The sequence below is a fragment of the Stomoxys calcitrans genome, chromosome 2, assembly GCF_963082655.1.
Source record: "Stomoxys calcitrans chromosome 2, idStoCalc2.1, whole genome shotgun sequence".
In the NCBI taxonomy this organism is placed as follows: domain Eukaryota; kingdom Metazoa; phylum Arthropoda; class Insecta; order Diptera; family Muscidae; genus Stomoxys; species Stomoxys calcitrans.
The window spans coordinates 84,410,707-84,482,795 of NC_081553.1; the positions used below are offsets into that span (position 1 = coordinate 84,410,707).

The following is a 72,089-nucleotide window of genomic DNA, read 5'->3' on the forward strand; positions in this document are numbered from 1 at the left end:
ATGGGAGGTCGCCCACCCGCAAATGGGCATATTAGCCGATCAAGGCTATATGAGACCCAAATGGAAGGTATTAGAGAGTAGATTACGAATATGACAATAAAGATTGCGTTCAAGTCTAGGTGGCGCTTTTCTTCCTAAAGATACGTCAAACGGGTTATTTGGCCAATTATGACAATATGGGACTCAAATAAAAGGTATTTGAGAGTAGAAAACGAATTTGATATCCAATTTTGGAGCCAAGTGTTTTGGGGTACGCCCTAAAGCACCCCCTAAACTGAACATAATTTCCGTTGGGAATAAAGAACGAATTTGATATCCATATTTGAGTTGAAATGTCTGAGGTGCCATCCCTCCCCTAATGAGAACATTACCCCAAAGGAAGAAAATTACCACCAGGAACCGAGAAGGGCGAATTCTAACACATCAATGAGTGTTTTCCGATTCAAGTTTAAACTCAATGATAAGGGACCTTTTTATAGCCAAGTCCGAACGGCGTCTCGCAATGCGACATCTATTTAAGAGACATTTTTTTTAAATTGTGCCTCGCAAATGTCGCCAACATTAAGAGAAGGTAAACACCGCTTTGTCCGACATTCTCGCCAGGATTCGAACGCGTTCAGCGTCATTGTTTACAATGGCACGAATTCGATATCCGCATTCAGGGCGGAGTGTCCCCACTCCAAAAAAAAAAATTAGAGAGTTAAAGAAGGCGCAGCGGAGCGGGCCCGGTTCGGCTGGTTTATACATAATACTAAGTAATGTCCGATGTAAGTATAATCTCAATAATTAGAGACCCGCCTTTTAGTCGAGTCCTCTTAGGGGTGAAGTTTCTACATGGCATGGAACCCCACATATGTTGCCATCATAAGGAAGGCATAACCACCGATCAATAAAAATATTCCTTATACTATGGTGATTGTTATACAAACATTAAGGCAATGATAACAACTTTCTAACCACAATGTGGCTATGTGTTCTAAAAAAAGTTTTACAGAGCAAATATTTATACACTATTAAAATTTATTGTCGTTATTGTCGCTATATTCTTGAGGTTTCAATAGCATCAGTTGTTACTCATCATCTACAACAAGTGGACGCCGCGAACTCAATCTCCGTGATAATGAAAATATTGGTATATCTTATACTTCTCTATTTTTCTTCGATAATTAAAGCAGAACAATGGTGTACAAGGGACATTTATGATACCTTATTTTGGAAAAATTCTCAAGAAGATTTACATGTTCTAGTTCTTTGGTTTCCTGTACGTGAAAGTATGCACAGTAACCTGACAATGTGCTCCAGCGCTAAAGGGCAACCTATTCAACGTCATTGCATGCATAATTATGAAAGTCCAACTGCAAATGCCACGTGGACGGAGATTGACAAAAATGAGACAATACTTGAGTGTACATCAATTATCAATTATTGTTTTCCTATGAGTTTTAAACATGTTTTCATGTCGAAAAATAAGGTAGTCGATCTAGCCATGTCCGTCCGTCTGTCCGTCCGTCCGTCCGTCCGTCCGTCCGTCCGTCCGTCCGTCCGTCCGTCCGTCTGTCTGTCGAAAGCACGCTAACTTCCGAAGGAGTAAACCTAGCCGCTTGAAATTTTGCACAAATACTTCTTATTAGTGTAGGTCGGTTGGTATTGTAAATGGGCCATATCGGTCCATGTTTTGATATAGCTGCCATATAAACCGATCTTGGGTCTTGACTTCTTGAGCCTCTAGAGTGCGCAATTCTTATCCGATTGCGATGAAATTTTGCACGACGTGTTTTGTTATGACATCCAACAACTGTGATAAGTATGGTTTAAATCGGTCCATAACCTGATATAGCTGCCATATAAACCGATCTTGGGTCTTGACTTCTTGAGCCTCTAGAGTGCGCAATTCTTATCTGATTGGAATGAAATTTTGCACGACGTGTTTTGTTATGACATCCAACAACTGTGCCAAGTATGGTTCAAATCGGTCCATAACCTGATACAGCTGCCATATAAACCGATCTTGGGTCTTGACTTCTTGAGCCTCTAGAGTGCGCAATTCTTATCCGATTGGAATGAAATTTTGCACGACGTGTTTTGTTACGATATCCAACAACTGTGCCAAGTATGGTTCAAATCGGTCCATAACCTGATATAGCTGTCATATAAACCGATCTTGGGTCTTGACTTCTTGAGCCTCTAGAGGGTGCAATTCTTATCCAATTTGAATGAATTTTGGCACGTAGTATTTTGTTATGATATCCAACAACTGTGCTAAATATGGTTCAAATCGGTTCATAACCTGATATAGCTGCCATATAAACCGATCTGGGATCTTGACTTCTTGAGCCTCTAGAGGTCGCAATTATTATCCGATTTGCCTGAAATTTTGTACGACGGATTCTCTCATGACCATTAACATACGTGTTTATTATGGTCTGAATCGGTTTATAGCCTGATATAGCTCCCATATAAATCGATCTCTCTATTTAACTTCTTGAGCCCACAAAGGGCGCAATTCTTATTCGAATTGGCTGACATTTTACACAGGTCTCCAACATATAATTTAATTGTGGTCCAAACCGGACCATATCTTGATATCGCTCTAATAGCAGAACAAATCTTTTCTTATATCCTTTTTTTGCCTAAGAAGAGATGCCGGGAAAAGAACTCGACATATGCGATCCATGGTGGAGGGTATATAAGATTCGGCCCGGCCGAACTTAGCACGCTTTTACTTGTTATATATAAGATATTGCTTTTCTTAAATTAGATTTATTGAAAATCCTTAAGACTCGAAGTGAGAAGGTGCCAAATAGAAGGGCTAACAGCGACCGCCATTGTGTACCTTCTTGAGCCCCTAGAAGGCTAAATTTTCACCTAAAGTGGTTTAGACTTGACCCAAACCTTTATTTTATGACTAGCAACGGTTGGTCTAAGGAAGAACTGGTGCAAACACTTCAATAGATCGAAAGCTTCAATAGAAGCACCACAAAGGCACCACACGAATGGCACGTTTAGAAGCTGATCTAAGAAAATACAAGGGCGAGCTGAAAAAGGCTCAGAACAAATCCGTGGAGGATACATCTGAGACCTCTAAGCAGAAAAAGATCATATCCTCGAAACCTTTAAGGTGGCACATATTCGGACGTCATAGAATGTATGAACAATGGCTTTTGAGGAAGCACTAGAACTACTCATCTTCTTATAAATAAAATTCAATTTGTGTTTGTTTGTTTGTTTGTATGTTTATTTGTTTGTTTGTTCCGTATAGACTCAAAAACGGCTGAACCGATTACCTTGAAATTTTCACAGATTGTGTAGGTTGGTCTGAAAAGAAACATAGGCTAGGGGTCACTCCACCCCTACAAAAACGTCCAAAATGGGCACATCAGCCAATCACGGATATATGGGACTCGGTTTGTGCCGTATAGACTGAAAAACGGCAGAACCGATTTTCTCGAAATTTTCGCATGGTGTGTCTGTAGGTCTAGGAGGAAACATAGGTTATATAATTTTTCGGTATCGGAAGGGGGACACAACCCAAAATCAATAGTGGACCGATCGGGACAATATTGGTACCAAATGAAAGGTATTGGAGAGTAGAAAACGAATATGGTATTATAATTTGAGTCTCAGTAGTTTGTCTAGAAGGAAACATAGGCTATATAATTTTTAGATATCGGGTGGAGGCGGACGCTCCCCCTAACCCCAAAAAACGCCACCCATATCCGAGAGTGGTCCGATGGCCACAATAAGGGTATCAAATTAAAGGTACTGGGGACCAGAAAACCAATATGGTATTAAAATTTGAGTCCAAGTACCCAGCGGGCCCCCCAACCCCAAAATTCCTCCAAGAAGATATATTTAAAGTTCAGTGTCAATATGGGACTCAAATGAAAAGTATTAGACAGTAGATTACAAATATGACATAAAACATTAGGTCCAAATAATGGGAGGTCGCCCACCCGCAAATGGGCATATTAGCCGATCAAGGCTATATGAGACCCAAATGGAAGGTATTAGAGAGTAGATTACGAATATGACAATAAAGATTGCGTTCAAGTCTAGGTGGCGCTTTTCTTCCTAAAGATACGTCAAACGGGTTATTTGGCCAATTATGACAATATGGGACTCAAATAAAAGGTATTTGAGAGTAGAAAACGAATTTGATATCCAATTTTGGAGCCAAGTGTTTTGGGGTACGCCCTAAAGCACCCCCTAAACTGAACATAATTTCCGTTGGGAATAAAGAACGAATTTGATATCCATATTTGAGTTGAAATGTCTGAGGTGCCATCCCTCCCCTAATGAGAACATTACCCCAAAGGAAGAAAATTACCACCAGGAACCGAGAAGGGCGAATTCTAACACATCAATGAGTGTTTTCCGATTCAAGTTTAAACTCAATGATAAGGGACCTTTTTATAGCCAAGTCCGAACGGCGTCTCGCAATGCGACATCTATTTAAGAGACATTTTTTTTAAATTGTGCCTCGCAAATGTCGCCAACATTAAGAGAAGGTAAACACCGCTTTGTCCGACATTCTCGCCAGGATTCGAACGCGTTCAGCGTCATTGTTTACAATGGCACGAATTCGATATCCGCATTCAGGGCGGAGTGTCCCCACTCCAAAAAAAAAAATTAGAGAGTTAAAGAAGGCGCAGCGGAGCGGGCCCGGTTCGGCTGGTTTATACATAATACTAAGTAATGTCCGATGTAAGTATAATCTCAATAATTAGAGACCCGCCTTTTAGTCGAGTCCTCTTAGGGGTGAAGTTTCTACATGGCATGGAACCCCACATATGTTGCCATCATAAGGAAGGCATAACCACCGATCAATAAAAATATTCCTTATACTATGGTGATTGTTATACAAACATTAAGGCAATGATAACAACTTTCTAACCACAATGTGGCTATGTGTTCTAAAAAAAGTTTTACAGAGCAAATATTTATACACTATTAAAATTTATTGTCGTTATTGTCGCTATATTCTTGAGGTTTCAATAGCATCAGTTGTTACTCATCATCTACAACAAGTGGACGCCGCGAACTCAATCTCCGTGATAATGAAAATATTGGTATATCTTATACTTCTCTATTTTTCTTCGATAATTAAAGCAGAACAATGGTGTACAAGGGACATTTATGATACCTTATTTTGGAAAAATTCTCAAGAAGATTTACATGTTCTAGTTCTTTGGTTTCCTGTACGTGAAAGTATGCACAGTAACCTGACAATGTGCTCCAGCGCTAAAGGGCAACCTATTCAACGTCATTGCATGCATAATTATGAAAGTCCAACTGCAAATGCCACGTGGACGGAGATTGACAAAAATGAGACAATACTTGAGTGTACATCAATTATCAATTATTGTTTTCCTATGAGTTTTAAACATGTTTTCATGTCGAAAAATAAGGTAGTCGATCTAGCCATGTCCGTCCGTCTGTCCGTCCGTCCGTCCGTCCGTCCGTCCGTCCGTCCGTCCGTCTGTCTGTCGAAAGCACGCTAACTTCCGAAGGAGTAAACCTAGCCGCTTGAAATTTTGCACAAATACTTCTTATTAGTGTAGGTCGGTTGGTATTGTAAATGGGCCATATCGGTCCATGTTTTGATATAGCTGCCATATAAACCGATCTTGGGTCTTGACTTCTTGAGCCTCTAGAGTGCGCAATTCTTATCCGATTGCGATGAAATTTTGCACGACGTGTTTTGTTATGACATCCAACAACTGTGATAAGTATGGTTTAAATCGGTCCATAACCTGATATAGCTGCCATATAAACCGATCTTGGGTCTTGACTTCTTGAGCCTCTAGAGTGCGCAATTCTTATCTGATTGGAATGAAATTTTGCACGACGTGTTTTGTTATGACATCCAACAACTGTGCCAAGTATGGTTCAAATCGGTCCATAACCTGATACAGCTGCCATATAAACCGATCTTGGGTCTTGACTTCTTGAGCCTCTAGAGTGCGCAATTCTTATCCGATTGGAATGAAATTTTGCACGACGTGTTTTGTTACGATATCCAACAACTGTGCCAAGTATGGTTCAAATCGGTCCATAACCTGATATAGCTGTCATATAAACCGATCTTGGGTCTTGACTTCTTGAGCCTCTAGAGGGTGCAATTCTTATCCAATTTGAATGAATTTTGGCACGTAGTATTTTGTTATGATATCCAACAACTGTGCTAAATATGGTTCAAATCGGTTCATAACCTGATATAGCTGCCATATAAACCGATCTGGGATCTTGACTTCTTGAGCCTCTAGAGGTCGCAATTATTATCCGATTTGCCTGAAATTTTGTACGACGGATTCTCTCATGACCATTAACATACGTGTTTATTATGGTCTGAATCGGTTTATAGCCTGATATAGCTCCCATATAAATCGATCTCTCTATTTAACTTCTTGAGCCCACAAAGGGCGCAATTCTTATTCGAATTGGCTGACATTTTACACAGGTCTCCAACATATAATTTAATTGTGGTCCAAACCGGACCATATCTTGATATCGCTCTAATAGCAGAACAAATCTTTTCTTATATCCTTTTTTTGCCTAAGAAGAGATGCCGGGAAAAGAACTCGACATATGCGATCCATGGTGGAGGGTATATAAGATTCGGCCCGGCCGAACTTAGCACGCTTTTACTTGTTATATATAAGATATTGCTTTTCTTAAATTAGATTTATTGAAAATCCTTAAGACTCGAAGTGAGAAGGTGCCAAATAGAAGGGCTAACAGCGACCGCCATTGTGTACCTTCTTGAGCCCCTAGAAGGCTAAATTTTCACCTAAAGTGGTTTAGACTTGACCCAAACCTTTATTTTATGACTAGCAACGGTTGGTCTAAGGAAGAACTGGTGCAAACACTTCAATAGATCGAAAGCTTCAATAGAAGCACCACAAAGGCACCACACGAATGGCACGTTTAGAAGCTGATCTAAGAAAATACAAGGGCGAGCTGAAAAAGGCTCAGAACAAATCCGTGGAGGATACATCTGAGACCTCTAAGCAGAAAAAGATCATATCCTCGAAACCTTTAAGGTGGCACATATTCGGACGTCATAGAATGTATGAACAATGGCTTTTGAGGAAGCACTAGAACTACTCATCTTCTTATAAATAAAATTCAATTTGTGTTTGTTTGTTTGTTTGTATGTTTATTTGTTTGTTTGTTCCGTATAGACTCAAAAACGGCTGAACCGATTACCTTGAAATTTTCACAGATTGTGTAGGTTGGTCTGAAAAGAAACATAGGCTAGGGGTCACTCCACCCCTACAAAAACGTCCAAAATGGGCACATCAGCCAATCACGGATATATGGGACTCGGTTTGTGCCGTATAGACTGAAAAACGGCAGAACCGATTTTCTCGAAATTTTCGCATGGTGTGTCTGTAGGTCTAGGAGGAAACATAGGTTATATAATTTTTCGGTATCGGAAGGGGGACACAACCCAAAATCAATAGTGGACCGATCGGGACAATATTGGTACCAAATGAAAGGTATTGGAGAGTAGAAAACGAATATGGTATTATAATTTGAGTCTCAGTAGTTTGTCTAGAAGGAAACATAGGCTATATAATTTTTAGATATCGGGTGGAGGCGGACGCTCCCCCTAACCCCAAAAAACGCCACCCATATCCGAGAGTGGTCCGATGGCCACAATAAGGGTATCAAATTAAAGGTACTGGGGACCAGAAAACCAATATGGTATTAAAATTTGAGTCCAAGTACCCAGCGGGCCCCCCAACCCCAAAATTCCTCCAAGAAGATATATTTAAAGTTCAGTGTCAATATGGGACTCAAATGAAAAGTATTAGACAGTAGATTACAAATATGACATAAAACATTAGGTCCAAATAATGGGAGGTCGCCCACCCGCAAATGGGCATATTAGCCGATCAAGGCTATATGAGACCCAAATGGAAGGTATTAGAGAGTAGATTACGAATATGACAATAAAGATTGCGTTCAAGTCTAGGTGGCGCTTTTCTTCCTAAAGATACGTCAAACGGGTTATTTGGCCAATTATGACAATATGGGACTCAAATAAAAGGTATTTGAGAGTAGAAAACGAATTTGATATCCAATTTTGGAGCCAAGTGTTTTGGGGTACGCCCTAAAGCACCCCCTAAACTGAACATAATTTCCGTTGGGAATAAAGAACGAATTTGATATCCATATTTGAGTTGAAATGTCTGAGGTGCCATCCCTCCCCTAATGAGAACATTACCCCAAAGGAAGAAAATTACCACCAGGAACCGAGAAGGGCGAATTCTAACACATCAATGAGTGTTTTCCGATTCAAGTTTAAACTCAATGATAAGGGACCTTTTTATAGCCAAGTCCGAACGGCGTCTCGCAATGCGACATCTATTTAAGAGACATTTTTTTTAAATTGTGCCTCGCAAATGTCGCCAACATTAAGAGAAGGTAAACACCGCTTTGTCCGACATTCTCGCCAGGATTCGAACGCGTTCAGCGTCATTGTTTACAATGGCACGAATTCGATATCCGCATTCAGGGCGGAGTGTCCCCACTCCAAAAAAAAAAATTAGAGAGTTAAAGAAGGCGCAGCGGAGCGGGCCCGGTTCGGCTGGTTTATACATAATACTAAGTAATGTCCGATGTAAGTATAATCTCAATAATTAGAGACCCGCCTTTTAGTCGAGTCCTCTTAGGGGTGAAGTTTCTACATGGCATGGAACCCCACATATGTTGCCATCATAAGGAAGGCATAACCACCGATCAATAAAAATATTCCTTATACTATGGTGATTGTTATACAAACATTAAGGCAATGATAACAACTTTCTAACCACAATGTGGCTATGTGTTCTAAAAAAAGTTTTACAGAGCAAATATTTATACACTATTAAAATTTATTGTCGTTATTGTCGCTATATTCTTGAGGTTTCAATAGCATCAGTTGTTACTCATCATCTACAACAAGTGGACGCCGCGAACTCAATCTCCGTGATAATGAAAATATTGGTATATCTTATACTTCTCTATTTTTCTTCGATAATTAAAGCAGAACAATGGTGTACAAGGGACATTTATGATACCTTATTTTGGAAAAATTCTCAAGAAGATTTACATGTTCTAGTTCTTTGGTTTCCTGTACGTGAAAGTATGCACAGTAACCTGACAATGTGCTCCAGCGCTAAAGGGCAACCTATTCAACGTCATTGCATGCATAATTATGAAAGTCCAACTGCAAATGCCACGTGGACGGAGATTGACAAAAATGAGACAATACTTGAGTGTACATCAATTATCAATTATTGTTTTCCTATGAGTTTTAAACATGTTTTCATGTCGAAAAATAAGGTAGTAAGTAACCACACTAATTCGTGGCTACCGGGACAATTGGGTGAATACAGCAGAACAAAGGATTTGTGTTTGCTCGAAAATGGTCTTCCTCTAACACGCAAGTGCATCTATAATCCCCTGGAACACGTGGCTGATTGGGAAAGAAGGAATATGTCCAACACCATATGTTTGCGTGATACTAATCAGCATATAGTGACTCATGATCTGGATGTATTATATAAAGAAGTACAACAACAGGACAGAGATCCCATGCAGGATAATCCAAAAGCCATCAACAAATTAGCCGATATTCTAACCAAGGAAAATACTGTAAGAATAGCTGCCGATTTGAGAATATCTACCAGCATTTTGAAGGAAATCACCACCACAGATCAGCAGCCGGAAATGGTGCCCAAGATTCTGGCTGCAACTGATCTCCTGTTGAAGAGTAATGAAAGTGTTGTCACCACCTCTGTGGAGTTGGGTACACCCACCCAACTCATAAAAACTGTTGATAATTATGTTGACAAAATGGCCAATGTGATAATGGCAAACTCCAAATGTCCAGCCAATCCCAGTGGGGTGATAAAAATTATCAAAGATCTTGTCAATATTTTTTACATAAACCCCTTGTGCTCGAATATTTCTGGCATAGCGTTTTACAATTTTGAAAATCCAAATTTGAAAAGAAACTTTGGCAATAGTTTGTTCTACGATTCAGATTCCAAAAAATTTTATCGCTACTTATATTTGAATCAATCGCAAGAGGATTTTTCTCAAGATGGTGATATTGAGGCTGCAGTCTATTTGCCTGAGGAGGTCTACAAAAAAATTGTGAATGATGCAGATAGGGGAATGAAAATGGAAACTATGGTCATCTCCTTATATAGGACACCAAACTTTTTCATTGATGAGACAATTAATAGGACAAAAGCTGAGAACATTGTCTTAAAACTTTCAATTCCCAATTTTAAAGGTGAGTGATATTCTACGGAAAGTTGTTACTAAAAAAATATGCTGAACCTTGTCCACTACCTCTCTGCCTCTTGCTTTTAGCTGAACTTCCCGGAAATATACCGCAAATCTTTCAACGGCCCCACACAAATGACACAGAACAGCCGCAATGCGTTAGTTGGGACTTAAAAACGTGGATTTCATCAGGATTCGCGTTGTCCATACATAAAAACCTGGTACTATGCCATACCAAGAGCATCACCTCGTTTGGTGCCATTCTAGGATTGCATCGTGGTCAAAATGTCAACACCTCTACCAAAGTTCTCACAGTAATGATGGATATAGCTCAGGACTTTGTATCCCTTCTTGGCTGTTGTCTTTCACTCATTGGCCTTTGCTGTATATGGATAACGGCCATGTGTTGCAAACGTTGGAGATCTGATTCATCCAACAAATTCCTGTTGAATATGTGTCTGGTACTAACATTGCTGATGTCCTATTTTCTTTTCATCAACTTGCCCGATCTACGAAATCGAGTGGTGAATGTAGAGAATTTACAACACTGCATCATCGAAGGGGCCTTTTTGCAATACATAATTCTGGTGCTCTTTCTGTGGATGCTTTTTTTGGCCATTTTACAATATCAACGCTATGTCACTGTCGTTGCAGTCAGAAGGTCAGCACACTTTATGGTAAACTATATGTTGACCGCCTGGAGTGTACCCATAATTCCCACAGCTTTGGTTATCCTTTTCGATAATAAGTCGTACACACCTTTGGGCACGGGCGACGCTGCCATATGCTATCCCACTGGTCTAAGTTTCTATATAACTGTGTTATTGCCAATCTCTTTGATGTCCTTGGCCAATCTGACAATCTTCGTTTATATACTCTGCAGTCTTCGAAATTCTATGAGTAAATTCCATCACACTGAACAGAAAAAGAAACTTGAGATACAAGTAAGGCTTTCCATACTGCTGTTCTTTCTGTTGGGCATATCATGGCTTTTTGGCATACTGGCTCATGTGGATACTAGTCATGTACTCTCGATGCTATTCTGTTTGACATCTACTCTGCAAGGATTTGTACTGTTCGTGTATTTTGTGGTCATAGATAAGATCGCCCGCGATTCATGGCTGGGATTCTTTTCTGGCAGGGATTATTACACATTGGAAAATAGTTCCACGGCTACTTCACCACCGATTTCACCGCCGCTATCAATAAGTTATTCTAAGAAACGGTTTACTTTTTAATTACTCAGAAGAGAACTATTTGTAGCCAAATAATATGCAAAATAAATACGCAAATTGCCTTTTTAGGGGTTAATTTGGATGAATGGTAGGAAACGCAAAATGGCCCTTTAAGGTCAATGTATGGATGCTATAACATATGGGTGCTGGTGCCTCTCATTTGATAATCATGTTGCCTTAACTGGTAAACATGTCATATTTGGGCCAATACGTGCTTCACTCTTAAATACTGGAAAACGAAGGTGGGCCAATTTAACGCACCACGTCTCCTTAATAAGACGATTTCGATTTTTGAGAAGGTGAAATGCTTAGGTATGATCTCGGATTGGAAACTGAATTGGAAGTGCCACATTCCGGAGCGTATTGAGAAGGCTCACAGATGTTGGGCACTATGTAGACGGGCCGTAGGCTCGAAATGGGGCCTGTATCCGAGGATAGTCCACTGGCTCTACAGGATCGTGATTAGACCAATACTTACTTACTCCTCAGAAGTTTGGTGGACTGCTACGGAGAAAAAGTGCAAAATAAGGACCATACTACAGGTTCAGAGAACATGTTGTCTTGGCATAGGCGGGGCACTGGAGACTATTCTAGATATCCGACCCATTGACATACAGATGCGGCTATGAGACTTAAGGCGATGGGAGAATGGGTTGAGGATGAGGCTCATATCATCGCGCTATAATTGTGGCGACTATAGGAAACCTGGAAGGAAGGGAAGAGGTTTCCTATCGGATACCTGAGATGAACCTTGAATTCGAGTCCGAGGCACTGCTGCCATCGGCACAGTCTTGAATTTACGGAACCCTGGCATTGCCGATAAGGTCACGCACAGTCTTGCTGTGTAAGAAGGAGATTAACGCCTTCTCTGAGGATGGTAAAATCCGCATCGTTTGGGTGCCGGACCATAACGGAGTAAGGGGGAATAAAAGGGCAGATGATTTGGCGGTGAAGGCCAGAGGACTGCCGTCAATAAACTTGGTTAACCCGAAGCCACGCTGTCCGTGTTAGGGGAGTGGGCGACGAATGGGCATGCAACATTGTGGGACAGCGAAACGGTCGATAGAACGGCAAAAATCCTATGGGGGGAATCCAGATCGTGAGAAGACGAGGCTATTACTGAAAGAAAGTAAGAAGGAGGTCAGTATACTTTTGGTATCATAACGGGACACATAGGAATCCGAACTCACTAATGTAAAATCGGTGCGGAAAGTGATAGCATGTGTAGGGCATGCGGGGAAGATAATAAGATGTTGGAGCACTTCCTTTGTCATTGCCCGGCTTTCGCGTCTAATAGATATCGGCACATAGGTTGGGACGCAATATCAGACATGAACCAACTTAGGGGAGTGGTATTGAAAACAATTAAGGGCTGTTGTAAGTAGCACGGAATTCCTAACTTAAAATTTTCTTTTGAGAGGTTGGGCGGTGTTGGGTCACCTGCCACTGCACGGCCTGATGACGCAAAATTAAAATTTTTTGAGGTTACTTTACAGTTTTTAGAGCGTACAACAAGCCGATTACTGGCTAAGGTGTATGTCCATAGTGGCATGGGGCGGATTAATATCTGCACCTTCTTTTCAACGATTCAAACAAACATTTTATGGATTTTTTTGAGTTTTGTGTGTGTGTTTTTTTTGAAAAACTTTCCTATGGTTCTTAAAAAATCACCCTTTAAATTTGTCTTTAATGCTAGCTATATCCAAATCAAGGCCGTATTGATTAGGGATATCAAGGGGCCTAGCACACACAACTCGCTGTCCCGAATTTTAGCGAAATAGGATAACAAATATGATAGAGCTGACAAAATATTGATGGCACATTGAATATGTCCTATAAGATACATTTTCATCCCATTGGGCTAACATTTTGTACAATGATTTCTCTCATGACTTCCAACTGACTTGGTTTTATTCGGTCTGCTTCTTGAAATTGGTACTACCTAAATCGTACTCCTTATTTTTACTTCTCATTTTTGTTTAAAATATAGGTGATGGGGAATTAACGATAGCATCGATACAATCGATATTTATAATTAGATCAAATATCGAATGTTGTGAATATCGATAGTTTGTCAACTCTATTTGGTGGGCCAAAGACCTTAACTCGACAAGTCGGTCTATATCAAGATATAGTTCGATATAGCCCATTTTCGATATATTCAGGCTAAATAAGGACAAACAAAGAATCTGTGCAAGGTTTGATTTCAACAGACAGACTACACCGTCTTAAGTTTCTACGACGATCTAGAATGAATAGACCTTATAGGGTTGGAAGTGGACATTACGATGTGTTGCAAACGAAATGAAAGAATGACACTGATGGGTATAAAGCTAATTATACATTCAAGCTGAAAATGTCACTTCCTAGTCACACTGATCAGAGTTCTTTGATCCCTAACCACCTTTCATTATAAGGAAATCGCATCTGCATTTAAATGTTATTGTCATTAAGCTTAACATCACTTAAATCGCATCAGTCTTAAACCGTTATTTATAGCAAGTAGACATAAAGAAATCAATCGTAATTGCAATGAACATATTTGCATTCCTGATACTGCTTTTCAACTTCTCTTCGACGATCAAGGCTGAACAATGGTGTACAAAGGATATGTATGACACTTATTTCCTTAATCGTTCAAAGGAGAATCGGCGAGTTCTTGTTGTTTGGCTTCCTATACCTGAGGGAAGTCGCAGCAACTTGACAATGTGCTCAAAGTCTAGGGGATATCCTATTCAACGTCATTGCTCCCATAATTTGCAAAGACCAACTGCTAAGGCCAAATGGACGGAGATCGATAAAACCGAGGAATTACTGGATTGCAAATTAATAAGCAATAATTGTGTTTCTGAAATTTTTGTTCATCTGTTGTACGACGCGAATAATAATAAAGATGAACGCTTCCAAACCAACTATTGGCTCCCTGGAAACTTGGGAGAATATAGCGGAACACAGGAATTGTGTTTAATGGAAAATGGTCTTCCTCTTCGACGCAAATGTATCTATAATTCCCAGAGATACACAGCCCAATGGGAAAACAAGACGAGAGGTATTAGATGTAAGCGCCCTACAAATCAGCATAAAGCGACCAATAATAAGGACACTTCAGATGAAGAATTGCCACAACAAAAAAGAGATCCCATAAAGGAAAACCATTCCTTACTGGAAAAGAAACCTATAGAGCAAAAAGTACAAGAAAACGATCACACTAATGACACAAATTCAAAACAGCAAACAGATCCTATAGAGGGAACGTTTTCCATAAAGCAAAAAGATCCCCTACAGGAAACAGATGCCATAGAGGAAGGAGATAATATTCCCAAAAGAAATACCACAAACAAAGGAAAACCCAAACCGAAAGGAAATTCCATAAAGAAAGGAAGACCCAAACCTAAAAGAAATCCCATAAAGAAAGAAAAACCCATACCGAAAAGAGATTTCATAAAGGAAACTGTTTCCACTCCCAAAGGAAATATCACAGAGAACAGAGAAACCATACGGAAAAGTGATCCCATACAGGAAACAAATTACCCACAAGATAACCGAATAGCTAACAAAACTTTGCCCGAGGTTGTACCCACGAACAATGCTGTACTAAGAGCTGATATACATGAAAGTATTTTTGAGGGATCTACCAATACAAATCAACAATGGTGTGCAGGGGACATATATGATACTGTATTTCGCACTTATTCGCAGGAAGATTTTAATGTCCTTGTTCTTTGGCTTTCCGTAGCAGAGGGTACCTACAGTAACCTGACAATGTGTTCAAACTCTACAGGGCAATCTATTCAAAGACATTGCATCCATAATTTTCAAAGTTCAACATCAAATGCCACATGGACACAGATTGATAAGAATGAAAAACTACTGGATTGTAGATTAATTAGCCAAAACTGTAATTCTGAGAGTTTCAATCATCTTTTCATGTCGAAAAATAAGGTGATAAATAATCACACCAACTCTTGGCTACCGGCACACTTGGGTGAGCACAGCAGAACAAAGGATTTGTGTTTGCTCGAAAATGGTCTTCCTCTAACACGCAAGTGCATCTACAATCCTCTGGTACATAATTCCGAATGGGAAAGGAGGAATATGTCCAACACCATATGTCTACGTGATACAAATCAGCATATAGTGACTAATGATCTGGATGAATTATATCAGGAAGTACAACAACAGGACAGAGATCCCATGCAGGATAATCCAAAAGCCATCAACAAATTAGCCGAAATTCTAAGCAAGGAAAATACTGTAAGAATAGCTGCCGATTTGAAAATATCTACAAGTATTTTGAAGAAAATCACCAGCTCAGATATGCAGCCGGAAATGGTGCCCAAGATTCTGGCTGCAACTGATCTTTTGTTGAAAAGCAATGAAAGTGTTGTCTCCACCGCAATGGAATTGGGCACCCCCACCCAGCTCATAAAAACTGTTGATAATTACGTAGACAAAATGACCAACGTAGTACTGCTAAGCTCCCAATGTCATATAAATCCTAGTGGCGTTGTAAAAAATATTGGTAAACTGGTAGACATTTTTTACGTAAACCCTTTGTGTTCCAATATCTCTGGCATAGCGTTTTACAATGCGGAAAATGAAGATGCGAAAAAAAACTTTGGCGATAGTTTGTTCTACGATTCAGGTTCCATGAAATTTTATCGCTACCTGTATTTAAATCAATCTTTGGAGAGTATTGTGCAGGATGATGATATTGAGGCTGCCGTTTATCTGCCAGAGAAGGTCTACAATAAAATAATCAATGATACAAATGCGAAAAAGAATATGGACGCTTTGACCATTTCATTGTATAGGACACCCAACTTTTTTATTGATGAGACGTTGAATAGAACAAAAGCCGAGAATATTATCTTAAAACTTTCAATTCCAAATTTCAAAGGTGAGTGATTTAAGCACAATATCAAATCAAAGTAGCAAACGCATTTTTATAACTAACAGCACTGCTGTGTATCACAGCTTCCACCATTTGTTTGTAACACTCAACAGAAAAAGGTATAGTCATTGAAAAGTATGCGAGTGTTTCAGTATCACTTTCTTATAACCCATTTAGGAGAATACCCATTAATACAAAGTTGTTGTTGTTGAAATATAGAGCTCGAGTTAGGAAAAAAGAAGATCACCCCGGTAGCCGAGTTGGTAGCGTGCTGTGATTACCAGTGCAGGAGCCGCGGTACGATTCCAACCAGAGGCCTGGTCTGTCCCTTCTGTGGTAACACAATGGACTAAAATTGTCTGAATTAGTCTGTTAAGAAAATTGACCTGCTACTCTAATCAATCTAGGAAAGGTTTTAATTGACATAAAGTGGACGAATGAAACTAGGTTAAAACAAGTAAAGGAGTGCTAAGTTCGGACGGGGCAAATCTAAAATACCCTCCACCACGGATCGCATTTTCATGTACTTTGAATTAATTTTTATACCCTGGACCATAGGATGGGGTTATACTATTGGGTTGCCCAAAAAGTAATTGCGGATTTTTTATATAGTCGGCGTTGACAAATTTTTTCACAGCTTGTGACTCTGTAATTGCATTCTTTCTTCTGTCAGTTATCAGCTGTTACTTTTAGCTTGCTTTAGAAAAAAAGTGTAAAAAAAGTATATTTGATTAAAGTTCATTCTAAGTTTTATTAAAAATGCATTTACTTTCTTTTAAAAAATCCGCAATTACTTTTTGGGCAACCCAATAATTTCGTCATTCATTCTGTTTGTAACTAGTCGAAATATTAGTCTAAGACCCCATAAGGTATATATATTCCTGATCGCCATGACATTTTAAGTCGATCTAGCCATGTCCGTCCGTCTCTCTGTCCGTCCGTACGTCTGTCTGTCGAAAGCACGCTAACTTTCGAAGGAGTAAAGCTAGCCGCTTGAAATATTGCACAAATACTTCTAAATAGTATAGGTCGGTTGGGATTGTAATTGGGCCATATCGGCCAATGTTTTGATATAGCTGCCATATAAAGCGATCTTGGGTCTTGACTTCTTGAGCCACTAGAGGGCGCAATTCTTATCCGATTTGGCTATAATTTTGGTGTTTTGGTATCATTTTCAACAACTGTGCTTGGTATGGTTCAAATCGGTTCATAACCTGATATAGCTGCTAGATAAACCGATCTGGGATCTTAACTTTTTCGGCCTCTAGAGTGCGCAATTCTTTCACAATTAGCCTGAAATTGTACTTGAAGTATTTTGTTACGACTTCCAAAAACTGTGCGAAGTATGGTCCAAATCGGTCCATAACCTGGTATAGCTGCCATATAAACCGATATTGGATCTTGACTTCTTGAGCCGCCAGAGGGCCCAATTCTTATCCGATTTGGCTGAAATTTTGCTTGAGGTGTTTTGTTATGACTTCCAACAGCTGTGCTAAGTATGGCGCAAATCGATACATAATCTGATATAGCTGCTTTATAAACGGATCTGGGATCTTGACTCTTTAGCCTCTAGAGAGCGCAATTCTCATCCGATTTGGCACACATTTTGTACAGTGGCTTCTCCCATGACCTTCAACATACGTGTCTAGTATGGTCTGAATCGATCTATAGCTAGATACAGCTCCCATATAAACCGATCTCCCGATTTTGCTTCTTGAGCCCATACAAGGCGCTATCTTATCCGAATGAATTGAAATATTACATAATGACTTCTACTATGGCCTTCAACGTTCAATTTACTTGTGATCCGAATCAGACTATAACTTGATATATCTCCAATAGCGTAACAATACTTATCCATTATTCTTTGTTTGCCTAAAAAGAGATACCGTGCAAAGAACTCCACAAATGCGATCCATGGTGGAGAGTATATAAGATTCGGCCCGACCGAACTTAGCACTCTCTTACTTGTTTTTTTTATGATGATCTCGCCAGATTCGAGCGCAGACGTCCAGACATGCTTACCTCTGGGCTACGGTGACCTCCAATTAATATCTAACTGCCATATATATATGCGTCGACCGAGCGATTATAACCATTTTGCATGGATTTTGGGATTTTGAACATCTCTGGCAAGATAAATCAAAATCGTTTCAGATTTCGATTAGATGCAATATAATGATCATGTCAATTTGCACTAATAAGGTAGGTGTAGGACATTAAGTATACTTTTGCTTTTCCCTAAATTGTAATCTTCTTAATAAATCAAAACCTTTTCACTCTCACTGTCTTTCTTTCGCTTCCAGATGAACTTCCGGGATATATACCGCAAATCTTTCAACGCCCCCACAGAGATGACACGGAACAGCCACAGTGTGTTAGTTGGGACTTAAGAACGTGGATTTCGTCGGGTTTTGCTCAGTCCATATATGAAAACCTTTTACTATGTCAAACTAAAAGCACTACCTCCTTTGGAGCCATCTTGGGACTGCAGAATAACCAAAACTTCGCAACCACTACCAGGGTGCTTACAGTAATGATGGATATAGCTCAAGATTTTGTATCACTTCTCGGCTGTTGTTTGTCCCTCATTGGGCTTTGCTGTATATGGATGACAGCCATGTGCTGCAAACGATGGAGATCTGAATCGTCCAACAAATTCCTATTAAATATTTGTCTGGTACTAACACTGCTGATGTCCTATTTTCTGTTCATCAATCTGCCAGATTTGCGAAATCGTGTGGTTAATGTAGACATTTTACATCACTGCGTCATTGAGGGTGCCTTCCTGCAATATATAATTCTGGTACTCTTTTTGTGGATGCTTTTTCTGGCCATTTTGCAATATCAACGCTATGTCACTATATTGCCTGTAAGAAGGCCTGCACATTATAGAGCAAAATATATTTTGACCGCATGGAGTGTGCCTATCATTCCCACATCTTTGGTCATCCTTTTGGACGTTAAATCCTACACGCCATTGGGTGAGGGCGAGGCGGCCATATGCTATCCTACTGGTCTAAGTTTCTATATGACTGTATTATTGCCCATCTCTTTGTTGTCCTTGGCCAATTTGGCCATATTCGTTTATATACTCTACAGTCTTCGAAATTCTTTGAATAAATTCCACCATATGGCAGAGAAAAAGAAAATTCAGAAGCAAGTACGTCTTTCCATACTGTTGTTCTTTCTGTTGGGCATATCTTGGCTTTTCGGCATACTGGCTCATGTGGATAACAGCCAAGTACTTTCGACGCTGTTCTGTTTGACATCTACTCTCCAAGGTTTTGTGCTATTCGTATATTTTGTGGTCATAGATAAAACTGCACGACATTCATGGTTGGGTTTTTGTTCCGGCAAGGATTATTACACATTGGAAAAAATCTTGACGACTACTTCAACATCGAATACCATGAGTTCTTCTAAAAAAACGTAGCCCTAATAAACATCCCATAGAATTTTTTTGTATAAAAAAGAAAATAAATTTAAAAAAAAATTTTACACAAAAGTTTTAATTTTTATAGACAAACCATATGCTAAGGAACAGGAGGATAAATTGCGGGTCCCATGACATAAATACAATGTTGAATGTGGTGTGCCACGCCACAAGGGGGTATTTTGTCGCCAATCCTATGGGTAACCACCATAAATAACCTATTACGGATGCTGACTAAGAAGGGATCCGAACCAGCTATGCAGAAGGGCCGAAAGGGTCTTGCATAAGGCATAAGACTGGGCTAGACTCAGAGGTCTGAATGTTAACCCAGCGAAGACTGTTTTATGCCTATTCACGAGGAAGACGAAGACGCACCATGTTGTCTCAATAACACGATTTCCATATCTGATTAGGTCAAATACTTAGGAGTGATCTTGGATAAGAAACTAAATTAGAAGCATCACATTTAGGAGCGAACTGTGTATGTATGGACCGTAGGCTCGAAATGGGGCCTGAATCTGAGGATACTCCACTGGCTCCACAGGAGCCTGATTAGATCAATACTTACTTGCGCCTCAGTAGTTTGGTCGACTACTATGCAGAAAAAGTGCAGCATAAGGACCATACAACAGGTTCACAGAACATGTTGTCTTGGCATAGGCGGAGCACTGGAAACTACTGTAGATACACGACCCATTGATATACAGATTAAGTGTGAGGCAGCCACTGCGGCTATGAAACTTAAGGCGATGGGAGAATGGAAACATGGAAGGGAGGGAAGAGGTTTCCGATCGGATATATGAGACGACACTGGAGGTCGAGTACGAAGCAATGCTGCCAGCAGCACAGTCTTGGATTGACGGAACGTTAGTATTGCCATCTGGAAGGATGGATCAAAGCTAGAGGGTAGTGTGGTCCTGGGTGTCTACATTGAGAACCCAAGAACTGAGATTTGTTTTAGACTGCCCGACCATAATAAGGTTCTGCAGGCAGAGATCCGGGCGATCACGGAATGCGTGAGGTGGTGCGGTACTAACGCGAGGACGTCGACTGTGAACATGTTTACGTACATTAAAATGGTCATAGGGGCAATAACAACCAGGACGGTAAGGACACAAAAAGTCTTGGAATGTAAGAAGGAAATTGACGCCGGATGATGTGACGGGCTATAACGGAATAAGCGGGTTAACCAATAAACTTGGTTAACCCAAAGCCTTTCGGGGCGAGGCAGTGCGAGTTGAAGGCGTGGGCTACGAACGCGCATTAAACACTGTGGAACAGCGAAACAGTCGGTAAGACGGCGAAAATCCTATGGGTTGATCCGGATCATGAGAGGATGAGGCTATTATTGAAAGGATGTAAGAAGGAGATCAGTATAGCTTTTATTATCATAACGGGACACATATGACTACGAGCTCACTTCTGCAAAAATCGGTGCAGCATGTGTAGGGCATTTAGGAAGATGCTGATACGTTGGAGCATTTCCTATCTCATTGCCCGGCTTTCGCGGCTAAAATACACCAGTACTTAGGTGGGGACACAATACCAATGGAAAACAATTAAGCATTTTGTAAGTAGCACGGAATTCCTAACTTAAAATTTTCTTTTTAAGTTTTAAGAGTGCACAACATGCAGATTTCTGGCTTAAGTGTAGGTCCATAGTGGCATGGGGCAGATTAATATATGTACCCTCTTTTCAAACCAACCTAACTTAAACTTATAAAACCAAACTTTTTGGTTCATCCTATTCCTGGTGTTATCGTTCCTATTCCTGGTGTAATCGTTCCTATTCCTGGTGTTATCGTTCCAAGAACGATGGAATTTGTCATCGCTTTAAAATGAAAAATTTATTTCATTAATCTAAGAACATTCATAACAGATGGTGTTCTATGTGGTCATATCAATCATAGAATTTGTGACTAACATCCACAAAACAAACCGCAAGATAATATAATTTAATCAAGTGAAAAGGGATTTAGTTCGGCAGTATGGAGCTTTGGATACCCATAAACGTGGATCCACTTGATGTAAAAGCAAAATTTCAAGAAACGACTGGAGGTTTTAACTGGTATTCCCTCCGGCATGTTCGTCTATGATGCTGAACGCCCGGTTACGAATCCAGGCGAGAACATCAGAAAACAATTTCAGCGGTGTTTATCCCCTGCATTTGCTGGAGACATTTGCCAGACAAAAACTTCTTCCCTAAGAGGTTTCGCACTAACCACGCCGTTCGGATTCGGCTATAAAAAGTAAGCACTTATCATTCACCTTAAAACGTAAATCGGACAGTGAAAAGTATGCCCTGTTCTTCAATAGGGCAAGCCAAATAGACTGGACGTCACTTTTGGTACAATAGTACGAGATAAAGATAGGTTTTTAGGAAATACATAGACCAATACTTAATTGCCTCAGTAGTTTGGTGGACTGCTATGCAGAAAAAGTGCAACATTAGGACCATACAACAGGTTCAGAGAATATGTTGTCTTAGCATAGGCGGAGCGATGGGGACCACGCCCACTAGGGCACTGGAGACACAGATTATGTGTGAGGCAGCCACTGCGACTATGAGACTTAAGGCGATGGTAAAATGGATTGAGGGAGGGAACAGCTCATACCATCGCGGTATAATCGAGGCGACGATAGGAAACCTGGAAGAAAGGGAAGAGGTTTCCGATCGGTTACCTGAGATGACACTTGGACTGACAGATCGCTAGTATTGCCATTTGAAAGATCATATTACACGGATGGACGGATGGAAAGGGCAGACGATTTGGCAGTGAAGGCCGTCAATAAATTAGGTTTACACTTAGCCTTTCGGGTCGAATTAAGGGCGTGGGCGACGAACACTATGGAACAGCGAAACAGTCGGATGGAGGGCGAAAATCCTATGAGGTAATCCGGATCGTGAGAGGACGAGCATTTTTATGAAAGGAAGCAAGAAGGAGGTCAGTTAGCAAGAAGGATGGTATCATAACGGGACACATAGGACTATGAACTCACTTATGCAAAATCGGTGCGGCAAGTGATAGCATGTGTAGGGCATGTGGGGAAAATAATGAGGCGTTGGAGTATTTCCACGTTTCTGTATTCAGGTGGAAACATACTTCCAGATATGAACCAACTTAGGGAAGTGGTATGGAAAACAGTTAAGGATTTTGTAAACTTAAAATTTTGTTTTTCGAGGTTATTGTTTAGTTTTTAGAGCTCACAACAAACCGATTACTGGCTTAAGTGTATGTCCATAACGGCATGGGGCTTTAGTCTGCCACCCAATGTGGTGTAAGGTATCAAAAGGTCGGCTTCGCCCGACTTTAGCCCGCCTTCGCTTGTTATATGTATAGATTAGCACACGGGTGATCCGCTTCGCTACCCCCGTTTTTGACACCCACTTTGAAGTGTAGGATTTCTTAAAACATAGACAGTCACTAAGTTTATAATATTATGAAATAATATTATAAACTTCTTTAAAGAAAGTACGAAATAGTACCTAGAATAGCAAAACATCGGACAAATAATTAAGTCGCCCAATTTATATTGCAAAGGTATAAAAGAATTCCAATTTTGAGCGCTTTTTCCTCAACTCGTAAAGAATGTACCATTTTGTACGTTTTAGTATCTAAATATACGTAAAAAAATATCTTCTAATTTCCTAATAAATCCTTTTCACCAAAATAAACAAAATTACACCAAAATTAGTACTTTTTTCCACATGTCGTATTTTTGTTATGACTGGGAAAATGTTTGTCAAATTGCTTAATTTTAGCAGTCCCCATTTGCTGTAGGCGTAGATAAACTATTTCGTACAATTTTGCACCTTTTGGTACTAAAATGTACAAATTTTGAATGGATCATTTAATCACTCATTATATATTTCCTTCTTTACCTACATGCCAAATTTCAGACTTCTAGCTTCAAAAGTACCAATGGTACCAATTTTGGTCCCAAAATGTGCGAATGGTGTATAGATCATTTAGCAACCCATTATGTATTTCTGAGTTGTACCTATATGCAAAATTTCCGACCTCTAGCTCCATCTGAACAAAAAGTACCGAATGGTACCAAAATGTACGAATCTTTAATAGAACATTTAGTCACTCATCATGTATTGCTTAGTTTTACCTACATGCCATATTGCAGACCTCAAGCTCCATCTGCACAGAAAATACCAAATGGTACCAATTTTGGTGCCAAAATGAACGAATTGTAAAAAGAACATAGTCAGCCATTTTATTTTTCCTAGTTGTACCTACACGCCAAATTTCAGACCTCCAGCTCCATCTGTTAAGATAGTACCAATTTTGGTACCAAAATTTAAGAAATTTGAATAGATCATTTAGTCAGACATCATATATTTCCTAGTTGTACCTACATGCCAAATTTCAGACCTCTAGCTCCTCTCTGTAAAGAGATATAGTTCAGGAAGCTGTACGTGCATCAGCAATTTGGGCTACCGAAAGTGGCATAGCTATAAATCCGTCCGACACAAAAGTAGTTCTTTTCAGCAGGAGATACAAGTTGCCTACAGACTCACTTGTCTCCTTGGGAGGGAAGAATTTTTACATTTACAGAAAGCGCAAAATACCTGGGTGTTTGGATGGACAGGAAATTGAACTTCAGATCCAACATTTTGGAAAGAGCAAGAAAGGCAATTCTTGCCCTGTACACCTGCAAGAGAGCCATTTGCAAAAGTTGGGGGTTTAGACCGCGTGCCATGCATTGGGTATATACTGCTGTTGTCAGACCTATAATGCTATATGGTGTTGTGGTCTGGTGGAAGGCGCTACAAAAGTCCAGCTACTGTTCAATACTCACCCGGGTCCAAAGTATGGCCGCACTCAGGATGACACCATCTGATGCACTGAATTTAATGCTACATCTTATGCATTTCGACATTGCGGCTAGACAAATTGCAGCGACCACTGCCGTTAGGTTAAGGGAGCTTTCTCATTGGTTATGTGTCGGCTACGGACACTGTGTTATCATTGATACAATATCCGATGTCACAGGCAGTGTGGATTACCCCCTACATGAGCCGCTTTTTGATAAAAAGTACTGTACCACTATTCCTGATAGAACCGATTGGCACTACGATATCCCTGGTAACAGAAGTTACATAGACTTCTTTACAGATGGTTCCATACTAAATGACCAGGTGGGCTTTGGGGTGTACTCTAAAAATCTAGAACTGGTCATATCGAAAACGTTAACGACCACTGCAGTGTGTATCAAGCAGAGATCCTTGCAATTAAGGAAGCGGCCAAGTAGCCATTAAATACCTGGAGAACGTATTTCTGAACACAAAAACCGCCCTCGACCGTCGCAGATCTCTCAACGTGGTTGCGGAACAGTTCAAAATTCACCTGTTCTGGGTGCCGGGCCACAAAGATATATCAAGGAATTGTAAAGCGGACGAGCTTTCGAGACTAGGAACTACCCTACACATTCCGGGAATACTGGAATCCGTGGTTATGTCTCTAGCGACATGTAAGCTAAGTTTTCAGGACCAGGTCTGAAGCACAACGAATGATAGATGGTCTCAAAGAGGGGGCTAAGAGCATTCCAAAACTATGTGGCCTAATCCAGACTTCAAGAGGTCTACCGCTTTGCTGTCATTAGCTAGAACAGACGTCTCAGTCATTGTGTACGTCATGACAAGTCACTGTCTAATCGAAAAACGTGCTGACAGACCGACTAGCAGTCAGAAAGAGTTCCACTTTGGGTTCTCATTTCTTTGAGAAACTGTCTGATTCAGCGGATGTGATCATTCAAAAGTTATTGGGCTTTTTAAAGCGATCTGGATGTTTTAACGGTAGGAACTAGAAGGCATCTACCTTCTTCTGTTCCAGTGATATCACAATGGACGAAAACGTCAAAGTGAGTCCGATGGCAGACTGAAATTTAAACCTAACCTACCAATTGCAGGACTAAATGTGCGTTTTCTTATGTTAGGTTAGGTTAAAAAGAGGGTGCATATATTAATCCGCCCCATGCCACTATGGACATACACCTAAGTCAGTAATCGACTTGTTGTGCGCTCTTAATACAAAACAAGTAAGAACATGCTAAGTTCGGCCGGGCCGAATCTTATATGCCCTCCACCATAAATCGCATTAGTCGAGTTCTTTGCACGGTAGCTATTTTTAGCCAAATAAAGATTAATGAATATGAACTGTTTTGCTATTGGAGCTATATCAAGTTCTTGTCCGATTCGAACCATAAATGAATTGAATGCTGAACATTGTCGAAGTCGTGAGTAATATTTCAGTCAATTCGAATAAGAATTGCGGCTTGTAGGGGCTCAAGAAGATCGGTTTATATAGGACCTGTATCAAACTTTATATCGATTCAGACTATATTGGAAACGTATGTTGAAGGTCATGGGAGAAGCCGTTCTACAAAATTTCTGTCAAATCGGATGAGAATGGCGCACCTAGAGGCTCAAGAAATCAAGACCCCAGATCGGCTTATATGGCAGCTATATCAGGTTATTAACCGATTTCAACCATACTTGGAAGTGATACCAAAACACCAAGTGCAAAATTTCAATCAAATCGGATGAGAATTGCGCCCTCCAGAGGCTCAAGAAGTCTAGACCCAAGATCGGTTTACATGGCAGCGATATCAATACATGGATCGATATAGCTCATTTACAATCCCAACCGACCTACACTAATAAGAAGTATTTGTACAAAATTTCAAAGGTCTAGCTTTACTCCTTCGAAAGTTAGCGTGCTTTCGACAGACAGACATGGGTAGATCGACTTAAAATAACATGACGATCAAGAATATATATACTTTATGGGGTCTTACCTGCATATTTCGAGGTGTTACAAACAGAATGACGAAATTAGTATACCCCCCACGCCACTCCCCTAAGTTGGTTCATGTCCGATATAATGTCCCCACCTAAGTGCCAATATCTGTTAGAAACGAAAGCCAGGCAATGACAAAGGAAATGTTCCAACGTCTCATCATCTTCCCCACATGCCATACACATGATATCACTTGCCGCACCGATTTTTGCATAAGTGAGCTCATAGTCCTATGTGTGTTATGATACCAATAGCTATGCTGACCTCCTTCTTACTTCCTTTCAGTAATAGCCTCGTCTTCTTACGATCTGGATCCCCCCATAGGATTTTCGTCATACCGACCGTTTCGCTGTTCGACAGTGTTGCATGCGAATTCGTCGTCCACTCCCTTAACTCGGAGTGCGCCGACCTGAAAGGCTTCGGGTTAACCAAGTCTATTGCTGGCAGTCCTCTGGCCTTCACCGCCAAATCATCTGCCCTTTCATTCCCCCATACTCCGTTATGGCCCGGCACCCGAACAATGCGGATTTTACCATCCTCAGAGAAGGCGTTAATCTCCTTCTTACATAGCATGACTGTTCGTGACCTTACCGTCCTGTTGTTTTCTTCCGTTACCATTGCCATTTTTTAATTTTTCCTTTTCACTCCCATCCTTTTGAACCAGATGTCTTTTAAGCATTAAATTTCTACCTCTATCCATCCGCCCTCTACAAAGTTCACCCATTTTGTACCTTTTTGGTACTTCTTTTAGTATTTAAATTTACAAATTTCCACAAACTCTTATAGTTACAAAATTAAGGTTGCCACAGTGTACCTAAGTTCCAAAATGCAGAGCTCTAGTTCAAGTTGCGATTTTCCAATTTTTTTACCAAATCTTATTTTTTTGAGACGCTCTTTAATTTGAGCCCAAGATAAAAAGTTTTAGCCATTTCCATTGGTGCTAGGCAAATATGTACCATTTCTTACTTTTTTGTACTTTTTAGTACATAAACGTACGAGCATCACCAAATTCAGCCTTATCTTATGCCTATGACCCAAGACCAACATTCGTGCAAAATTTCATGATTCTAGCTTTAGCCGTTTGGGCTGGGCGATGATCAGTCAGTCTTAGTATTTTCATAAAAAAATATTATTGAAATATTCCCTAAAGACAAAATTTAAAAAGACATATCGCAATGCAATATTCAGCGAAGAAAAAATTTCAGTTACTTTTCTTGATTGACAGAACGAATTACTCTTCCCAAACCATGTAGAGCATCCATACGCATACCGCAATAAGCTCACAAAAAGTTGAAATCGCTGCCCCACATAATTTTATATAAATTTAGTCTTACTCAATCTTCGGCTAGCTAAAAACCAATGAAGCTCTTACCACTTTTATTTCTTTTACTTCCGTTTGTGTCGAAGGGAGGGAGCAGCCTCATAGACGTTGAGTTCTGTGCAAAAGACATCTATCCCACTACAATGAGGTGTGATAATGTGGATAATAATGCTTTGGTAATTTGGTTACCCTCCAATGTTGATAGCCAAACTTCAGTTGGAATTTGCTCAACGTCAAGTGATCTTCCCATAGAACGTTACTGTCATCATAATGGCTATCTTAATGGCATTTGGAGTAATGTGGATGAAGAAGCCAAACTTGTTGTCTGCGGCAGTGAAAAGTGTCCCGAAGAACAATTTGAACATTTTTATGTGCAAAAAAATAAAATACTTCATAAGCATCTCAACAAATGGCCTAATGTGAGGGTTGACGAAATGGCCATGCCCCATGATCTTTGTTTGCTTGAATCGGGACTTTTGTTGACACGCAAATGCATATTTGACTATCATGGAAACGCTGCCAAATGGGAAACTCAAGACTTTGCACATGTCAAATGTTTGCGTGACATAGAGCAATCTTTGGTAACTTACGATCTCAACAATCTATACCATGAAACTCGGGGTGTGGCCACTAACATCACCAACATGATATGCTCCGATATTATAGAGAAATTGAAAAATCTCTTGGACAAAGAGAATACAATGCGCATTGCTTCAGATTTGCAAATTTCAACCAATATTATGCAGATTATAACCATGAGTGATAAAGATCCGGCAATGGTGACGCAAGTTCTTCAGGTGCTAAATCTTTTGATGAATAGTGACGAACAAGTGGTGCACACCTCCAATCAAGTGGGCACACCCAAAACACTAGTAAGTACGGTGGAGACATATTTTGATGGTATGACCAATAGGATTATACCTAATTCCAAATGCCATCAAGTGCCTGATGGGGTTCGACATGACACAGGGCCTTTCACAAGTATTTTCTATATAAATCCCTCATGTGCCAATATATCTGGAATTGCAGTGTACAATAGTTCTGCTCATGGAATGCCATTTGTACGTTATGACATGGCCACAGGAACCCATTATCGGTATTTGTATTTGAATCAATCTGTGGAAGAGTTGCTGCAAGAACCCAATATGGAAAGTGCTGCATATTTTACTGAATCGCTGTGGTCAACATTGGCTGGTAAACCAGCTGTGGAGGCACTAAAGATATCGCTGTACAAGAATACAAATTTCTTCGAGGATGAACACAGCAATCAAACAACTCCTGAAAGTCATGTTTTGAAAATATCCCTACCAGGTTATAATGGTGAGTATTACCAAAAGAAAGGCAACAAAAATTGTTTAAAATGTTGAAAGAACTTAAGAAAGATCGTCGGATATACGAGATTTTTGGGGGATGAAAAATCAAACCAGTAAGGAAAGTAAAAGTCGTGTGGAGCCAACTACATAATAACCTACATCACCCAGTCTAAGTACTAAATTTCCCATAAACATTCCATTAAGGAACAGGTGATACTTCTCTTATACCAATGAGTGCAGTCCGATGTAAATTTTTAGCTCAATAATAAAGAGGTCTGAAAAGGCGATATAGGATGAAAGACATATATGGGTGCTACATCTAAACCAGAACCGGTTTTGATGATATTCGAAATTCTGTAAAGGTAGATCCAAAATTGCATCTTCTTCAGCCTTAAAAGGTCCAAAATTGCATCTTCTTCAGCATTAAAAGGTCATATATACCCGAGGTGGTGGGTATGCAAATATGTGTAACCCCCCTTTCGTCACAATTCGGTGAAAATTGGATAACTTAAGCACTCAAATTCGGCACGGACATTGAGGGGTCTAATAAATTTAAGTCACTGATCAATTTTGTAGTACAAAATATTGGTCTTTTTGACAGCTATATCCAAATATAAACCGATCTGTACCATATAGGATACGGATAACGAAGAGCCTAAAATAAGTCACAGCGTCAAATTTCATCGAAATCCGATAATAACTGCGCTTTTTGACTTTAAATCGATAAATCGTTCTATATGGCACCAATAACCAATCGGAACCGATCTGAACCAAAATAAACAAGGATATAATAATAAGCCCATGTTATTATACTCCACTACTATATCCGTTGTTATATCTCAATAGTGGCTGGTTTCAATCATATTTTATTCAGGTCCCGAGAACTCATATACAAGTAACATATTTAGTCAACAAATCTACTTTTTATGGTGGATTGGAAGATCGGTATATATGACAGCTATATCTATATAGTCTGATCTGATTCATATATGGGTTGGATGGCGGGAGGCTTAAACCAACTCACTATTTCAAATTTCGACGAAATCGGGTAATAAATAAAGCTTTTATAGGCTTTAGACCCCTAATCGGCAGATCGGTCTATATGGCAGCTGTATCTAAATATAGTTCGAACTGAAACATATTTGGGCGGATATCGGGAGGCTTAAAACAATTCACTATTTCAAATTTCGACGAAATCGGGTAATATATAAGGATTTCAGACGCTTAATCGGCATATTGGACTATATAACTACTCACCGTTTTAAATTTCAGCGAAATCGGGTAATATATAAAGCTTTTATGGGCTTCAGACCCTTTATCGGGAGATAGGTCTATATGGCAGCTATATCCAAATATAATCCGATCTAATCCATATTTAGATCAGTTGTCGGGAGGATTAAAATATCAAACTTTTTCAAATTTCAGGGAAATCGGGTAGTAAATAAATGGTTTATGAACTTCAGATCCTTTATCTGTAGATCGGTCTATATGACAGCTATATCTATATAGTCCGCTCTGAACCATATTTAGGTCAGTTGTCGGGAAGCCTTAAACTTTTCACTGTTTCAAATTTCAGTGATCTCGGATGAAAAATAAAGCATTTATGGGTATTAGACCCTTTAACGGAAGATCGGTCTATATAATAGCTATATTTATATATAGTCCGATCTGAACCATATTTGGGTCGTATGTTGAGAGGCGTAAAACTACAAACTATTTCAAATTTCAGAGAAATCGGTTAAAACATAAAGCTTTTATAGGCTTCAGACCCTTAATCGGGAGATCGGTCTATATGACAGCTATATCTAAATACAGTCTAATCGGAACTATATTTAGGTCAGATATCCAGAGACTTAAAATAACCCACTGTTTCAAATTTCAGCGAAGTCGGGTGATAAATAAAGCTTTTATGGGCTTCAGGCCTTTTATCGGCAGATCGGTCTATATGACAGCTATATCTAAATACAGTCCAATTGGAACTATATTTAGGTCAGATATCAGGAAGCCACTAACTACTCCCTGTTTCAAATTTCAGCGAACTCGGATGAAAAATAAAGCATTTATGGGCATTTGACATTTTATCGGTAGATCGGTCTATATAGCAGCTATATCTAAATATGGTCCGATTTGGCCCGTTGATGAACTTAAGCAGCGTGCATCAAAAAGATTTATCTTTGCTAAATTTCAGCTCAAAATCTTAATTTTTGAACTCTGGACAGACGGGCAGACATACGGACATCGATAAATCGTCTTAAAATTTTACGACGATCTGAAATATATATACTTTCTAGGGGCAGAAATTTATATTTCGATGTGTCGCAAACGGAATGACTAAATGAATGTACCCCCTATCCAACAGCGATGAGTATAAAAAGTAACCTTGAAAAAGAAATCCTAAGTGAGAAATTCCTCACTACTTACAAACTCCTTAATTGTTTTTCATGCCACTCCCCTAAGTTGGTTCATATCTAGTATAGTGTCCCCACCTAAATGCCGGTATCTGTTAGACGCGAAAACCGGGCAATGACCTACACATGCTATCACTTGCCGCACTGATTTTACAGTATTCAGCTCATAGTTCTATGTGTCCCATCATGGTATCAATAGTTATACTGACCTCCTCCTTACTTTCTTTAAGTAATAGACTCGTCTTCTCACAATCTGGATTCGCCCATAGGATTTTCTTGTCTTCTCGCGATCTGGATCCCCCGACCTACCAATCAGACTCTCGCCGCCCTACCAACCGGACTGCGTCGACCCTAAAGGTTTCGGGTTAACCAAGTATATTGACGGCATTCCTCTGGCCTTCACCGCCAAATCGTCTGACCTTTCATTCCTACTTACTCCGTTATGGCCCGGCACCCAAACGATGCCGGTTTTACCATCCTCTGAGAAGGCGTTAATCTGCCTCTTACACTGTAGACTGTTCGTGACCTTACCGTCCTGGTTGTTATTGCCCTTATGCCCATTTTCTGTCCGTAAAGATGTTCACACTCGACGCCCTGGCGTTAGCACCACACCACCTCACGCATTCCATGATCGCCCAGATCTTCGCCTGCAGAACCGTATTATGGACAGGCAGTCTAAAACAGATCTCAGTCCCTGGGTTCTCAATGTAGAACCCCAAGCCCACTCTGTCCTCTAGCTTTGATCCATCCATGTAACATGATCTTCCAGATGGAAATACCAGGGTTCCGTCAATCCAGCAGTGCCTGGCACTCGACCTCCAGGTTCGTCTCAGGTATCCGATGGGAAACCTCTTGCCTTCCTTCCGGGTTTCCTATCGTCGCCTCGATTATACCGCGATGGTATAAGCTGCTCCCATCCTCAATCCATTCTCCCATCGTCTTAAGTCTTATAGCCGCAGTGACTACCTCACATTTAATCTGTATGTCAATGGGTCGAATATCTAGAATAGTCTCCAGTGGCCTAGTGGGCGTGGTGCTATTCGCTCTGCCTATACCAAGACAACATGTTCTCTGAACCTATTGTATGGTCCTTATGTTGCACTTTTTCTCCAAAGCGGTCCACCAAACTACTGAGACGTAAGAAAATGGAGGCCGAAAATGGAGTACAACTCACATGTATGGGCTGGAGCTTCAAAATCATCCCTGGAGCTACTGGACCGTGTACAGAGGAGAACGATGGCGTTGATTGGGGACAGTGGGGTATCCAACTCTATTGTCTCTCTTCATCATCGTCGCAATGTGGGTTGTTTGGCGCTGTTCTATCGGTACTTTCATTGTGTGTGTTCGTCTGATATTCGTCTTCTTATTCCTGATGTGAGGATGTATGTCAGGGATACTAGACTTTCCAGGAACTCACACCCCTTCTGTAATAGATTGGCCAGCGGACCGCACAATGCATTATAGAGAGAATTCTTATTTCGCCCGAACGGTTCGTATGTGGAATCGACTTCCGGCTAATGTTTTTCCCACCCACTTTGACATCTTAAGATTTAAGACAAATGTCAATAAGCACTACATCCTTTTCAGCCCTCCAATTCCTAATTTCCTCTCGCCAACGCAATTCACTGCATTCATAGGGAACATCCCCTGCGTGTTGGCTGACAGAAAAAAAGTATTTGTCTAATCACGCTCCTGTAGAGGCAGTGGACTATCCTCGGATTCGGGCCCCATTTCGAGTCTGCGGTTCGTCTACATAGTGCCCAACATCTGTGAGCCATCTCAGTACATTCCTGAATGTGACACTTCCAATTTAGTTTCCTGCCCAAGATCACACCTAAGTATATTACCTTGTTAGATATCGCAATCGCCTTATTGAGGAAACATGGCGCATCTGGCTCAAATAAGTTTCGGCAGATATAACTGTTTCAATTTCTACTAGACTAGGCTGTGTGACCTGAGCGTGACCCGGGACCAAACGCTAAATACCACCTCTTTATTTTGTCCAGTCATTACTACTCATCTTACAACCAAATACCTCTCTCTGTCCGAGGTTTTAGGGTTTTTCCTCTTTTTTTTTTACTTAATCATTTATAATATTTTTAGCTTTTCTTGAAATAATTTTTTGCTTTCCGCAAAGTAATTAAGAAAGTGATTTTTGTTCTCTTTCCTATAGATGATCTTCCCGATGACTTACCGGTCATTTTTCAATCTCACTCCGGTGAAAGAGGTGAAGATATAAAATGTGGCCGCTACAACTACATGACCTGGAATGCTAACGGAGTGGAAACGTTTAACGAGCTGCATCGCGTGCTCTGTAAAACTCGCCAATTGACCCATTTCGGTGCACTCTTGGGTCTGCGCAAACATCGCGAAATGATTGGTAATTCTGTGGCTCTCACAGTCATGGTGGAAATGACTTTGGAAATTATCTCACTTGTTGGCTGCTCACTATCGCTATTTGGCCTGCTGTGCATATGGTTGACAGCTCTTTGTTGCCCTGAATGGCGTTCGCAGTCCTCAAATAAACTTCTAATGCACATATGTTTTGTACTAACCCTAATCATGTCCTACTTCATATTTATCAATGTGCCTGATTTTCATAGAACGTTCATTGATATGAACAAAATTGGCTATTGTATAGCAGAAGGAGCTTTTTTGCAATATACGATTTTGGTTCTGTTCGTCTGGATGTTTTTTATAGCCGTATTGCAATTTCAACGCTATGTCACAGTAATTGGAGTTGAGAGACCTAAACATTTTCTGTGCAAATATGCCGTGGCAGCATGGGGATTGCCCGTTGTGCCTACAGTTCTGGTTATATATTTTGATTCCACATCATATATGCCCTATGGAGATAATAACACCATCTGCTATCCCTCGGGGCGCAGTTTGTATTTGGCAGTTTTGCTACCGATATGTCTGGTGATTATGAGTAATATCGGAATTTTCTTCTATATACTGTGCAGCGTGGGAGTTTCCCTGATGCGATCTAAACGAGTTGGTTCCCGCAAGAACTCTGTGGTGCCACTGCGTTTGACAATTTTGTTATTTTTCCTGCTGGGCTTAGCATGGGGATTTGGCATTGTGGCCCATATAAGTAATAAAATGGTCTTTTCCATATGCTTTTGTTTGACCTCAACGTTGCAGGGTTTTGTATTGTTTCTCTTTTTTGTGGTATTCGATCTTAATGCACGAACATCTTGGACAAAAATATGGTGCATAAAATCCTACAACAGCCTAGAGGAAAGCACGACAATGTGGTCGGCAAAATTTACCAACAGTCGGGGATAGATATAATATTAGCTTATGTTTATGTAAAAATATTTTAATTTCCTTTAGTTTTATATGATAATATTTAAATAAATAAAAAAAACTGAAACATATTCTATGTATTGGTTTGCCCAAAAAGTAATTGCGGATTTTTCACATAGTCGGCGTTGACAAATTTTTTCACAGCTTGTGACTCTGTAATTGCATTCTTTCTTCTGTCAGTTATCAGCTGTTACTTATAGCTTGCTTTAGAAAAAAAGTGTAAAAAAAGTATATTTGATTAAAGTTCATTCTAAGTTTTATTAATAATGCATTTACTCTCTTTAAAAAAATCCGCAATTACTTTTTGGGCAACCCAATATTTTGTATTGTGTATCTAAAATTTTAAAGAAAACTTACCACTTTGAATTTAAGGGGACCTGAAAAAGAGAAGATGAACAAGTAATTAGATATTGTGGTCTCACAATAAAACATAACATGCAAAACTATACCATGGACAGGTGTAAAAGTGAATCAGATGGTTAGTAAAATTGCAAATATTGCCCATGAACGTTCCGCTAAGGAACAGGGGCAAACTTCTCACATACAATGAGTGCAGTTCGATTCAAGTTTAAGCTCAATGATAAGGGACCTCCTTTTTATAGCCGAGTCCGAACGGCGTGCCGCAGTACGACACCTCTTTGGAGAAAAGTTTTACATGGCATAGTACCTCACAAATGTTGCCAGAATTAGGAGGGGAAAACCACCGCTGAAAATTTTTTCTAATGGTCTCGCCAGGATTCGAACCCAGGCGTTGAGCGTCATAGGCGGACATGCTAACCTCTGCGCTGCGGTGGCCTCTTTGATTGTTGTAGATGTAAATAATGGCGACATGATTTTTATATCCTCCACCATTGGATGGGAGTATACTTATTTCGCCGTTCCGTTTGGAAATATTGATCTGTGCTTCAACAAAGAAAATAAATTTTTGACATTCTAAGTCGATATAGCCATGTCCGGCCGTCTGTCCGTTCGTCTGTCGAAAGCACACAAACTTTTCCTGAGCCTCTGGAGGGAGCAATTCTTATCCAATGTGGCTGAAATTTTGTACAATGACTTCTTCTACGACTTCCAATATACGTGTATATATGGCCTACAAAGGCCATATCGGATGAAAGATATATATGGGAGATATAACGAAAACTGAACCGATCTTGATAAAATTACGCACACATATCTTATACACAAAAATTTATTTGTGTTTGTTTGTGTGTTCCTTATAGACTCAGAAACGACTGAACCGATTTTCTTGAAATTTTTACAGATGGTGCATAATGATCCCGTGGTGAAATAGGGTACTAAATTTTTTGATGTCGGAAGGGGGGGCGGACCCTCCCCCTTACTATAATTTTCAGAAATGCCAGATCTCATAGATGGGTGGTGCGATTTAAACGAAATTTTGTATGCTCTCGTATAGTACCCTAAAAATAAAAATTTGGTATCCAAATTTCGTATGGGGTATCTAGGGGGGCCGCCCCACCCTAAAACCTACCAAACATATATTTAGACCAATCACGACAATATGGGACTGAAATGAAAGTCAATTAGGATAAGAAAACGTATCTGATATCCAATTGTCGGACCAAGTGTTAGGGGGTCCACCCCTTCCCCAAAACACCCCCCAAACACGACTTATTTACTGACCAAGGGAATATAGAGCTTAAATAAAAGGTATTTGAGTGTAGAATTCTAATCTGATATCCAAATATGGGACCAAGTAGTTTGGGGACCGCCTCTCCCCCAAAAACATCGCCTAAAGGGGACAAATTTACGACCATAGCAATATGGGGCTCATATGAAAGGTCTTTTTGAGTATTCGGGAAAAGTGTCTATGGGGCCACCCCAACACCACAACACCACCCAAATAGGAAGTATTTGCTGACTATTTCAATATGATGCTCAAATAAGAGGGGTTTTAGAGTAGAACCCGAATCCGATATATATTTTCAAGACCGCCCATCCTCTAAAACACCCCCCAAGCCGGTCATGTTTGCCGACTATTGAAATATGGGGCTCAAATTAAAGGTATTTGGGAGTAGACCACGTATCTGATATCAACATTAGGGACCAACTGTCTAGGGGACGTCCCACCAGCATAACAACCCCCAAATAGGATGTTTTAGCTCACCAAGACAATTTGGGTCTTAATGACAGGGGAACTAAATATTTATAGTTTTTAGGGCCCCAAACCGGACATATTTGCTGACTTTTGCAATGTTTAAATGAAATTATGCAAACTAATTTGATACCCGATTTTGAGGCCAATGGCAATATGGGGTTCAAATACATTATATATAGATATATGAGAATAGAGCACGTTGCTGATATATTTTCCGAGCTTAGTGTTTGGGGGACCACCCCAATTCCCAAAACACCACTAAATCGGGCATATTTACCGAACATGTCAATGTGAAGATTAAATGAAAATTATTGGTGAGTAAAGCAAGAATTGATACCCACTTTCGGGACCAATTTTCTGGGGTTCTACCCCTTTCCCAAAATACCCCCCAAACAGCAATTTTTTTCTGATCATCGCAATATGGGGCTCAAATAAAGTTATTTGGGAGTAGAATACGAATTTGATATCCATATGTAGAACCATGTATTTAGGGCATCATCCCTTCCCCAAAACACCCCCCAAAGGGTTAAAATTTTTCGACCATGACAATATGTGGCTCAAATGAAAGGTATTTGAGATTAGAAAACGAATTTGATAATTAAATTTGGGGCCATGTGTTTGGGGGACGCCTCATTCACCTAAACCAATGGCTATATGGGGTTTAAATAAATGGTATTTGAAAGAAGAGCACGATGCTGATATTTGAAAGAAGAGCACGATGCTGCTGCTGGGGGACCACCTCACCCCCGACAACACCCCTAAATCAGATATCATGAGAATATCGGGCTGAAATGAAGTATTTTAAGAATGGAGTACACCTTACATACAAACTTAAATTCGTTGCCCAATAAAGATCATATGGGATTCGCATAAAGGCACTTATATTGTTAAACGATACTATTTTCGTAGGATGGTACAAAAAGCTGTTTAATTGTCGAAAATAAATGTTCCAAGGAAAATTGTGTTCCATATAAAGTAAAAGAAGTCGCAGCGGAGCGGGCCCGGGTCAGCTAGTTGGAAAATAAAATATTCGGTTGCCCAAAAAGTAATTGCGGATTTTTTAAAAGAAAGTAAATGCATTTTTAATAAAACTTAGAATGAACTTTAATCAAATATACTTTTTTACACTTTTTTTCTAAAGCAAGCTAAAAGTAACAGCTGATAACTGACAGAAGAAAGAATGCAATTACAGAGTTACAAGCTGTGAAAAAATTTGTCAACGCCGACTATATGAAAAATCCGCAATTACTTTTTGGGCAACCCAAAAATACGTCTTGGGCAAAATTTTGCAAAGGTCGGATCAAAATCGTGTTAATTCAGCCTTAAAAGTTCATATCGTATGAAAGATATATATAGGAGCTATATCTAAAACTAAACCGATTTATAAATGAAATTTTGCACATATATTAGAATAAATAAATTTTTTTAAGATCGAACCAAAATTGTGACTACTACAGCCTAAAAAGGTCATATCGTGTAAAATTGTACATATGGGAGGAGCGTCATAGGCGGACAGATTAACATTGATTACAATAAAATGGAAAATCGAAAGAACAGGAAAAACAGGAAAAACAAGTAAAAGCGTGCTAAGATCGGCCGGGCCGAATTTTATATAACCTCAACCATGGATCGCATTTGTCAAGTTTTTTAAATGACCCTTTCAATATCTATTTGAGCTACATCAAATTATTGACTGATATGAAATGTACTTCTCATTGCTGTCAGAGGTCATAGAAAAATACCACCTTCAAAATTTCAGGCAAATCGAGTAAAAATTTGCGACCTCCAGTGGCTCAGAGTATCAAACTGGAAGATCGGTTTATGTGGCAGCTATATCAGGTTATAACCAATTTTAACCATACTTGGCACAGTTGTTGAAAGTCATAACAAAACGACATCTGCAAAATTCAAACCAAATCGGATAAGAATTGCGCCCTCTAGAAGCTCAAGAAGTCTGATCGGGAGATCGGTATATATGGCGACTATATCAGATTATGAACTGATTTAGACCATACTTAGCACAGTTGTTTGAAGTCATTTCTCAACGATATGCGCAAAATTTTAGCCAAATCGGAAATGAATTGCGCCCTCTAGAAGCTCATGAAGTCTAATCGGTTTATGTGGAAACTATAACAGGTTATGCACCGATTTGAACTAGAGTTGTTGGAAGTGATACCAAAATACTACGTGCAAAATTTTAGCCAAATCGGATAAGAATTGCGCCCTCTAGAAGCTTACAGGAAGTGCGATAGACTGCGAATGGTGTCACTACAACACCAAACGGTGACGAACCATACTATACCTTCCATAACACGAGACATGAATTTGGCTGTGGACTTGTGGTCAGTCGGAGACTGAAACACCTTGTAATATATGTAATCCACATTTCATAAAAATCTTGTGAAAATTGCATACCTATGTCCCATAGCAGTTATATCGAAATATGTTCCGATTTGGACCAAATACTAATAAGTGCGAGTCATTGTTCAATTGTGTATAACAAAATATTGGTCTTTTTAGTAGCTATATCTAAAAATAAATCGATCTGAACCATATACGACACGGATGTCATAGAGCCTAACATAAGTCACTGTGTCAAATTTCAGTGACATCGGATTCTAAATGCGCCTTGTATGGGGCCAAGATTTTAAATCGAGATATCGGTCTACATGGCAGCTATATCCAAATGTGGAACGATTTGGGCCATAATGAAGAAGTATGTCGAGGGGTTTAACTTAACTCACTGTCCCAAATTTCAGGGATATCGGACAATAAATGCGCATTTTATGGGCCTAAGACCCTAAATCGGGGGATAGGTCTGTATGGCAGCTATATCCAAATGTGGAACGATTTGGGCCATAATGAAGAAGTATGTGAGGGGTTTAACTTAACTCACTGTCCCAAATTTCAGGGATATCGGACAATAAATGTGACTTTTATGGGCCTAAGACCCCAAATCGGAGGATCGGTCTATATGGCAGCTATATCCAAATCTGGACCGATCTGGGCCAAATTGAAGAGGGATGTCGAGGGGCCTAACACAACTCACTGTCCCAAATTTCAGCAAAATGGGATAACAAATGTGGCTTTTATGGCCCTAAGACCCTAAATCGGAGGATCGGTCTATATGGGGGCTATATCAAGATATAGTCCGATATAGCCCATTTCGAACTTAACCTGCTTATGGATAAAAAAAAAGAATCTATGCAAAGTTTCAGCTCAATATCTCTATTTTTGAAGACTGTAGCGTGATTTCGACGCTGATCAAGAATATTCATACTTTATAGGGTCGGAAATGCATATTTCGATGTGTTGCAAACGGAATGACAAAATGAATATACCCCCATCCTTCGGTGGTGGGTATAAAAATGAAATGGAAAGACGTGAGTGGGAGCGAATTGAGATGTACAGGAGTCAGAATGAAGTGCGGAAATTCCACCAAAGAATTAAACATCAAACCGATGGCTTTGGTGCAAGCACATCCTCCTGTAGAGACGAAGAAGGAAATCTGGTAACTGACACAGATAGCATGCTGAGGATATGGAAAAAACATTTTACCCAACTGCTAGTGTCCGACGTTGGCGGCGAAGAGGATACCGCAGAACCACTCAATGATGACGGTATAGAATTTTTAACTCCTAGTCAGAATAAGGTCCAAGTGGCAGTGAACCGACTGAAGAACAAGGCAGCAGGAGACGACGGGTTACCCGCTGAACTATTTAAGACCGGAGGCGACACGCTGATAAGGCGTAGGCATCAGCTTATCTACGCAATCTGGCTAGAAGATGATTCAGCATACTTTGTCCCGTATACAAGAAAGGAGACAAGACGAAATGAGCCAACTACAGAGGAATAAGTCTCCTCCCCGTCGCATACAAGATACTCTCGAGCGTACTGTGTGAAAGATTAAAACCTAAAGTCAATGAGATAATTTGGCCCTATCAATGCGACTTTAGACCTGGTAAATCCACCCTGGACAAGATATTCACACTGCGCCAAACCCTGGAAAAGACCCGAGAAGGACAAATTAGCACTTACCATCTCTTAATTGACTACAAAGCCGCTTTCGATACACCTTTACGTTCAAAGGTTTAAGCCTCCAGACATCTGACTTAAATATGGTTCAGATCGGACAATATTTAGATAAGGCTACCATATAGACCGATCTGCCGGCCGGGCCGAATCTTATATACCCTACACCATGGATCGCATTTGTCTAGTTCTCTGTGCGGTATCTCTTTATGGGCAAACAAAGAATAATGGGAAATAATTTTTATGCTATTGGAGATATATCAAGTTATAGTCCGATTCGGACCATAAGTAAATTTATTGTTTAAGATCATAGTAGAAGTCATTGGGTAATATTTCAGTGCTCAAGAACCATATTCGGGAGATCGGTTTATATGGGAGCTGTATCAGGCTATAGATTGGTAAAGACCATATTCGATACGTATGTTGACGGACATTGTACAAAATGTCAGCCAAATCGGATAAGAATTGCGCCCTCTATAGGCTTTAGAAGTCAAGACCCTAGAACGGTTTATATAGCAGCTATATCAGGATATGTATCAATTTGACCCATATTTATCGCAGTTTTTGGAAGTCATAACAAAATACTTCATGCTAAATTTTATGGGAGCTGTATCAGGCTATAGATTGGTTAAGACCATATTCGATACGTATGTTGAAGGACGTTGTACAAAATATCAGCCAAATCGGATAAGAATTGCGCCCTCTATAGGCTTTAGAAGTCAAGACCCCAGATCGGTTTATATAGCAGCTATATCAGGATATGTATCAATTTGAACCATATTTATCGCAGTTTTTGGAAGTCATAACAAAATACTTCATGCAAAATTTCAGCCAAGTCGGGTAAGAATTACGCTCTCTAGTGGTTCAAGAAGTCAAGATCCAAGATAGCTTTATATGGCAGCTATATCAGGTTATATACCGATTTGATTTATATTGGGCACAGTTGTTGGAAGTCATAACAAACAATTTCATGCTAAATTTCAGACAAATCGCACCTCGACAAAAGAACTGCACCCTCCAGTGGTTCAATAAGACCGATTTAAACCAAATTTAACACAATTGTTGTTCAGCCAAATCGGGTGAAAATTGCTCCCTCTAGTGGCTCAAGAAGTCAAGACTCAAAATCGGTTTATATGGCATCTATATGAGGTTATGAACCGATTTGAACCAAACTTAGCACAGTCCTTGGAAGTGATACCAAAACATCACGTGCAAAATTTCAGCCGAATCGGATGAGAATTTCACCCTGTAGTGGCTCAAGAAGTCAAGACTCAAGATCGGTTTATATGGCATATATATAAGGTTATAAACCGATTTGCGCCCTCCAGTGGTTCAATAACACAAGATAAAAGATCGGTTTATATAGCAGCTATATCAGGGTACAGACCGATTTAAACCAAATTTGACACAGTTGTTGCTCAGCCAAATCGGGTGAAAATTGCTCCCTCTAGTGGCTCAGGAGTCAGGACTCAAGATCAGTTTATATGGCATCTATATAAGGTTATGAACCGATATAAACCATACTTAGCACAGTCGTTGAAAGTGATACCAAAACACCACGTGAAAAATTTCAGCCGAATCGGATGAGAATTGCGCCCTCTAGTGGCTCAAGAAGTCAAGACTCAAGATCGGTTTATATGGCATATATATATATATATAAGGTTATGAACCGATTTGAACCATACTTGGCACAATTGATGGAAGTGATTCCAAACCACCATGTGCACAATTTCAGCCAATCGGATAAGAGTTGCGTCCTCTAGTGGCTCAAGAAGTCAAGATCTAATATCGGTTTATATCAGATTATATCAGGTTCAAAGCCGATTTCAACTATACTTAGCACAGTTATTGGAAGTGATACCAGAACACCACGTGCAAAATCTCAGCAAAATCGGATAAGAATTACGCCCTCTAGATGCTCAAGAAGTCAAGACCCAAGATCGGTTTATATGGTAGCTATATTAAAACATGAACCGATTTGGCCCATTTACAATCCCAATCAACCTTCACTAATAGTTAATATTTGTGCAAAATTTCAAGCAGCTAGTTAGCATGCTTTCGACAGACGGACGGACGGACATGGCTAGTTCGATTTAAAGTGTCATGTCGATCAAGAATATATATACTTTACTTTATATATACCTATGTTGGAAGGTATAGTAGGATGATTAATATATCCATGATGTTGGGTATCCAAAGTTAGGCACGGCCAAACTTAGAGTAACCCTTATAATTTTCCGGCGGGGGGTTACTGGCGCAGCGCCCCAACCGCATAAGTTATGTGAAATCTCATAGGAATCCCTTGATGTAGCAAGACACTTGCTCCAAGATCTGACGCTAGCTCCAGCCGCCCCTAACCTGGGAACAGATGCTGATGTTTACCATTTGTTTTTTGAAGGCGCCAATAACTCGGCCGGTCATTTCGAGTATCATTGGCCCTCAGTATTTGAGTAAGAGTCAATGCCACCTGACCCCTCACAGAGACACTCTTCTCGATATAGATATAGACCGCTCATATCAAATTACTAAACTGATAAAAGGGGATTTCTCAATCTACACAATTCCTTTGCAAATGATTATTCAAATCACCCTTTTTTACGATAAAACCAATAAAACACTACATCTATAACCATAGATAGGATATAAATAAACAGTATGTAAATCTTCAACGACGGACACCAGTCAGTGGTCAGATATTCAGCTCGAAAGATCATCGCTCGTCTTATAATATAAAAAGAAAATGAAAATATTGTTGGAATTTATCTCAATACTTTATATCATTAGCTTATCGTCGGTGGTTTACGCGGGGCAATTGTGCGACAAAGAAATATACGATGCTGAGTTTCATATTCGAGGAAGAAATGAGACTGTCAAAAAAATTGAAGTTCTTGCCATTTGGTCGCCCATGCGCACAGGATGGCACAAAGTCAACCAGTTGTGTTCAAATTATACAGGATTGCCGTTAGAGAGAAAGTGTTATCGTAGTAATGAGACCAAAACAGCAACATGGGACACCGATGTTAGAGGAATTGAACTACTGGAATGTGATTTTATACCCAACAGCTGTGTGTCAGAATCCTTTGTACATGTCTATCTCAAGAAAAACAAAGTACACCAACGGCATGTCAATACATGGCCTTCAGCAAAGCTGGGAGAATATGCTAAGACCAAAGATGTTTGTCTGCTTGACACTGGTCTGCCTTTGACACGTAAATGTGTTTACAATAGCAAAAACTACACGGTCAATTGGGAGCAGGGGGAAAAGTACAAAAACATACAATGCCTGCTCGCATTGGAACAAAAAATAGTGACCCTCAACCTAACTAATCTCTACAAGGAAGTGGAAGCCGATAATAAAACAAATCAGGAAGCAGTCAAACAATTGACAGATATATTATCCCAGCCTGATACCGTGAGAATAGCTACAGATCTTGAGATCTCTACCAACATATTGGAGACCATCACTGCGACGGACAAGAGCCCAGAACTTATGCCGAAAGTGGTCGAAGTCACCAACCTGATAATGCATTCCAACGAGAATGCTGTCAACAGTTCGAAACAAATAGAAACCCCAACCAATTTGTTGAAAACCGTCGAAACCTATTTGGATGATATGGCCGATGTTATAATGCCAACGTACAAATGCTCAGAGATCCCAAGTGGAGTTAATAAAATCGAAGAGGATCTTACCAGTGTTTTCTTTATAAATCCGCATTGTTCGAATATATCCGGCATTGCTGTGTATAGCATGAAAAACCCGCAAGAAACATCGATTCTGTATGACACTGCCACAAAGACATATTTTCGTTACATACATTTGAATCAAACGCTGGAGGAGATTTTAAATGAACCTCATCTGGAGGTAGCCAGCTTTATTCCCCAAGATGTGTGGCAAACATTGCAAAAGGAGGCATCGGAAAGTGTGACAGCTATACGATTTTCTCTATACCGTAATGGGAATTTCTTTGTCAATAATAAGGACAATGAAATTACACCGGCAAGTGTTATTATGAAGATGTCGCTACCTGGATATACAGGTAAATTGATTGAAAGTTTAAGCTTTTACTTTATTTCGTTTTGCAACATAAGAGTTGAGATTTTATGTTGGAATAATGAGCTTGTAGACTAGTGCAAACAAAAACGGAATTCAATTATAGTTCACTCGTGTCTTCGGATCGGCCTTTACTTTGTTAACACTCTATACTGTTTACAATTTATTTCTATGCCATATAGTTTTGCGGCTTATGACAACGGAAGAAGTGATCAAGCGACTTATTTATCCCATTCATGATTCAATTATTCGTACTCTAGAAATGTATTGTGTTCGTGTAGAATATATATGTCAATTCCTTTTGTATTTCTTTTAATGAAGCAACCGACCGCACCGTATTAATAGGCCGAGATGCGTTGTACCCACATAACATGCTTGTAGCTTTGATGGATTTATCCTCGGAGCATCACTGGTTTGAGATGACTACTCTTGACTCTTGGTTGTTAGTGTGTTCCTTATAGAAACGGCAGAAACGGCTGAACCGATTTTCTTGGGACTCAAATATTGAAATATTCAGGATAACAAACCGGACCATGTGCTAGGGGGACACCCAAACCCCCAAAAAAACACCTAAATCGGACATATTTACCGACCATGGCAATATGGGACTCAAATGGATGGTATTTGCGAGAAGAATACGAATCTAATATTCAAATGTGGGACCACGTTTCTGGGGATCCACCCCTTCCCCAAAACACCCCCCAAACAGGACTTATTTACTGCCCATAGTAATATGGGGCTTAAATTTAAGGTATTGCGTTGCCCAAAAAGTAATTGCGGATTTTTAAAAAGAAAGTAAATGCATTTTTAATAAAACTTAGAATGAACTTTAATCAAATATACTTTTTTTACACTTTTTTTCTAAAGCAAGCTAAAAGTAACAGCTGATAACTGACAGAAGAAAGAATGCAATTACAGAGTCACAAGCTGTGAAAAAATTTTTCAACGCCGACTATATGAAAAATCCGCAATTACTTTTTCGGCAACCCAATATTTAAGTGTAGAATTCGAATCTGATATCCAAATATGGGACAAAGTGTTTGGTTGCCCGCCTCCCCCCAAAAACATCCCCCCAATGGGACAAATTTATGACCATAGCAATATGGGGCTCAAATCAAAGGTCGTTGGGAGTAAAGCATGAATCTGATATCAATATTCGGGAAAAGTGTCTATTGGGGCCACCCCACCCCCACAACCACACCCCAAATAGGAAGTATTTTCTGACTATTGCAATATAAGGCTTAAATAGGAGGGCTTTTAGAGTAGAACACGAATCCGATACATATTGTCAAGGCCCACTCACTGAGTGGCCGTCCATCCCCCAAAACACCCCCCAAGCCGGTCACGCTTGCCGACTATGGAAGTATGGGTCTCAAATTAAAGGTATTTGGGAGTAGACCACATATTTGATATCAACATGAGGACCAACAGTCTTGGGGACGTCCCACCACCATAACAACCCCCAAATAGGAAGTACTTGCTCACCACGACAATTTGGATCTTAAAAAGAGTGGAACTAAATATTTAAAGTTTTTAGGGCCAAAACCCCAAACTCTTGTAATAAGGAGAATTTCTTATCCAATTTTGAAGCCAATTTGAGGCCTAATTTCCAGAAACGCCAGATCTCGGAGATGGGTGGTGAGATTTGAGCGAAATTTTGTAGGCTCTCTTATAGTAACCTACAAACAAAAATTTGGTATCGAAATTTCGGATAGGGTACCTAAGGGGAGCGGGGGCGCCCCACCCCAAAACCTACCAAATATATATATCCACCAATCATGACAATATGGGACTCAAATTAAAGGTATTTAAGATTAGAAAACATATCTGATATCCAATTGTCGGACCAAGTGATTGGGGACCACCGCAACCCCAAAAACACCCCTATATCGGTCACATTTACCGACCATGGCAATATGGTATTTACGAGTAAAATACGAATCTGATATTCAAATCTGGGACAAAGTTTCTGGGGGTCCACCCCTTTCCCAAAACGCCCCCCAAACATGACTTATTTACTGACCATAGCAATATGGGGCTTAAATAAAAGGTATTTGAGTGTAGAATACGAATCTGATATCTAGATGTGGGGCCAAGTATTTGGCGGTGCGCCCATCCCCGAGAACATACCCCAAAGAAGACAAATTTACGACTATAGCAATGTGGGAATCAAAAGAAAGGTCTTTGGAAGTAAAGCTCGAATCTGATATTAATGTTCGGGAAAAGTGTCTATAGGGCCACCCCACTCCCATAACACCACCCAAATAAGAAGTATTTGCTGACCTTTGTAATATGAGGCTCACATAAGAGGTATTTTAGAGTAGAACACATCTGATATATATTTTCAAAGCCAAGTCACTAAGTGGCCGCCCCATCCCCCAAAACACTCCCCAAACCGGTCATGTTTGTCGACTATGGAGAATTGGAGCTCAAATTAAGGGTATTTGGAAGTAGACCATGAATCTGACATCAACATTTGGGACCAACTGTCTAGGAGTCGTCCCACCACCATAACAACACCCAAGTAGTACGTATTTGCTCACCAAGATTATTTGGGTCTTTAAGATAGTGGAGCTCGAGATTCATAGTTTTTAGGGCCCATGCCCCATATTTACTGGCTTTTTCAATAATGAGTTTAAGTGAATGGTATTTGAGATTAGAAAACGAGTTTGATATCCAATTTTGAGGCCAATGGCAATATGGGGTTCAAATATATGAGAATAGAGCATGTTGCTGATATATTTTCAGGGCTTAGTGTTTGGGGGACCACCCCAATCCTCAAAACACCCCTAAATCGGGCATATTTACCGAGTATGTCAATGTGGGGCTTAATTGAAAGTAATTGGAGGGTAGAGCAAGAATTGATACCCACTTTCGGGACCAATTTTCCGGGGGTCTACCCTTTTCCCAAAATACCCCACAAACAGCATTTTTTACTGACCATCGCAATATGGGGCCAAATAAAGGTATTTGGGAGTAGAATACGAATTTGATATCCAAATGTAGAACCATTTTATGACATCAACCTTTCCCCAAAACACCCCCCTACTTATACTTATTCCCACATTTGGATATCAGATTCGTATTCTATACTCAAATAGATTTTATTTAAGCCCTATAATGCCATGGCCAGTAAATAAGTCATGTTTGGGGGGTGTTTTGGGGAAGGACTCGACCCCAGAAACTTGGTCCCACATTTGGATATCAAATTCGTATTCTACTCGTAAATACCTTTCATTTGAGTCCCATATTGCCATGGTGGGTAAATATGTCCGATTTAGGGATGTTTTGGGGCTTGGGTTGGTCCCCCAAACACTTGGTCTCACATCTGGATATCAGATTCGTATTTTACTCGCAAATACCTATCATTTGAGTCCCATATTGCCATGGTCGGTAAATATGTTTGATTTAGGGGTGTTTTGGGGGTTGTGTGTCCTCCAAACACTTAGTCCGACAATTGGATATCAGATACGTTTTCTAATCTTATATACCTTTCATTTGAGTCCCATATTGTCGTGATTGGTCTATACAAATATTGTAGGTTTTTTGGGTGGCGCGGTCCCCCAGGTACCCCATCCGAAAATTGGATACTAAATTTTTGTTTTAGGTTACTATAAGCGAGAACACAAAATATCGCTTAAATCGCACCACCCATCTCCGAGATCTGCCGTTTCTGAGAATTAGGGTTAGGGGGAGGGTCTGTCTGTCTATGTTAATTTGTATACAAATTCTTCAAATTTGGTACAGGCATGTTTTCCGGTCTAGATACGAAGCCTATCGAAGTTGGAAAAAAATCGGTTCAGATTTGGATATAGCACACATTTATTTTTCTCATGTTCAGCGTCATAGGCGGACATGCTAACCTCTGCGCTACGGTTTCAGTAATAATGCAATAAAATGGTCATTTGTTAACCGATTCTCTCGAGATTTGGCAGGATGTATTTTCTTATGTATTTTTCTTTCTGGATATTAATGGTAAATTTCAAAGAAATCGGTTCAGATTTGGATATAGCTCTCAGATATATCGCCCGATTTTAACTTCCAGAGTCACAACACGCATTTATTGACCCATCTTGCCAAAATTTTGCAAAACGCTTTTTTCGACGACTGCCACAGTATCTGAGAGCTTTGATCGAAATCGGTTCAGATTTAGTTATAGCTCCCATATATATGTTCGTCCGATTTTAAGAAATATTGCAATAAAGTGCTCATTTTTTAACTGATCCTCTCGAAATTTTGCAGGAAGGATTTTCTTATGACTCTCTATATTATTGGTGAATTTCATAAAAATCGGCCCAGATTTAGATATATCTATCATATAAAGGGTGATTTTTTTGAGGTTAGGATTTTCATGCATTAGTATTTGACAGATCACGTGGGATTTCAGACATGGTGTCAAAGAGAAAGATGCTCAGTATGCTTTGACATTTCATCATGAATAGACTTACTAACGAGCAACGCTTGCAAATCATTGAATTTTATTACCAAAATCAGTGTTCGGTTCGAAATGTGTTCATTCACCGTAACGTTGCGTCCAACAGCATCTTTGAAAAAATACGGTCCAATGATTCCACCAGCGTACAAACCACACCAAACAGTGCATTTTTCGGGATGCATGGGCGGTTCTTGAACGGCTTCTGGTTGCTCTTCACTCCAAATGCGGCAATTTTGCTTATTTACGTAGCCATTCAACCAGAAATGAGCCTCATCGCTGAACAAAATTTGTCGATTCACTGAAAATGATTTCACTGAAAATGATTCACTGAAAATGATTTGCAAGCGTTGCTCGTTAGTAAGTCTATTCATGATGAAATGTCAAAGCATACTGAGCATCTTTCTCTTTGACACCATGTCTGAAATCCCACGTGATCTGTCAAATACTAATGCATGAAAATCCTAACCTCAAAAAAATCACCCTTTATTTGCTCGCCGAGGTCCGTGATTCAGAATTGGATATAGCTCCCACATTGTACTTATAGGGTAGGTGTAGGGTATTATACAGTCCTTCGTTACTGGTTATACATAAGATTTCATATAATTGTATTCTTGTATAGCAATTTCATGCTAGGACCTAAAATACCCTTAGAAAACACAACATCCAACTTTGGACGTCGTGGCGGCATGGCGGCATGGGTTATCGCAACCCGATCGCCATAATATTTCGTTTTATGCTACTTGGGATCAAAAGGAAACAAAATGTAGGGTATACATTTCTCTATTTGCAAAAAAAATTCTCCTCTATGGCATGGGATGGTCTAATGTCCATAATTCCATTGGGCGGATTAATATCCGCAACCTCATTTCAACCTAAACTAACCTTACCTATGTCACTTATAACCCATTTCCTTTCTTCTATCATTTCAGATGACTTACCCGGATCTGTACCCCTCATATTCGGTAACAACCACGAGATCTCTAATGAAAAGCCCCAATGTGGCACCTATGACTACAAGGAGAAATGGAAAATGACTGGAGCCAGTGAATTCTATACCAAATATGCTGCAGTATGCAAAATCACACGACTCACCCCATTTGGAGCGCTTGTAGGCATAAATTACAAATATGACTATGACGCTGATGAAACCGTCCTTACCATAGCCATGGGTCACAGTCAGGAAATCATATCCATTGTTGGTTGTGTCCTATCATTGTTCGGTCTGTTTTGCATATGGTTAACAGCCATTTGCTTTAAAAAATGGCGTTCACAATCTTCCAATATGTTGCTATTAAATATTTGTCTCGTCTTGACATTGATCATGGCCTACTTTATGATCATAAATGTGCCTGATTTACGTGATATGTTGATAGATGCAACCGAAATCATGCATTGTTATGCTGAAGGTGCCATCCTACAGTATTTGGTTTTAGTGCTATTCCTTTGGATGTTAATCATAGCCATTTTGCAGTACCGCCGCTACGTAACTGTTTTCGGAACCGAACGAAGTCCTTGTGAGGTTGCAATGTATATTGCAGGCGCCTGGCTTAGCCCAATTATACCTACAGCAGTGGTAGTGTTGTACGATCCCGATTCGTATCTACCAATTTCAGAAAATGGCGATGTCATCGGCACCTTTTGCTATCCTTCGGGAAGGAGTTTCTATTTTGGCATATTTCTGCCACTTTGCGTGGTGATTGTAGTCAATGTTTGGATTTTCCTCTACATTCTTTGCAGTTTAAGGCGTTCACAGAAAAAATTCAAATGTTCTCGAGACCAAAAGGATTTCACTAGGCAGGTGCACCTCGGCATACTGCTCTTCTTTCTGTTGGGGATAACATGGCTATTCGGCATATGCGCCCACATATTCAAAAGTCACCTACTGTCATTTGCCTTTAGCCTGACATCTACATTGCAAGGATTTGTGTTGTTCATATATTTCGTAGTGTTCGATAAAAGTGCGCGTAGATCTTGGACCCAATGCTGTGTAGGCAAAGATTATTACACCATGGAGAATATATCCTCGACGCCATTAACTTATTCTAGTTTGCGAAATTCACGCAAATCTATATAATCGCAACGTTTGAGAACAACTCTAATAAGTTGGCTAATACCAGTTTAAATGTTCATAACATTACAAAAAGTTAGGGTTTCAACGAAGCCTCACAATTGAATCGAAAGATGTATGAAATCGAAGAAAAACTAAACTGATAAACATATTTTGTAACAAATTTTTAGATCTTTTCTCGATTTTTTTGTATGCACCACAACCCAAAAAAGAATTGAATAAATTGCAATAAGAATTTAGAAAAAAATAATTAAACTAAACAAGATCTGTTTCATATTGGGAGAATTTGAAAGCAACTAAAAATAAACAAAGAAAAAAAAACAGAAAAAGGCACTATACAAAACTTTCTACAAAAATAAAATTTTCACAAACTTATTAAAAAAAAACCAATTTTGACAAAACTTCCTTAGAAATGAAATTTTGAAAAAATTGCCTAAAGAAATGAAATTTTGAAAAAAAAATTATAAAAAAATGTAACGGAGACAAAATTTTCTTCACATATGAAACCGTGACAAATTTCGTTAAGAAATGAAACTGTGACAATATTTCTTCTAGAAATGAAATTATGACAAAGTCTTCTATAGAAATGAAATTTTTAACAAAATTTCCTATAGAAATGAAATTTCCTATAGAAACGAAATTTTGACAAAATTTCCTATAGAAACGAAATTTTGACAAAATTTCCTATAGAAACGAAATTTTGACAAAATTTCCTATAGAAATGAAATTTTTACAAAACTTCCTATAGAAATGAAATTTTGACAAAATTTCCTATAGAAATGAAATTTTGACAAAATTTTCTATAGAAATGAAATTTTGACAAAATTTCCTATAGAAATGAAATTTTGACAAAAATTCCTATAGAAATGAAATTTTGACAAAAATTCCTATCAAAATGAAATTTTGACAAAATTTCCTATAGAAATGAAATTTTGACAAAATTTCCAACAGAAACGAAATTTTGACAAAATTTCCTATAGAAACGAAATTTTGACAAAATTTCCTATAGAAATGAAATTTTGACAAAATTTCCTATAGAAATGAAATTTTGACAAAATTTCCTATAGAAATGAAATTTTGACAAAATTTCCTATAGAAATGAAATTTTGACAAAATTTCCTATAGAAATGAAATTTTGACAAAATTTCCTATAGAAATGAAATTTTGACAAAATTTCCCATAGAAACGAAATTTTGACAAAATTTCCTATAGAAACGAAATTTTGACAAAATTTCCTATAGAAATGAAATTTTGACAAAATTTCCTATAGAAACGAAATTTTGACAAAATTTCCTATAGAAATGAAATTTTGACAAAATTTCCTATAGAAATGAAATTTTGACAAAATTTCTTGTAGAAATGAAATTTTGACAAAATTTCCTATAGAAATGAAATTTTGACAAAATTTACTATAGAAATGAAATTTTGACAAAATTTCCTATAGAAATGAAATTTTGACAAAATTACCTATAGGAATGAAATTTTGACAAAATTTCCTATAGAAATTAAATTTTGACAAAATTTTCAATAGAAAATTTTTTCAAAATTTCCTATAGAATTGAAATTTTGACAAAATTTTCTTGGAAATGAAATTTTGACAAAAGCCTTATGGAAATTTAGTTTTGACAAAATTTTTTATAGAAACAAAATTTTGACCAAATTTCCTATAGAAACAAAATTCCCTATAGAAATGAAATTTGGACAACATTTTCTATCGAAATGAAATTTTGACAAAAGTCTTATAGAAGTTCAGTTTTGAAAAAATTTCTTTTAGTAACAAAATTCTTAAAAAATTTCCTTTAAAAAGTACATTTTGACACAATTTCTTACATAAGTGAAATTTTGATATACTTTCCTATACACAGAAAAACTAAAAATCGGTTTCAATCACGAAATTAATTGACCCAAATAATTTTTTAATTGAAACTGCTTCACTCACGAAAATGATAATATCACAGTTTTTGATAAGTGTTTACAAATTTTTTCAATTCATTGTCATATTAAAATTTTTGGGAAAGCTCACTGCATAAGGCGCACCATCGATTTCTGTGTAACTTGGTTCACATGTATATGGATGAACATACATATGGGAGCAATATCTAAATCTGAACCGATTGGGAGCAATTTTTCTCAGATATTGTGGTATTTGTCAAGGAAAGTGTTGTACAAAGTTTTGGCAAGATTGGTCAATAAATAAGCTTGCAGTGAAAATCTGGAAGTGAAATCATGTGATATACATATATGGCAGCTATATCTAAATCTGAACCGATTGCTATGAAATTCACCAGTAATATCTAAAGTTATAAGAAATTCTTTTCTGCCAAATTTCGACTGAATCGGTTAACAAATGACCATTTTATAGTCATATTACTGCAAGTCGGACGAATATATATATGAAAGCTGCATCCAAATCTGAACCGATTTTTTTCCAATTTCAATAGGCTCTAGGCCGAAAAACATGCCTGTACCAAATTTTAAGACGACCGGATGAAAACTTCCAGTACTTTGTACACAAATTAACATGGACAGACATACAGACAGACGAACAGACAGAAAGACAGACAGGCGGACATAGTTAAATCGAATCAGAAAGTGATTCGGAGTAGATCGGTATACTTATCAATGGGTCTATTTCTCATCCTTCTGAGTGTTACAAACAAATGCACTAAACTATAATACCCTGTGTAGTGGTGGAGGGTATAAAACATATTTTAATAGAAAATTGCCTTTATTTGAATCACGATCGTTATAGAAAAAAAATTCAAAAAAAAATTTTAATTAAAAATTTCACCATTTTCAAGATGAAATTTTGAAAAATACTCTTAAGAAATGTAATATTTACAAACTTTCCTCTAGAAATGAAATTTTGAAAAATTTTTACATAAATAATTATATTAAATTTCACCACACGTAAAAAATAAGTGGTGAAAAATCAATCATTGACAAACCTTGAATAAATTTCGCATATAGAGGACCCAGCGAACACCCAACAATTCACAATATAACTGCTTTTAAATTTCAAATCATGTTTCACCCATTGAAATGGTATTGTGACCATGCTAGAACACAGGATGTCTAACTATGTGTCCGCGCTAAACAAAAAGGTTTGTGTCTCAACTAATTCATTCACTTGAATTTATTTGCTTTGCAACACCCTATTGATCTGCTCAAAAGCTTTGTAATAGCACAAAAAGGATTTTCGTAAACAATTATGACAAATTAAACAATCAAAACAATTATGACAAATTAAACAATCAAAATAAAAGAATTTTTAAAATTTTCGAATCTATATAAATTAAATTTATTTACCATTAAAACTGATCCATAGAGTGGGTAAAAATGTTGTCATCGATGGATAGAAAATTTATAGTGGTGAAGCACTGTTCAATTTATGCCTATTTCAGTCTTTTTTCACAAAGTCTTAGCTACAAAATATGAAATGCTTATGTTTCATAAAAAAACCCGTTTGTTTTACTGGCCCTCTTAGTTTTTCACAACAGTTACAATAAACAAATAACTCTTTACAAAGTTTGTTTTTTTTTTATCGAAATTTTTAATCGAATAAAGAGATATTTGTTATCGATTTTTTACTCTCACTACACTTGTTATATGCGAGCGGAAGATGTTTCGGAACGACGAGCAGCCTTGAAAATGCAAGGAAATGAAAAGTTATGTAAAGCGAGAGCGAAAAGGGTAGTCAACTATTTTGCTTAAAGTTGTTGATTACCAGGCATCCATACATACATACATGTTTGAGATGTATAGAATTAAACTCATTATACATATATTACGTGAGAACCAAACAAAACGGTACATCTTTGCTGCTTTTTGGGACACTTGAATGTTTTAACATATTTTCACTGGCTTAATGTTCATTTATAGCAAAGTTTGATACCTTTCTAGTGTTTTCATATATATTTGCATGAACATTAAAAGGTCTTTAAGGCAAACATACACTCAGACGCATATTGAACAACATTTTTGTGATTTTCTTTTTTAGCTTAGCAAACAGAACACTTGCAATTCAAATAAATATGATCATTTAGAAAGTAATGCACTTTATTTTTAATAAATTGTTAATGAACCGTTTACAATAGAGTTGTTTAGTTGAAATTGTCAAGGCCTACAAAAAAACTAACCGACTTCACAATGATTTCCCGTTTCAACCGTTCCGTTTCAACCGACACGACCGTACAATTTAAGCGCCACCGAAGAACTGATGGGGCAGCGACACCATCGAAACAATGCACCTCACATTGGAGGGAGGATACACTTTTAGTTTCTTTTGTTGGGCAAAGAAAAAAAGAGAGTTGGAAAAGGTATTGAGTGTTAGGGAGAAGAAGACATCAGTGCACAAGTATTGGTGTTATTAGCAGATTTTCTCTTTGTCGCGGCTAAAAAAAAATTTGCCTGTTTGTTTTTTTATGGAAAATGTTTATAGATATGTCTCGTCTCACACAAGCAAAGTGTTGTTGTTGTTATAGGTAAAGGTTTTATGGGCAAAAATTGAGTTTTTGAATGCTTGTTAAAACTAATTGCTCACATTATGGGAAAAAGTGCATTTTTGGCATTATTCAAATCACTTTTACACAAACAAAGCGATCGTGCGATGGAAATATGGACAATATGGTATTTAAATTAAAGGAAATTAAACGAGGAATATGTTTTTAAATAGATATTACGGCATTTTTAAATTTGAAAAATTAAAAGTATGCTATAAAATAGCAAGAGAATTTAGTGGGGATATGCGGCAAATCCCACTTATGGGAGGAAACATTTTACATTGCTCATCTAGTCTTGAGCGGATTAATAGACAGCTTTGCCGTTTTGGGGTTTTTCTAACAAATTTGGTAGGATTGGCTTTCAATTTTAAGGGTTTGGTTTGGTCGGATGGACGGTCCATTTCCATTTGTTTTTTTTATACTCACCATCATAGAATAGGGAGTATCAAAATATCCATTTCCGACCCTACAAAGTATTTATATCCTAAACAATTTATCGATGTCCGAGTTAAGCAAGTGGGCGACGAACACGCGTGTAACCCTGTGAAACAACGAAACGGTCGGTAGGACGACAAAATCTTATGGGGAGTTTGAGATCGTGAGAAGACGAGGCTATTACTGAAAGGAAGTCAGTATAAGTTTCGGGACACATAGGACTACGAGCTCATGCAAATGCAAACTTGCCCATGACCAATCCATTAAGGAACGGGGGCAACCCTCTCAGAGATCAATGAGTGTTGTCCGATTAAAGATTTAAGCTCAAAGATAAGGTGTCAACTTTTGATAGCCGAGTCCGAACGTCGTGCCGTAGTGCGACACCTCTTTGGGGAGAAGCTTTTACATGGCAAAGTACCTCACAAATGTCGACAGCTTTAGGAGGAGATAACCACCGCTGAAAATTTTTTTTCTGATGTTCACGCCAGGATACGAACTCAGGCGTTCAGCGTCATTGGCGGACAGGCTAACCTCTGCGCTACGATGGCCTCCTACTACGAGCTCACTTATGCAAAATCGGTGCGGCAAGTGATAGCATGTGTCATTGCCCGGCTTCCTATGTCATTACCCGGCTTCCTATGTCATTGCCCGGCTTTCGCGTCTAACATATACCGGCACTTAGGTGGGGCCACAATACCAGGCATGAAAACAATTAAGGATTTTGTAAGTAGTATGGGATTCCGAACTTAGATTTTTTCGAGATTACTTTTTTGGTATTTAAAGCGCACTAAGCCGATTACTGACATAGGTGTATTGTCCATAGTGACATGGGACGGATAAATATCCACACTCTCTTTTCAACCTAACCTAACGATGTCCGTATGTCTGTCTGTTGTAATCACGCTAAAGCCTTAAAAAATTCAGACAATGGCTGAAATTTGAGACAGCTCCATATTTTTCCATACGCAGGTAAAGATCTTGAATGGGGCAAACCGAACTTTATTTGGATATAGCTGGCATAAATATCTTCTCAGACAGCCAGCCAACCATTAAATCCCTGGAGAACGTATTTCTGAACACAAAAGCCGCCCTCGATTGTAGCAGATCACTCAACGAGATGGCTGAACTGTTCAAAATTTACCTGTTCTGGGTGCCGGGCCACAGAGATATCCCAGGGAATTGTAGAGCGGATTAGCTTGGGAGACTAGGAACTACCCGATACATTCCAGGGATACTGGAATCTGTGGGTACGCCTCTAGCGACATGTAAACTAAGTTTTCAGGACCAGGCCCGAAGGACAACGAATGATAGATGGTCACAAAGAAGGGGCTGTGAGCATTTCAAAACTAGGTGGCCTAATCTAGACTTGAAGAGGTCTACCGCTTTGCTGTCATTGGCTAGAACAGACGTCTCAGTCAGTGTGTCCGTCATGACAGGTCACTGTCTAATCGGAAAATATGCTGACGGACTGAAGGTTGCCATTTATAAACATATCTGCTGATTTAGAGGTTGAGTCCATAAAAGGCACTTTTTTTACCCGATTTGAAGAGTACGAATATTAGGGACCATGTATTTGAGATCCTCTAACAATTCCCCAAACGCTCATGCAGAAGTAATGTAAGAATCTGACATCCGAATTTGAGGACAAGTAATTGGGTCAACCACAAAACCATATTAACGGATATGGTGGTCTTTCGCGATAATGAGGCGAAAATTATGGGAACTTGATAGTAGAAAACGGGTGGCCACCGTAGCGTAGAGGCTGGAATATCCGTCTGTGACGCTGAACACCTGAGTTCGAATCCTGACGAGAATATCAGAAAAAAATTTCATCGGTGGATATCCTGTCCAAATGCTGGCGACATTTGTAAAACTTTTCCTACTTAAGGAGGTGTCGCATGTAAAAACTTCTCGCCAAAGAGGTGTCGCACTGCGCCACGCCATTTGGACGGCTATGAGAAGAAGGCCCCCTATCATTGAGCATAAAATAGTATAGGACAGCACTCTGCTTAACATTAAAAAAAGGTTTTTGTTTTCTATTTGTATTAGAAACAGAACACCCTACGGTCTGAAACCGGACAATATCCGATTGTATGGATTTCAAAACCGAATAAATTTAGCGCAAAACGTGTACATTTTGTCTTAATAGAAATTTTGTTTTTAAAGAATTTGTATCAAAACGTTGTATTTAAGAACATTTCGTTGTATTTAAGAAAATTTCGTCTTCTCAAAAAATTTCATTAAAAGTTTATCTTCAGCTAAATTTTAGCAAAATATTTTTTGTAAAATATCTCAGCGCTAAATTAATGTTGTTTCAGAAACTTAAAAACGATATGCTGGTTGAATTTTGACTTAGTTTAGGTCTATTTATAAAAATTTAAAACGTGTTTTTATAGAAAAGTGGCCGATATAACCGGTTTTTTAAAAATCCCAACAACTTAAACCGGTTTCTAAATTAAGCTCATTTTTCGGCCGAATCTTGGGAACCCACCAAAATGTATGCTGCTAAAAGTTTATACAAAATAAATTTAGCACTTTATGCAAATTGCGGTTTACATAAAATAAATCAAATCGAGAGATCTGTTTACGTGGGGGCTATATCAGCTCATCGACTAATTTGGACCTGCCTAAAAATAGTTTTTGGATGTCATACCAGAACACTTGTGCAAATTTTCTGCCAAATCGGACAAATCGGACCTACATCAATATTAAGTATCTATGCAAAATTTCAAGCGGCTAGTTTTATGCGTTCGATTGCTATCGTGATTTCGACAGCCGGACGGACGGACAAATATGGCTAGATCGACTCAGGTGGTGTTACAAACGGAATGACTAGATTAGTATACCCACATACTACGGAGGTGGGTATAAATATTCTAAATTTTTTACTTCTTGAAAAATCGTTATTTAGTGAACATTTCATCTTTACTTGTTAAGTTTAAACATTAACTAAGGTACACTGTTGTCGTTGTCACAAAGTCAATTTCCCAACTTTAAACGATATTTTGAACTAAATTGAAGAAATTGTTTCTTTAAAAATTGTAAAATTGGGCATCTTTAGAGATGGTCGATGGGTAAATACCCGAAAGGTATTTATCCGGTAATTTGGGTAAATACCCGGGTATTTACCCATACATACCCAAAAGATTAGTATTTATAATTTTACAGATATCTTGGGTATAAAAACATTTTGATGATTTCGTATTCTTTGTTCATAAATCTGACCTTCTAATATCATGAAATCGGAATTTAGTTATATATAGCCGATATATAGAGCGATTTCCAGACTTAAAGTCATAAGGCAATAAATTGGAAATTTTTATCTGATAACGAAATTTGGCACAATGAGTTCTGGTACACCTCTACCCATTCGTGTGAAGTGTTGTCCAGATCGTGTCATATTTGGCTATAACTGCCCCATAGACCGACCGCCCTATCTCCCGATATAGAGTTTTAAGACCATAAAGATCCATTTTTCACCCGATTTCGATGAAATTTCGCACTGTGAGTTCTGGTAGACCTCTACTTATTCCAACCAAATGTGGTACAGATCGGACCATAATTGAATATAGCCATAATTGAATATATAGACCGATCTCCCAATTGGTGTACTGAGCTCAATATATGAGCATTTTTCATGCGATTTCGATTAAATTTGGCACATTGAGTTCTGAAAGACTAGACACCTATCTGTTGAATGTGGTCAAGATCGGGCCATATTTGGATATAGTTGCCATATAGACTGATCTTCCGATACATTGAACTGAGCTCATAAGAGGAGCATTTTTCAGCCGATTTCAATGAAATTTGGTTCAGTGAGTTTTGGTAAAACCTTGCCCATTCTTGAAATTTGAAACAGTGTGCTTTGATAGACCTCTTCATATGCTTGTAAAATAAAAGATAAGATGGGATATACAAATTGTTCGAAATATTTATGGCATTTAGGAACCTTTTTAATTTTTCACCGTTTGAAAACAGTAGAAAATTTTAGCTGTTTTAGCAACAAATTACTGCTGTCCCATTTTCAGCAGACTTTTTAGAGTATTGAGACTATAAAAGGAGCATTTTTCATCCGATTTCGATGTGTGCTTATATCTAAGCTTTTATAGCCTTAACTCTCTATATCAGAAGATCGGTCTATATGGCAGCTTTGGTCCGATCTGGGCGATATTCAACAAAAAGTAGAGGTGAATCAAAATTCACTGTTTCAAATACGACTTTTATACACTCAATACCTTATATCAGTAGATCGGTCTATGTCGCAGCTATATCTAAATATGGTCCGATCTGGACCACATTTCACAAGAATGAACCACATTTCACTGTGCCAAATTTCGGATCGGATGAAAAATGAGGAATTAATTACTTCAAAAACTCTCATAAGTCTGGCGATCGGTCCATATAACGGCTATATAGAGCCATAGTCCGATTTTATGAGATTGGAAAGTCAGTTTTAGATTCAAAGAAAAAGAAATTATAAAACATGGATCAATTACCAAAATATCTGAAAATATACAAATACACAAATAATTATCCCAAAAAAGGTTTTTATTGGGCATTAACCCAAAAAGTACCCAAGCATTTGGGAAACCCATCTCGAGGCATCTAAAAATTAAGTTCAGCACCTTTTGCTCGAATCTTTAAAATGACAAATTGTTTTTCAGTGTGAATAGAGTTCTATATGGCTGGTCAAGAACTTAACCTGCGTACGGAAGAAACAGGTCTGTGCAAAATTTCAGCAGACGGACGTACGGAAAGACACACGGATATCGTTACACGTCTTAGAATTTTACAATGAGCAAACAAATGTAAGCGATGTCGGGTCAGTATATTTCTATGTGTTTCTAACGGAATGACAAATTAAATAAACACATCCTATGGTGGTGGTTATAGAAATGAGTATACCTCCCCTTCCTATGGTAGTGGGTATAAAAATAAACCCCTGCACCTGAGTAGCCTATGGCAAGGTATAAATATAACATATTTTCAACTAGCATCGTCAGTTCGTGGTCAAACATTCAGTGGAAAAGATCGTCACTTGCTTTGTAAAATATAAAATGAAAAAATTGTGGGAATTTATTCCTATATTTGGCATTTGCTTAATTTATTCCCTATCGTTTGTGAACGCAATGCAATTTTGTGAAAAAGAAATATATAATGCTCGGTTTTATATTCAAGGACGAAATGAGCCTTCTAGAAAACTTGAAATTCTGGCTATATGGTCACCTATGGCCACGGGTCTGCAGCAAGTTAGCCAGTTGTGTTCTAACTATACCGCATTGCCATTTGAAAGAAAGTGTTATCGTGGTAATGAAACGGAAGCCGCACGATGGGACACCGATGTAAGGGGAATTGAGTTATTGGAGTGCGCTTTCATTCCCAATAACTGTGTGCCAGAGACGTTTTTACATTTTTATCTTAAGAAAAACAAAGCAAAATATATAAATGTCAATATGTGGCCCTCAGCTAAACCCGGAGAATATGCTATAACCAAACAACCATGTCTTCTGGAGTCCGGCCTACTTTTAACACGAAAATGTGTTTACAATAGCAAAAACTATTCGGTCAATTGGGAGGAGGGGGAAAAATATAAAAATGTCAAGTGCCTGCGAAGCATTGAGCAAAGATTAATAACATTCCAGCTAACTACACTACTCAAGGCAGCCAAAATTAATAAAGAGACGGTCGCACAATTATCCGAAATTCTATCGCAACCTAATACTTTGCGAATAGCTGCAGATCTTGCAATTTCTACTAGTATTTTGAAGGCCATCACATCACGGGACAAAAGCCCAGAACTTTTGCCGAAAGTACTCCAAGCCACCAACCTGCTTATGCAATCCAATAACAATGCTGTGGATACTTCGAAACAAATAGACACTCCCACGATTTTATTGAATGCCATTGAAACCTATTTGGATGGTATGGCCGATGTCGTGATGCAAGACTGTTCTACAATACCTACTGGCGTTAATAAAATTCAGGAAAACATTACAAGTGTTTTCTACATAAATCCTCTTTGTTCAAATGTTACTGGCATTGCTGTGTATACAAAGAAACAATCCGAAGACACATCAACCACATATGACAATGTGACCAATACACATTTCCGATACATTTACTTCAATGAATCGCAGGAAAATATTGCAAATGAACCTTATCTGGAAGTGGCCAGTTTTTTTTCTCAAGCTGTTTGGCAGTTATTACAGAAGGAAGCATCGGAGAGGGTGAAAGTTATTCGAATCTCCTTATACCGGAATAAGAATTTCTTTGTGAGAAACGAAGCTAAGGAAATTATACCGGAAAGTATGATTATGAAAATGTCATTGATCGGATATACAGGTAAATTTTTGATTAAAAGTTTGATCTTAGAAGGATGTATTTGTGGGGAGGGCAAAACAATGCATAAAGCCTTCGAGGCAAAGATGTACACATGGCGGTGTGTGTTGACCTCGATGAGGCTATTGACAATGCGAGGACCGACATTTAACTTCCAGACCAGACCAGTTTCTTAAAGACTGGATAAGCTAAATTTTAAGGAACAGATGGATAAATTGTGGGTTCCGTGATATAAGGATAAGGGAAACAATGGTACAGGGTACTATTCATGGAGAGTTTTATCACCAGTTCTTTGGGTTACCCCCATAATAAGCTTACTACGGATCCTAGAGGGATTCTAACCTCCTCAAGAGAGATGGTTCCCAAGATCCGGGCCAAATCTTGGGAACTCAACACCATAGATTCAACTAAACATATGACAAATTTCTGTCAAATCTGGCATAACTTTAAGTTTCTAGGGCCCTAGAAGACTAATCGGAAGATTTTTATGGGAACTATACCCCGTTACCTTTGTTAATAGGATTAGGGAGGAGGTATAAGATGTGACGATATGTTCGCAAAATCTCATCGATGAGGTTCAGGATTGGAGGATCTCCATGGAACACTCTTTCTCTGACCATCGGTCCATTAGGTTTAGAACAGCACGGCCAGCGTCGAATCTGATAAGCTATCGGAATAAGATATAAACCAACTGGACAACATTCGGACAACAACTCAAAAGAAAATTAGGGCAAGATAATTTTGATTGTCCAAGCATAGAAGACATTACGACCGCACTGGTGGGGTCCTTTGAAGATAGTTGTCCTCTTCGGGATAGGAAATCAGCCCAAGAAAACCCCAGGATGACCGGGGAGATTTGCAATATTGGGAAAGGGGTCTGCAGACTTTTTAACAGAGCACGTCGTAAAAAATCGGAAGTTTATTGAGATGAGTTTTACACACTTCTCAAGGAATACAATAAGATTACCAAAGCGGCAAACGTGTCTCCTGAAAGCTTTTCTGCGAACAGATCAATAGAGTTAATAACGCCGCCGAGATGATGATCACCCCCATTAGGGCACTGATTCTAGATATCCGATCCATTGATATACAGATTAAGTGCTGCTAGAGGCACAGTCTTAGATTAACCGAACCCCAATATTGCCAAGATTACACGGATGGATCAAAGCTATAGGACAGAGTGGGCCTGGAGGTCTACATTGAGAATCCAGGGACTGAGATTTGTTTTAGCCTGTCTGACCATAATACGGTCCTGCAAGAGGAAATCCGGTCGATCACGGTATGCGTGAGCTTGTGTGGTGCTAACACCGCATCGTTTGGGTGCGGGCCATAACCGAGAAGGGGGGAATGAAAGAGCAGACGATTTGTCGGTGAAGGCCAGAGGCCTGCCTTCAATAAACTTGGTTAACCCGAAGCCTTTCGGTTCGACGCAGTCCATGTTAAGGGCGTGGGCGACGAATGCGCATGCAACCCTGTGGAGCAGCAAAAGGGTTAGAAGGACGGCAATATCCTATGAGGGGATCCAGATCGTGAGAAGACGAGGTAAAAAGGAGGTCAGTTTAGCTATTGGCATGAGGAGTACGAGTTCCCTTATGTAAAATCGGTGCCGCAATTGATAGCGTGTGTAGATCATGCGGGAAAGATGATGACACGTTGAAGCATTTAGAGCGTACAACAAACCGATTACCGGCTTGGGTGTATGTACATAGTGGCATGGGGCGGATTAATATCTGCACCCTCAACCTATCCTAAACACAATCGATTATAGATCGATTTGAACCGTAGGAATTGGTAGGAAGTCGTAACGGATCACTACGTGCAATATTTTAGCCACATCGGATAACAATTGTGGCTTCCAGTAGTCCAAGAAGAAAAATCGGGAAATCGGTTTATACAGGAGCTATATCAGGTTATAGACCAATTTGAATCGTACATGGCACGGTCATTGAAAATCATAACAGAATCGGATAAAAATTGCGGGAGCACTTTATATGCGAGCTATATCAAAATCGAAACCGATAATTGCCTGTTTGCAATCCCCAACGGTCTACAGCAATAAGAAGTATATGTGCAAACTCAGCCTGATATCTTTCTTCATTCGACCAATATCATTATTTCGACAGACGGACGGACATGGCTAGATCGACTTTGTCTTTTAGGGGCCTTTTTTGCACGCAGCTTTGAGGCCTATTTGGGGTTTCCTCAAATAAATCTGATCTTTTCCAATAAAATTGGTGGGTAAATAATATTGGGACGCATTTTCGTTTTACTTTGGTGTATAATTTCACTGTTTTGGGGCACACATATATTTATTTAACTACAAAATCAAAAAATTGGGGCGATATGAAATACGGCCCCATTGCAAAGTTACGCTTCTTAAAATAGTTTTTTCCTTACAAAAAACATAAACAAGAGTAAAAACTAAAGAATAATTTTACACGACTAAGTCTAAGAGAGGAAAAGGCGGTAAAAAGGAGTAAACCTTTGAACTTCAGTGTATTTTGTTTATATGAATTGTCAAGAAGTAAAAGCGTACTAAGTTCGGCCGGTCCGAATCTTGGGAACACACCATCATGGATTCTGCAAAAATTTTTTATTCATAACGTGATATAGCTGCCATATAAACCGATCTGGGGTCTTGACTTCTTTAGCTTTAAGAGGGCGCAATTCTTATCCGATTTGGCTGAAACTTTGCACGTTTGATATCATTTCTGCTAAGTATGATTCAAATCACTGTGCTAAGTATGATTCAAATCGGTTCATAACCTAGTATAGTTGCCATATAAACCGGTCTTGACTTATTGAGCCGCTGGAGGGCGAATTCTCATCCGATTTGGCTGAAATTTTGCATGAAGTATTTTATTATTCCTTCCAATAATTGTGCTTAGTATGGCGCAAATCGGTACATAACCTGATATAGCTGTCATATAAACCGATCTGGGATCTTGACTTCTAGAGCCACTAGAGGGCACAATTCGTATCCGATCTGGCTAAAATTTTGCATGAGGTGTTTTATTATGACTTCCAATAATTGTGCCAAATTGTTTCAAATCGGTCCATATCCTGATATAGCTGCCATATAAACCGATCTGGGATCTTGGGTTGTTGAGCCTCCAGAGGGCGCAATTCCTATCCGATTTGGCTGAATTTGCACGTGGTGTTTTGGTATCACTTGCACGTGGTGTTTTGGTATCACTTCCAAAAATGTGCTAAGTATGGTTCAAATCGGTTCATAACCTAATATAGCTGGGGGGGGGGGGGGGTCCCCCACCTTCAAAAACACCAACCGCTGTGGGCAATATGAGTATCAAATGAAAGGTATTTAAAAGTAGAGTACATATCTGACATATAAATGTATTGCTTGGTGTCTGAGGAACCTCCCCACCCCCCAAAACCCCCCAACAGGACATATTTACCGATTGAGACAATATGGATATCAAATGAAAGGTATTTAAAAGTAGAGTAAAAGCTGATATAAAAATGTATTCTTTGGTGTCTGAGGCACCCCCCACCTCTAAAATCCCCTCAACATATTTACCGATTGGGACAATATGGGTATTAAATGAAAGGTGTTTGGAAGTTGAGTACATATCTGTTATAAGAATTTGGTCCAAGGCGTCATCGGGGCCTCCCCAAACCAAAAACGGGCATGAATGTCCAATGTCACAAAGTGGGTATAAAATGAAAGGTCTTTGAGAGTTGACTACGAATCTGATATACACATTTGCGACAAAGTCTGGGACCGGACCGCCCACCTAATACGCTTCAATAAGACGTGTAGTTCGATCGGGATAATATGGGAATTAAACGAAAGGTCTATGACAGTAGAGTTTGAAACTTAAAAGGAATTTAACAGTAGAGCACGATGCTGATATTTTTCAAGGCTAAGTGCGTGGCCGCCCCATCCTACAGGGACCCCTCAACTCTAAACTCCCCCTAAACCACACATATACACCGACTAGAGCGATGTGTACTTCAAATGAAGTTTTTGGGAGTAGAGTATGAATCTGATATCCACTTTCGGGGCAAAGGGTTTGGCTAATACAATCCACCACCAAAACCAAGACAAAGATGTAGATATAACATCAAAACTTTAATGGGCGGACTCTCCCCTTACCATATTTTCAAATACGCCAGACCTTAGAGTGGGGCGAAAACTAGGCATGGATGTTGAAAGTCATAAGATAGGGGTTTGGACCAAATTTCAGCCAAATCAGATAAAAATGTGGGGTTCTAAGGGCTGAAAAAGTCAAATCCGGAGATCGGTCTGTATGGGGCTATATGTGTTTATAGACCGATTCAGAATGACGAGACGATCCATAAGGTGGTTACATATCAATATTTCGAGGTGTTACAAACGGAATGACTAGATTAGTAAACTCCCATCCTATGGTGGTGGGTATAATTAGAGAGTGAAAGAAGGCGCAGCGGAACTAGTTCTTTATAAAACGATCGATAAACCAATTACGACTGATGGAATACAATTAAGGGGAACCACAAGTAACTCCAACCTACAGATTCTGCAAGAATACCAGTCCAACACCTATAGATTGCAAATAAATAAAAAAAAAACAAGTAAAAGCTTGCTAAGTTCGGATGGCCCGAATCTTATTAACCCCCCACCTTGGATCGCATTTATCAAGTTCTTTGAATGCATTTTTCAATTATATTTGAGCTATATCAAGTTATTGCCAGATATTGACATTACTTGCCATGACTGTTAGAAGTCGTAGAAAAACACCACCTCCAAAATTTCAGGCAAATCGGGTAATAATTGCGACCTCTAGAGGCTCAGAAAGTCAAATTAGGAGATCGGTTCATATGGCAGCTATATCAGGTTATTATCCGATTTAGACCATACTTGGAGCAATTGTTGGTAGCCATACCAAAACGACATATGTACAATTTCAGCCAAATCGGACAAGAATTGCGCTTTCTAAAAGTTCAAGAAGTCAAGACACCAAGATAGGTTTATATAGCAGCTATATCTGGTTATGAACCGATTTGGCGATTTGGTCATACTTGGCTTAATTGTCGAAGAAGCCAAATCGGATAACAATTGTGCCCTCTAGAAGCTCAAGAAGTCAAGATCCAAGATCGGTTTATATGGCAGCTATATCAAAACATGGACCGATTTGGCCATTGACAATCCTGACGGAACTACTCTAATAGGAAGTATTTGTGCAAAATTTCAAGCGCCTAGCTTTACTCTTTCGAAAGTGTGCGGGCTTGGTGGAGAGTATAAAATGGGCCGCAATTCTTCAGGGATTACTGTAATGGCGCCAAAGTGGTTTGTTATATGAGAAATACAAGCCAATTACTCGCATTCATCTAAGGCAATTACATACTGACTAAGGTAAATGCCCCCGCCCCAAGGGAAATTTAAAATCTGCACTCTCTTGTCAACCTACTTCAACTGATTTAGAACAAATTTTAGATCACGGACTTTAGTTATAATTTATCAATTTGCTATTTCTATTGTGTTTATATAACTTTGTACCCTAAAAAATTGACTTGAATGGTCCCTCTTTTAAACACTTTAGGTTTTTCCTTTAACTTATATCAAATTTTTCTTTTTTCTGTCTTTCAGATGAATTTCCGGGGTTCGTACCGATGATATTTGGTGGCGATTATGAGAACTCCAAGAAAAAGCCACAATGCGGCACTTACAACTATTATGAAGATTGGAAAAAAAGTGGACCCAGTGAATTCTATACCAAATATGCTGCAATATGCAAAATCACCCGATGTACCTCATTTGCAGCTCTTGTAGGGATAAATGACAAACCTGCAAACGACCCTGAACTAGCTATCCTGACCATAGCCATTGGTTATACTGAGGAAATCATCTCCATTGGCGGTTGTGCCCTCTCACTGTTCGGACTGTTTTGCATTTGGTTAACGGCCATTTGCTTTAAACAATGGCGCTCAAAATCTTCGAATGTTTTGTTGTTTAATATTTGCCTAGTCTTGACATTGATCATGGTCTATTTTGTGGTCATAAATGCGACGGATTTGCTTGAAGTGAAGGAAATCGTGCATTGTTATGCGGAAGGAGCCATACTACAATATTTGGTTTTAGTGTTATTTCTTTGGATGCTCATTTCAGCCATTTTGCAGTATCGTTGCTATGTAATCGTTATCGTACCAGATCCCAGTTTCCGGGAGATGAAAATGTATATTGCAGCCGCTTGGCTAATACCGTTTATACCTACCACATTGGTAGTGCTGTGCGATGCCGATTCGTATCTACCGATTTCGGAAAATGGTGACGCCATCGCCACGTTTTGCTATCCGTCAGGGAAGAGTTTCTATTTTGCAATATTTCTGCCTCTTTGCGTGGTTTTTGTGATAAATTTTTCGGTCTTCGTCTATATATTCCATAGTCTAAAACAGTCGCTAAGCAAATTCAACAGATCTCAAGACCGCAAGAATTTCATTCGTCGTTTAAAACTTGGCATCCTGCTCTTCTTTCTTTTGGGTATTACATGGCTATTTGGCATAAGCGCCCACATATTCAAAAGTCAGCTATTGTCATTTGCCTTTAGCCTGACATCTACATTGCAAGGATTTGTGTTGTTCATATATTTCGTAGTATTCGATGAAAGTGCTCGTAAGTCTTGGACACATTGCTGTGGAGGCAAAGATTATAACAGAATAGAGAAAATGTCATTGACATCATTCACTTATGCTGGTCGGCGAAATTCGCGAACGACGATCTAGCCATGGTCGGTACGATCTACCCATGCAGTCCGTCCCTCCGTTTGTCAAAATCATAATAGCGATCGAACGACTAAAGATATGCGCCTGAAAATTTTCACTAATACTTCATATTGATGTAGGTCGTTGGAGATTGCAAATGCGCCATATGGGTTCAGATTTGGATGGAGCCCCTATATAAGCCGATTCTTCAACATGACATATTGAGCCCCTGGAAGGTGTTATTCTTATCCGATTTGGCTGAAATGCACGTAGTGTTCTATTAAGACCCCCAAAAACTGTGTTAGGTACGATCCAGATTGGCCTGTAACCTGCTATAAACCCCATATAAACCGATATAATGATTTGGCATCTTGAGCCCCTGAAAACCCCAATTGTTGTTTGATTTGACTGAAATTTGGCACATTGTGGTCTGCTACACTTTCTATTGCAAGTATTTTTCGAATCGATCTTAAACCTGGTATAACTCTCATATTAAATGTTTAAATGAAGTTCAAATTCTTTGATTAGGAAGGAATTTGGAATGTAGAAATTTTTATCGCAATCCCCGGTGATGGGTTCCCAAGATTCGGCATGACCGAATCTTGCTAAATATTTGTTACAATACAAGAACAACAAAGAAACCTCGCAATTGATTTCTTCTGAGCTATATAAAATTGGAAAAAATTCTAGCGTGATTAGTCTTTATTAGCCTAGTCTTATCTGGCCGTAGCACCTCGAAATAAAATATGTATTGGTCTTAGATCCAAGAAAGTCTATAATTAAAGATCATCGAACTAGAGATGTCCGTCCACCCATTCGTATGTCTCTCTGTTGAAAACATGTAAACTTTCGAACGAGTAAAGTTTGGTGCTCGAAATAATTTTATATGATGTAGGTCAATTGGAATTATAAAAGGACTTTACTTTGACTTAATGAGTCTCTAGATGACGCTATTCGATTCGATAACATTTTCACGCAATGAATGCAATCATGAAGGGCATATGTGTACTTTACGTACCAAATTTCTGCCAAATCAGGGAGAGCTTGCAGGGGCCTTTAAAGATTAATCGGGAAATCCGTTTGTATGGGAGCTATATCCGGTTATAGGCCGATTTGGACCGTTCTAACCGAGGATGGAACCGATATGGCTCATTTGCAGTCCTTAACGACCATTGGCATAGCTAGGGGGCTTAGAGAATCTGTATACCTCCACAAAATTTTCGTCAATACATACACCGAACGAAAAATTGGTACCAAGGGTATTGATAGTAAATTAGCACAATATTTGCCTTAATATTGGGCTGCCCAAAAAGTAATTGCGGATTTTTTTTAAAGAAAGTAAATGCATTTTTAATAAAACTTAGAATAAACTTTAATCAAATATACTTTTTTTACACTTTTTTTCTAAAGCAAGCTAGAAGAAACAGCTGATAACTGACAGAAGAAAGAATGCAATTACATAGTCACAAGCTGTGAAAAAATTTGTCAAAGCCGACTATATGAAAAATCCGCAATTACTTTTTGGGCAACCCAATAAAAACACGCGTTAAGTATTTTCAAGTTCTCTTCAAAAGAAGGCTTAAGCTCTTATAGTAAATACGGTGCTTTATTGTTTTCGTGAAACCAACATCAAGAAGTCATATAGAAGTATATGGTGGCCAAGATATGTGATAATAACCTACCACATTGCTCTAATTTTCAGACCAAAAGTAGAAGATATTTATACCCACACCATAGGATAGGGGGTATATTTATTTAGTCATTCCGTTTGCAACACATCGAAATACCAACTTTCGACCCCACAAAGTATATATATTTCGGATCGTTGTAAAATTCTAAGACGATTTAACGATGTCCGTGTGTCTGCCCGTCCGTCTGTTGTAATCACTCTACAGCCTTCAAAAATTGAGATATTGAGCTGAAATTTGGCACAGATACGACTTTTTGATGAACGCTGGTTAAGTTCTTGAATGGGCCAATTCGGACCATATTTGGATAAGGCTACTATATAGACCGATCTAAGGCCCATAAATGCTTTTTTTTATCCGATTTCGCTGAAATTTTAAACAGTGAGTGGTTTTAGGCCTCCCGACATCTGACCCAAATATGGTTCAGATCAGATTATATTTAGATGTAGCTGCCATATAGACCGATTTGCCGATAAAGGGTCTGAAGCCCATAAAAGCTATATTTATTACACAATTTCGCTGAAATTTGAAACAGTGAGTTATTTTAAGCCTCCCTACGCCTGAACTAAATACGATTCAGATCGGACTATGTTCATATAGACCGATCTGCCGATAAAGGGTGTGAAGCCCATAAAAGCTTTATTTTTTAACCGATTTCGCTGAAATTTGAAACAGCGAGTTGTCTTAAGCCTCCCGAAATCTGACT

The 72,089-nt window shown here is 39.0% G+C and overlaps 3 protein-coding genes across 3 annotated transcripts; all 3 read left to right on the forward strand.

The window, feature by feature from the left end:
* The first annotated feature begins 8,929 nt into the window (after positions 1-8,929).
* Positions 8,930-11,587, forward strand: LOC106081959 (uncharacterized). Its single transcript, XM_013244242.2, has 2 exons — positions 8,930-10,291; positions 10,372-11,587. The coding sequence occupies exons 1-2, from the start codon at positions 8,983-8,985 to the stop codon at positions 11,520-11,522; spliced, it is 2,460 nt and encodes an 819-aa protein (XP_013099696.2). The 5' UTR covers positions 8,930-8,982; the 3' UTR covers positions 11,523-11,587.
* Positions 11,588-28,021: 16,434 nt separating this feature from the next.
* Positions 28,022-34,994, forward strand: LOC106081954 (adhesion G-protein coupled receptor G4). Its single transcript, XM_013244235.2, has 2 exons — positions 28,022-29,302; positions 33,877-34,994. Exons 1-2 carry the CDS (start codon positions 28,126-28,128, stop codon positions 34,992-34,994), a joined length of 2,295 nt encoding a protein of 764 aa, XP_013099689.2. The 5' UTR covers positions 28,022-28,125.
* Positions 34,995-43,872: 8,878 nt separating this feature from the next.
* On the forward strand, positions 43,873-51,914 carry LOC106081963 (adhesion G-protein coupled receptor G2-like). The gene is made up of 2 exons (XM_013244247.2): positions 43,873-45,200; positions 50,579-51,914. The coding sequence occupies exons 1-2, from the start codon at positions 43,904-43,906 to the stop codon at positions 51,721-51,723; spliced, it is 2,442 nt and encodes an 813-aa protein (XP_013099701.2). The 5' UTR covers positions 43,873-43,903; the 3' UTR covers positions 51,724-51,914.
* Positions 51,915-72,089: the final 20,175 nt, after the last annotated feature.

Coding starts and splice junctions, on each gene's coding strand:
- LOC106081959 (XM_013244242.2), top strand. CDS start 8,983: ATGAAAATATTGGTATATCTTATACTTCTCTATTTTTCTTCGATAATT. Junction 10,292..10,371: donor TTCAATTCCCAATTTTAAAG/GTGAGTGATATT, acceptor TCTTGCTTTTAG/CTGAACTTCCCGGAAATATA.
- LOC106081954 (XM_013244235.2), top strand. CDS start 28,126: ATGAGGTGTGATAATGTGGATAATAATGCTTTGGTAATTTGGTTACCC. Junction 29,303..33,876: donor ATCCCTACCAGGTTATAATG/GTGAGTATTACC, acceptor TCTTTCCTATAG/ATGATCTTCCCGATGACTTA.
- LOC106081963 (XM_013244247.2), top strand. CDS start 43,904: ATGAAAATATTGTTGGAATTTATCTCAATACTTTATATCATTAGCTTA. Junction 45,201..50,578: donor GTCGCTACCTGGATATACAG/GTAAATTGATTG, acceptor CTATCATTTCAG/ATGACTTACCCGGATCTGTA.